This window comes from Equus caballus, chromosome 7 (genome assembly GCF_041296265.1).
Source record: "Equus caballus isolate H_3958 breed thoroughbred chromosome 7, TB-T2T, whole genome shotgun sequence".
NCBI classification, from domain to species: Eukaryota; Metazoa; Chordata; class Mammalia; order Perissodactyla; family Equidae; genus Equus; species Equus caballus.
The window spans coordinates 50,996,731-51,068,481 of record NC_091690.1 but is presented as its reverse complement, the minus strand read 5'-3'; the positions used below and the strand labels follow the sequence as shown (position 1 = coordinate 51,068,481).

The 71,751-nt window shown below is 42.3% G+C and overlaps 2 protein-coding genes and 1 long non-coding RNA gene across 7 annotated transcripts; 1 reads left to right on the top strand and 2 right to left on the bottom strand.

Moving 5' to 3' along the window:
- Positions 1–443: 443 nt before the first annotated feature.
- LOC100630748 (zinc finger protein 709) lies at positions 444–15,110 on the bottom strand. 3 transcript variants are annotated; one of them, XM_070273073.1, is made up of 5 exons: positions 14,856–15,031; positions 10,364–10,572; positions 3,939–4,065; positions 3,671–3,731; positions 444–3,294 (listed from the first exon to the last, which is right to left on the bottom strand). In XM_070273073.1, exons 3-5 carry the CDS (start codon positions 3,970–3,972, stop codon positions 1,176–1,178), a joined length of 2,214 nt encoding a protein of 737 aa, XP_070129174.1. In that variant the 5' UTR covers positions 3,973–4,065; positions 10,364–10,572; positions 14,856–15,031; the 3' UTR covers positions 444–1,175. The 3 variants fall into 3 exon arrangements, with proteins under 3 accessions (XP_070129174.1, XP_014597406.2, XP_070129175.1); XM_014741920.3 differs by lacking the exon at positions 10,364–10,572 and having other exon boundaries at positions 14,856–15,110; XM_070273074.1 differs by lacking the exon at positions 3,671–3,731 and having other exon boundaries at positions 14,856–14,991.
- A 21,226-nt stretch (positions 15,111–36,336) lies between these two features.
- On the bottom strand, positions 36,337–40,174 carry LOC138925156 (uncharacterized). 2 transcript variants are annotated; one of them, XR_011440978.1, is made up of 3 exons: positions 39,664–40,174; positions 39,346–39,462; positions 36,337–37,729 (listed from the first exon to the last, which is right to left on the bottom strand). It is a non-coding gene; the product is annotated as an uncharacterized lncRNA (long non-coding RNA). The 2 variants fall into 2 exon arrangements; XR_011440979.1 differs by having other exon boundaries at positions 39,346–39,526; positions 39,664–40,035.
- On the top strand, positions 40,118–69,686 carry LOC100630733 (zinc finger protein 709). 2 transcript variants are annotated; one of them, XM_023646475.2, is made up of 5 exons: positions 40,118–40,473; positions 55,979–56,152; positions 65,908–66,034; positions 66,477–66,537; positions 66,913–69,686. In XM_023646475.2, the coding sequence occupies exons 3-5, from the start codon at positions 66,001–66,003 to the stop codon at positions 68,924–68,926; spliced, it is 2,109 nt and encodes a 702-aa protein (XP_023502243.2). In that variant the 5' UTR covers positions 40,118–40,473; positions 55,979–56,152; positions 65,908–66,000; the 3' UTR covers positions 68,927–69,686. The 2 variants fall into 2 exon arrangements, with proteins under 2 accessions (XP_023502243.2, XP_023502242.2); XM_023646474.2 differs by lacking the exon at positions 55,979–56,152 and having other exon boundaries at positions 40,140–40,473.
- Positions 69,687–71,751: the final 2,065 nt, after the last annotated feature.

The following is a 71,751-nucleotide window of genomic DNA, read 5'->3' as shown; positions in this document are numbered from 1 at the left end:
CGAACCAGTGAAACCCTGGGCCGCCGAAGCAGAGTATGCAAACTTAACCACTTGGCCATGGGGCCAGCCCGCTTTGAGGATAATCTTGACTGGAAAGGCAAAGAATCTGGAAAATGGGCTGGAGCATGGCATCCTCAAAGCTCCTATTCATTGATGTCTCTCTCCCAGTATGGTGGCTCCAAACTCTGACTAATGCCTTCTTGCTTCTGCCTTCCAAATCTCATGCAAGTGAGGCTCCTGTTGAATTCCAACATGGAACCATAGAGGAGGTGGACTCTGAAAGATCTAGTTCCTAACGTTACACTTATCACCATAATGCAAACCAAGTGTCCAGCTCTAGGTTTTGTTTCCCTACCACAGTCTAACTAATTCAGTCTATTTATCAAATAACAGGAAGGACGAACAAAGGCCCAAATGTGAAAATAATTCACATGAAACTACACTTTTTGATAAAGTTGCCATATGTACAAATTTATTCTCAATGTTTAATAGTATGGAAAATAGAAAAAGGCTTTCTCAGTAAGAAAGGTACAATATATAATAGATTAGGGATATACAGATGCTTCTACACAAGGCCAGCAGGAAAATCCCAACAAACAAGTATCAATTTTCAACAGTCCCTGAACACAGAACAAATAAAACATTATAAAAGAAAATTAAACCTAATTGTATATTAGCAATACATTTCAATTCACCCATGGATACAACAGGCTGCAAAATAGAAAGAGAAAATATTAGTCAATTTAAGAAAAAAGCAGTACCTGTTAATCTTATGTACTAGTTTTTAAAGACAATTCACAGAACTCTTGCTTCATTTCTAATAGTAATTTGTAGAAATCCACAGTCCAATATCGCATTTTAAGAAAGAGGCTTGGTAAACACAATATATTTACAACGTTTATAACAATTCTTTCATCTCGAAAATTTTCTAGAACATTATACATAGAGTAATTTCCATTAATCTTTCCCATATTTCTTGAACTCTTTTCATTGGGCATTTTCAGATAAGGGTGGGGGGCAATTGAAGGCTTCCCCATGCTGTTTACGTTCAGGAGGTTTTATCAATTAAGGTCTTTCATGTCTTTGTAAGGACTTGGGATCAAGAAGACTTTCCCACATTCTTCATATTTATAGTTTTCTCCTCTGTGTACTCTTACATGTCCTTAAAACTTTGTTCAAGAAATAAAGGCTTTCCTACATTCCTGATATTCACAGGGTTTCTTTTCAGTATGACGTTTTTCATGAATTTGTAAGAAACCATAATATTTGTAGGCTTTACCACATTGTTTACATTCATACAATTTCTTTCCAGTGTGCAGTCTCAGGTGTATTTTTAAGGCTTGGAGATAACAGAAGCCTTTCCCACATTCCTTGCATTCATAGGGTTTTTCTCCAGTGTGCAGTCTCAGGTGTATTTTTAAGGTTTGGAGATAACAGAAGGCTTTCCCACATTCCTTGCATTCATACGGCTTCTCTCCAGTATGAGTTCTTCCATGTAATTTTAAGGAATAGTAATAATTGAAGGCTTTACCACACTGTTTACATTCATAGGGTTTTTCTCCAGTGTGAATCCTTTGATGTATTTGAAATGAACTGGGAGTAACGAATCGTTTCTCACATTCCAGACACTTGTGGGTTTTCTCTCCAGTATGAATTCTTTCATGTTTGCGCAGAGCACTGGAACAAATGAATGCTTTACCACATTTTTTACATTGATACGGTTTCTCTCCAGTGTGAGTTCTTTCATGTGTTTGTAGAGAACCGGAAGAAGTGTAGGCTTTACTACATTTTTTACATTTATAGGGTTTCTCTCCAGTGTGACGTCTTTCATGTAATTGCAACGAAGAGGAATAATTAAAGGCTTCCCCACATTCCAGACATTTATACGGTTTCTTTCCACTATGAGTTATCTCGTGTTTTCGCAGAGAACTGGGACAACGGTATGCTTTACTACAGTGTTTACATGTGTAGGGTTTCTCTCCTGTGTGAATTCTTTCATGTAGTTGGAAACCTTTATGAGTAACAAAACCTTTACCACATTGCTTACATTCATAGGGTTTCCGTCCCGTGTGAGTACTTGCATGTGTTTTAAAAGTTTGATGATACCTAAAGGTTCTTCCACATTGTTTACATTGATAGGGTTTCTCCCCAGTGTGAATTGTTTCATGTTTGCGCAATGAAGTGGAATAACTGAAAGCTTTTCCACATTCTTCACATATATAAAGAACATCTCCCTTGTGCATCATCATGTGTCTCTGAAAGCTTGTGAACCTTGCAAAGATTTTCCCACATTCTTTACATTCATAGGATTTTCCTACAGTGTGAATTCGTTCATGTATTTGAAAGGACGCAAGCAAACGGAAGGCTTTCCCACATTCCTTACACTTGTAGGGTTTTTCTTCTCCACTGTGATTTCCTCCTTCATGTATTCGGAGACCTTGATGAGAAACGAAAGTTTTACCACACTGCTTACATTTATAGTTTTTCTCTGCTATGTGAGTCCTCTCATGTTTTTGAAAAGTATGCCGATTTCTGAAGACACTTCCACATTGTTTACATTGATACAGTCTCTCCTCAGTGTGACTTCTTTCATGGCTTTTCAATCTAGAGGAATAACTAAAGGCTTTCCCACATTCCAGACATTCATAGGGCTTCTCTCCACTATGAGTCTTTTCATGGACTCGCAGAGAACTGGAAGAAGCGTATGCTTTACTGCATTTTTTACATTCATAGGGTTTCTCTCCAGTGTGACTCCTTTCATGTACTTGGAAACCTTTAAGAGAAACAAAACCTTTACCACACTGCTTACATTCATAGGGTTTCTGTCCTGTGTGAATCCTCTCATGTCTTTGAAAAGTATGATGATAAATAAAGGTTCTTCTACATTGTTTACATCGATTGAGTTTCTTCTCGGTGTGAATTCTTTCATGTCTTCTCAAAGAAGCGGAACTACTAAAGGCTTTCTCACATTCCTTACATTTATTGTTTTCCCCTCTACGGTGATTTCTTTTATGTTTTTCAAAAACCTGGAGATAACGGAAGGCTATACCACATTTCTTACACTTATACGGCTTTTCTCCATCTGTCTGATACTCATCCGGTTTGAGTCCAGTGTGACATCTGATGTGCCCATAAAGGGGTGAATGACGCATGAAGACTTTCCCACATGCCCTGTATCCATGTGGTTTCACTCTAGTAGTTTTCTTATTCAGACTGAGATTTGGAATAAGGCTGAAGTTTTCTCTGCACTCACTACTGTCTTCACTTTTACAGAGTCTCTCTACCATACGATTTCTGTAAAAAATGAGAAGCACATTATTAATGATTTTATGTTTGTTACATTTATTATGACTTACAGGAAAACTGTTGGTTTTCTGCCTTGTGTGAATTCTCTGAAATTGAATATACTGAATGCTCTGTAAGAGGACCTCACCCTTGCTATTACCCAAACAGTGATATTCCTACAGAGGGTTTATTAATACTGTTTCCAAGTGAACTATTTTGCAAACACTGAACATCTATGTCACATACATCAAGTATTTTTGGTGAAAATTTTCCAAGAATAAATACATTTGAAGCAGAGGTTATTTGGTTTGTTTCCTTCTTTTAAAGTTTCATAACATAACAGAATTCTCATGAGCTATGACTTTCTACCATGAGTGTGACTTACCTTAGTTTTCTCCCCTGGTTTTTGTACTGATCTCCAATGTCATGATCCTCCCATTTTTTCCCTAAAATGTAGACCAATGAAAATGATTGCAAAATGTAAGAAATTACAGACAAATTACTACAGTCCTTGTCCATTTTTGACTGTGACTGTGCCTAGTTTATTCACCAACATCCTCCTTTCCACATTCTGAAACACCTTCAAACACTGTTGATGGGCCAGAAACACTTGCTCTCCACTTGATGCAGTGATGGAATGTCCTCATTCTTACCTACTGAGGCCAGGTGCCTGAAGGTGTCCCACATCACATCTCTGTAGAGTTTCTTCTGTGAAGGATCCAGCAAAGCCCACTCCTCTGGGGTGAAGTTCACTTTCACGTCCTCAATGGCCACTGAGTCCTGAAACACCACAAATACGTGTAGAGTAGGATGCATGAGCCTGACAGCACTGGGGATCTATACTCCACTTGTAGGAAGGTTATGTGTGACTATGTTACCTCCAAACATTTATTCTATGACACGATCATCAAAGTTACTCTGTCTACACTCCATTATAAATTTAACAGCATCATAAACACATGGAAATTATTTACATGCTTTTACTGGATAACACTGCATCTTATTACTAATGGGAGGGTCCAAGCATGTGGGGAAGCAAGAGAAATTCTATACAAATGAAACATTTTAAGACCATCAATACCTTGTGAGAAAAACTCATCTTATTCCTTCCTGCCCACTGTTAACAACACTCCATGAAGCAGAGGAGCAAATATGCATAACGTTTTAATGAATAAAAACATAGTGAAGAACAGGAAGCTTTTTCTTCTACTCTCAACACCAGACATGAGAGTCCAGGAGATCTGTGGAAATCCAACTTTTAATAAGGCCCAACTGGCCACATCATCCCTAAAAGTACAACAGGCCTTTAGAAGTAGCCAGGGAGAGCCGGTGGAATGAAAATATTCTTGTGGGAAAGTACTGCTTTTAACTTGTGTAATATTATCGCAGACTCAGTTTTCCTTTCTCTGTGCCATTTGATGGGGCTAGAATGTTAACTGGAACTTAGACTTCAGACATGAGGAAGAAGGAATGACAGCTTAGACCACAAAACCCCTACACTCACATGCCACAGGCTGCTTCCAGCCAACGTGAGGCACTCATAGGCACCCAGTTAGAAAATACGCCAGGGGAGCTCTTTATGGCAGACAGAGAACCCTGAGCCCTGTGCCTTGCTGACCTTGAGGACCCAGCTGAGAGTTGCAGATTGCAAGTGTGTTCATTAAAAATCACAATGGCTTAGACCTGATCGGTGGTTACCAGGGAAAAGGGGGGTGGGGGGAGGGCACAAAGGGGGAAGTGGTGTACCCACAACATGACTAACAAAAATGTACAACTGAAATCTCACAAGGTTGTAATCTATCATAACATTAATAAAAAAAAAAAATCACAATGGCTTGATGGCGAATTTGCCCATGAGAATAAAATACCTGAAGAGTTCAGCAATGCTTTCCTACAAAAGAACATAAAATCTCCGTTTTCAATTGTAGGACGAACTGCTTCCTGATCAGCCACTCCAGAGGCTGCCCTGCCAGCTTCTCTAATTCTCAAGCTCCCATGTTGTGACCAGGAGCATGACGATACCTCAAACCCTGAATGCACAAATTCCTTAGCTGATGACACCACACGCTGCCAAAAGTGTAGGACAGGGTTTATTATGTGCATAATTAAGGTATCTGGGGAAAGTCAGGAAAGCCATGAAATGGCCTCATAGAGCAGTGAAAGGTGCCAGAATTTTAAAAATCAAGGTTAGGGAGTGAATCAGGGTGAGAGTTCACACACAAGGGCAGGATCTTGCGTGGACTGACTCTCTAGCCACTGCCACAGGAAGGAGCAGCAAGACACTCTTATCACTTTGTACAGATGGCAGTCACAGGAGAATGAGGAAGAATAAGGCTTCAAAGCCATCAGCAATCAATCAACAAAAACTGGAGTCAGAAAATTCTGGTTTCTGGTCGGGCATTTAAGGAATGTGGAAGTAGTCATCCCAACCTCTTAGAAAAAAACGAAAAACCTTGAAATGAACAACTCTTCTTAGATTCAACAGAGTATTGAGGTCAGAGGCAAACCAACCTCTCCAAAATTGGGAAAGAGAAACTGAAGATGGTATTTTCAACTAGACCCCAAATCTTCTGTTCTTATCAAGGCCTGTACTGAAAACAATCTGTTCCACCAGAGGCTAATGCAGAGATGAAGAACAAATGAGAGAACGCAATATCCATGCACCACAGACCATGACAGAAGGCTTAAAATACACAAATGGGGATGCCAGAAGGAAAAGACAGAAAGGAAAAGAAATACGTGAAGTACTAATCCCTGAGATTTTCCTAAAATTAATCACAGATGGCAAATTGTAGATCCAAGCATCACAGAGAATAAAAACATGAAAAACACCAAAAATGCACGGCAACCTAGAAAAAATCATATTCTAACTAGAAAAAAGTCAACAACAAAGAGAATACATTGAAAAGAAGCCAGGGGAAAACCAGACCTTAGTTACAGAGAAGAAAGATTAGAATTAAATCAGACTTCCTTCCAGAAATCATGTGAGAGTGGAGTGAAATATTCAAAGTTTTCAAAGAAAAAAACCTCTCCTAGTTTTCAAAACCAAAAGCTGGTCCTTTGAAAGGATTAATTACATAAAATTGATAAACATCTAGTCAAGATAACCGAGGAAAGATGGAAGGCAAAAATTACTAAGACCAGAAATGAAAAGGGGAAATGGACGTGAGGAAGGATTTGATACCATCCAACATCCATTAATGATAACAAACTAATAATAGAAGGGAACTTCCTCTTCTTGAGAAAGAACATCTACAGGACACCTGTAGCTAACGTCAAAATGGTGAGAATCTAGATGCTTCTCTGGTAAGATGAAGAATAGAGCAAGGAAGTTTCTTCTCCTCACTGTATGTAACGTTGTACTGGAAGGCCTAGCTGTGTAATAAGAAAATAAAATATGCTTCACATATTGGGAAGCAAGAAATAAAACTGTCTTTGTAAAACATCTGAAAGAATCCTCAACAACAGAGATAACTCTGGGAATTACTGAGAGAGTACACCAAGGTTGAAGGATACACAAGTCAAGTGCTTTCCTACAGACTCACATGGTCAAGTGATCTTTGACAAAGGAGTAAAGGCAACTCACTGGGCAAAACAAAGTCTTTTAAGCAAATAGTGCTGGAAATAATGGGTATCCACAGACAAAACACAAATGAATCCACACACAAAATGAATGTTGACACAGACATGAATCTTTCATGAAAATTAACTCAAAATAGATGACAGATCTAAACGTAAAGTGCAAAGTCAAGAATGCCTAGGAGATAACACAGGGGAGAAAATCTCGGTGACCTTGCCTTTAGTGATGAATTTTTAGATACAACTCCAAAAAAGATCTCTGAAGGGAAAAAAATGATGTTTCACTTCATTAAGAAGAAAAATTCCTGCTCTGGGAAAGTGTTAAGAGAATGAAAAGACAAGTCACAGATGAGGAGAAAATCTTTTGTAAAACACGTATCTGACAAATAATGATACCCCAAATACCCAAAGAACACAAAACTCAATGGTAAGACGACAAACAACCCAATTAAAAACGGACAAAGACCTGAACAGACGCCTCAACAAAGAAGATACGCAAGTGGGAAATAAGCAACACGAAAACATGCTCAGCTTCTATCTTTGGGGAGTTACAAATAAAACAAAGACTACACATCTATTAAATGGTTAAAATTCCAAACACTCAGAACACCAGAAACTGATGAAGAAGTGAAGCTACAGGCAATCCTCATTCATTGCTGGTGGAAGTGGAAATTGATATGCCTACATTGGGAGACAGGAGTTTTCTGTCAAAACTAAACATACTCTTACTACACAGAGTAAGATCCAGTGATCACTCTCCTTGGAATTGACCTAAATGAGTTGAAACCTTATGTTTACAGAAAAACCTACACATGGATGTTTATAGGCACTTTATTCATAATTGCCAAGAGTTAGAGTTAAGCAAGATGTCCTTCAAGAGTCCAATGGATAATCAATCACTGGTGTATCCATATGATGATATACTGTTCAGTGATAAAAGGAAATGAGGTATGAAGTCATGAAAACATATAGAGGAATATTAAAAGTATATTGCTGGGGCTGGCCTGGTGGCACAGCAGTTAAGTGCACACATTCCAGTTCAGCGGCCCGGAGTTCACCGGTTCAGATCCCAGGTGTGGACATGCCACCCCTTGGCAAGCCATGCTCTGGTAGGTATCCCACGTATAAAGCAGAGGAAGATGGGCACGGATGTTAGCTCAGGGCCAGTCTTCCTCAGCAAAAAGAGGAGGATTGGCAGCAGACGTTTGCTCAAGGCTTATCTTCCTCAAAAAAAAAACAAAAAAAAAAAAACAGTATATTGCTAAGGGAAAGAAGCCAATCTCAGAAGGCTTCATACTGTTTGATTCCAAGTACATGACATTCTGGAAAAGAGAAAAGGACAAGCCAATAAAAAGACCTCAGGTTGTGAAGGATTTCAGGGTTGGTGGGAAGGAAGAATGAATAGGTAGGGCATAAGGGGTTTTGAAGGAAGTGAAACATTATATGATACAAAAATGAAGGATATATGCCATCAACATTTGCCAAAACCAACAGATCCCATAACAGAGTCAATGCTCATGTACACTGTGCACTTTAAGGTATCAATATTGGTGAGTAACTGCAACCGATGTCCCACTGTGACACAAGACTTCAAAAAGTAGTGCAAACTGCGTGAATGCAGAAGGGTTATGTGGGAACTCTCCATGCTTTCTGATCAATTTTTCTGGAAACATAAAACTGCTCCAAAGAAACTGAAGTATCTTAAAAAAGAAAGAAAGATTAAGACAACCTCATAACTCACCCCTGATGACTGAAACAGGACATCTCTCATTCAAGTGATTTCAACAAGCTAGTATGATGCTCTCTGATCTGAGACCAGTAATGGTGGGGGGGGGGGGGGGGGGGGGACTTGCATCGAATGCCTTGTTGGGGAGAACAGCACTGGATCCTCTGAGAAGTGCCATGGTCACTATCAGTAGTGGCAGAACCCCAAGGTGGATGAGGAGCATCCTGGCGAGTCCTCGTCTTGTAGACCTAGTAATGTACAGTAAGGGTTCCCTATATTTATATTTTGGCTATCTCTGAGTCAAGAGATTGCTAAAGTTTTTTTTTTTTTTTTTTTTTTTTACTACAAAGTTGCAACACTTAGACAATTGTACAAAAGTCTGTGAATATATGTAGATAGGGCCAATAGTAAGATGGCTGCCTGATATCTGGTTAGCTGTGTGACCCTTGGGTTTGCTCCTTCATCAGGGATGTCTCAAGTAGGGACGTACAGCAGCAACTCTCCACTGAGCTCCATCATGTAGACATATGTGAGGTTGTCCTTAAAATCTGTGCACTCCCCAGAGTTGGGGATTCAGTTAATCCCACAGAACTTTTTTTTTTTTTTTTTTTGAGGAAAATTAGCCCTGAGCTAACATCTGCTGCCAATCCTCCTCTTTTTGCTGAGGAAGACTGGCCCTGAGCTAACATCCATGCCCATCTTCCTCTACTTTATATGTGGGACACCTACCACAGCATGGCTTGCCAAGCGGTGCCACGTCCACACCCGGGATCCCAAGTGGCGAACCCCGGACCACCGAAGCAGAATGTGCGCACTTAACTGCTGAGCCACTTGGCCAGCCCCTCCCATGGAACTTCTGAGGGAAGTCTCCAACAGGGGGAATGGTGACCTCTTCCAAAACTCTAGAATCTTTCAGGCAACTGAATAGAGAGGAGGCCACCCTCCTCTAGGTGGCTTAAGTCAGAGGGCCAAAGTGTGACTCCATCATATCATGTGGAAGTGCTGGTGGGTATGCTGACCTGTCAGCATGGTTCCCCGGGCAAAGGTACAATGGGCAGCTCGGTAGAGGGTCACAGGCTCAGAGATTATGAGAGCGTCTCTTTTCAAGAAAGCCCAGTACACGGTGGAAACTACAGCTCTAATGGCATATAGCGTGGGGCTGAGGAAGGCAGGTGCTTGCATCAGACACATAAGAATAACTTAAGGTCCTCATGGGTACCCCGGGAGGCATGAGAGGAAGTCACTGAGGTCTCTACAGTGAAGGAAATTCTGAGGGCACTAACAGGAGTGCCTGTTGTATGGCAATTTAAACACAGTACAGAGCCTTCTGTGGCTGAGGGGCCCATTCAAGCTGGTCCAACTTGCAAGTTACAGCATAAGTGGACTCACCTAAAATTTGTAAACAAGAAATACGTTGCCTGCCCAACACCAAAAGAATCTAGTAGATGTGGTTGCTGAGGGGCCTATGGCTATTTTTTCAATGTCAGGGAGGAAACGGCTGTCTGATTACCAAAGAATATTTAGAAACTTAACCACGGTTTCAGAGCTTCACATTATATGAGGGTCAATGGCCCATGCATTTTTTGAGAGCTCCTTTTTAAAACATTTGTATGTTCTGAATGAATGTGAAATGAATGTCCAAAGGAGCATGTCATGTCGTGCCTGTGTTTCTGGAACAAAGCAGATGCAGTTCAGACCCTGCCTGGAGAAACTGTGGGAGGGCAAGGCTGCTGAGGCTCCCCGAGGGTAACCAGGTAAAGGGGCATCACGTACCTTTGGAGGGGAAGGCCAAGTGCAGCGGAGGCTGGGGACACAGGACTGGACAGGACAGACTTAGCCGGATCTGTGACAGCAGGGTATTTCCCAGCTGCTGACTGGATGGAGTCAGTCATTTCCATAATGTCAAAGGCCTGGGAACAGGGTTTATTTGGTGCAAAAACAGTCTCAGGGTTGGGATGATCCAAAGCGAGGTGTCATTCTTTCTTTAAAGGTTCAAGAACAAATGGAATAAGGCTGATAAACGGAGAAGCATCAGGGACAATCACTTCTTTAATTTACATTTGGCCATATTAACTATGTAACTGAGAAGCTAAGGTCAGTGGGGTCCCATTTTGTCAGACCAATTTGGAAGTCGTAAAGACTTGATTTAATTTTAATTTATGAATTATTCATTCGGAGCTTCCCTGCTTCACTACAGGATATTTTAGGACAATGAGTGTTATGAGTGTATGAGGAATTTAGGTAAGGTGAGCATTCTGCTGTAAAAACGAGGTACACCTGTTTGTCCTCGAGATTATATTCAGTAACTCCCCTAAGGTTATGAGGGAAATTGCTTAAATTTAGTGAAATCCCCAGGTATACCTGTAACGTGAAACCTAGTTTGATTAATTTCATGAAGATTTGTGAATTAGCGCATTACAGGGGATGTTAATATTAATTCAGAACCTCTGACGTAGAGGATCAAGGCCAAGCAAGGCTCTTTCATCTTTGTTGTGTAAATTGTTTTGGCACATTTTGGATTTCCGAGCGGGTCAAACTGTAGACCTTTGTTTCAGTGCCTTTCCTCTTGCTCCCTCCCTGCTGGCAGGCCCTGTTTTGTATTCTGGTCACTGTGGGGGAGGGGATGGCCTCTCCATCCTGATATTCACAATTTTTTTTCCACTAGAGGGACTCACATCACTGCCATCAGGGTTAGTGGCCTCCTCCAAGACAACTGGCTGCTTTATGGACTTTTACGTATCCCGGGCTTAAGTCAGTTTAAACTAACCCCTTTGCTGTGCCACAGTGAGGCTATGCGTGTTGCCCCCCACTATGCAAAGGTCAGGGTCTTCATGGCAGTAGAGGCAGGGGCAGCAGCAAAGGTACTGAAGGGACCTGGCAGCCCTCTGCTATCAGGAGTGTGGATGCCACCCTCCATCTACTGGCTCCTTTCTTGTCTCTTCTCTTTCCTCTGCAATAACTGTTGAGGACTGACCATCTGAAGGCCTTATATCATTTGCAGGGGATAATCATCTTCATATCCCTTCAGATGCCCCCTAATGGCAGGGAAACCCCAGCTTTAGTCTCACCTTCACTCTAAACACAGATAGGTTCCATCCAAGACATAACCCAGGACCACATTAAGGAGGGCCCCATTCCCAGACTCCTGCTCCCAAGGGAAGTGCAACTGCCAGCTTGGTGCCTTCTGTGTATAGAACCCAGGCTTGGTGGGGTCAACAGTGCAGCACAGGGCAGCACAGCGCCCAGGAGGAGCTGCCCAGCAAGCAGCAGCCCACAGTGCAGGAGCCTCCAGGCTTTCTCACCAGCCTGTCCAGGGAAAAAGGCCCAGGGGAAAAGGGAGGGTGAGGCTTAAGTTTTCAGTGGTCAAACAGCAAATCTGTGCACCCTGGTTACTCATTACAAGAACAGACAGGGCTAAGAAAAATAGGCATCCACACTGGCTTGTTTTTACATAAAGAAACACTAACAGGATGATGAAGCAGTGACCAAAACTGGTCATGTAGGGAGGCTGGAGTCAGAGCAGAGGAGTGGGGCAGGACGAGCAGGCAGGGAGCCTCCTTAAGGGAGTTTCCTTATAGGCATTTTTTTTAACCTTCTCATGCACTATTTATTTAAAATAAGATAATTTTATATACATATATTTACCTATGCATTATCATTATTTTTAATTAACTTCTGCTTTATTAATTAACTTAATTTTAACTTTTCTACATGGGTAACTTCCAACATTTAATCCTCTAAGCACTAGCAGATATAAAATTGTAAACCATAAAAAATTTACAAATCCTTTCTAACTAAAAGGACAAGGGGCATTATAGTTTGTCCCTCTGCTATATTTCACAGCAGGGATAATTTCAGGAATGGGTAGCATATTATAAGGCATTAGGGGTTGGCAACTAAGCCCTGAAATGTATAGGAATTTGAGAGCTTTACATAAGCTCTGCAGTGTTTTCTTCCTATCAATTAAATTAGAAACTCAATTGTTTCTCTCTCATATCCATTAAACTAGGGATCCATTTGCCTTAGAAATAGTATAGCCTTTTAAATGTTAAAGATCTCTAGAGACAAAGACACACCTAACAATGGAAAATGCATGGAGGACTTAGATACACCCATCTCACCTCCTCAAATTCTCTTGCCTAAATGGAACACAAAATCTCCTCGGTTCTACAATATTCTTGTTTTATCTCTCAATCAACAGGGCCCAGGTGTTAAGGGAGACTAGAATCAAAGGGCTGCAATCTTCATTGGGTAAAGGAATCCAAGGACAGAAACAAGAATATCCCAATTAGCTCATAGAAGCAGCCTGCTTGCCCACAGTTCAGAACGAAAATCCACATTCAGAAAGTGATCATATTCCAAGATTTGGAGTCTAGACTCTTCTGCTTGAGACAGAACCCTGGAGGGGGTCAGTCCCTGGTGAAGGAGGGTGGGGACCCCTGAGCAGCCACAGGGAGGCACTCTGGGAGCCCCACACACCCTGCCTCTCCTGTGAGCATGGAGGCACTGCCTCCCCCAGGCTCCCATCCTCACAAGTGAGGAAACTCTCAGCTGGAATCACTCTAAGCTTCTGACCCACATGGACTCCAAATTCATGAACCCTTTGTCCACAGGACACAACACCTGATCTTCACAGACTTCCTCACTGTGCACAGATTACACTCTCAGTGCACCTACAGTGTGGGTGCAAAACTCAAACAATGTTTAAAACATCTAGGCCTAAGGAACCACAACCACAGCCTCAGAAAGGGCATCACTCTCCACTCCATGAGCACATGCACCCCCAGCTGTCCAGGGCTCTGCAGCTCCTCTCAGGATAAAGGCTCCTTCCATGGGGGTGTGAGCAGTAGGACACCTGCAGGGGAGGCTCCCCAGGAAGGACAACTGGGCCTTCAAGGCCTTTCCTCTGCAGGCCCAGGGGGGCCTTAGGTTGGGTCAATGACTGCAGGGTCTGCTCCCCACTGCAGATACTCTGGAACATCATTGTTATTTGAATGATACAAACCAGTGTTTGAACAATCCAGCAAAATCTCTCAAACCCATTGTTTATATGGAAAGAGGGAACAAATCTAGCGCATTTTCACTAGTTCAATCATAGAACCCCAAATGTCTTTCCTTTCAGGAAAAAAGAGGTCAGTTTTAATTATTATTTCCATGGCAAGACCGTTTTGTAAAAATCAATCATACTGGAACACTTGTGGCCCGCACGTCTAAGCTCTGAAATTTCACTTTAAAACACCGAAAACTAAAGAACAGACCTCAGGAACTGCATATGCTCAGGAGAGGAAAAACGGAAACCAGAATTCGCAGCAAATGGAATATTTTACTTTTTCTGAAATCTACCTCTTTCTTGCCAGTTTGGGAGTATTTCATACTGTCTCTCAAGCTCAATTCAACACATTTTACCCGTAGTGAAAACCGGTGATTTAAGTGAATAACTTTTTTCAAGACGACCAACCCCACTGCCAGGAGGGGCAGTGCCGACAGGAAAGATCGCCCAGAAAAGCTCAAAAAGGAACCTGCCCCCAGAGGACTTCCCACAGCATGTCTGCGCCCAGAAAGATCCTGGGAGACGCATGAGGATTTCATACAACGTAGTTCCAGGCGGTGAGAGGCTGCTTTTCACTCATGGAAAATATCCACACACACCGTCTTTAGGAAAGAGCTATCCATGGCTCTAGGGGAAAAGGATAAACGATTAAAATACCGCGTCTGTTTGAAATGCACCACGAAGGACAAATACTTAATAATCCTGAGAACTAAAAACTGGCTTTGGGAATGCGGGGAGAGATGGGAAACTTAGGGATTTATCGCCAGTCCTGGGAAGAGCTGAGGGGACAGGACTGTGGATTTGAGACCCTGCTCCCCAAATATATGGAAAATGCCGAGAAAACAGGTGCCCCCTGCGGAGAAAGGAGGCCCTGGGGACCCACAGACCGCAGCCCCTCCGCACACGGACCCGGAGACCGACGCCCGACTGTCCTGCGGGCCCTCCCGCGGCCCCGCACCGTCTGGGACACGCGGGGCTGCGGCCGCACAGCGGCCCAGAGACGCTCCGGCCCAAGTCGCCGCGCGCAGGGACCACAGGACGCCCGGGGCCCGGCTGCCGGCCCCCACGCTGCGGCCGGAGGGGCCTGAGGGCCGAGCGGCGCCACCGCGGACTCGGGGCCGCAGACCCCGGAGGGGACCGCGGGAGGCCGGGCCCGCCCCGCCGCTTCCCACCAGCCCCTCCTCCCGCGTCCTCACCCCGGGGCCGCACACTCACCATTTCTAGGGCTCCTGGGTCCCCCGAGTCCTTCCTACGACCCCCCACGACAGGTGCAGATAAAAGCCTGAGAGAAGCTGCGGCAGAGGCACCAGAGAGGACCAAGGCAGACAACACGCAACTCCGAGGCCCGAACAACAAGGACGTCGACCAGGGTACGCTGCGCGGCCCCACCCACAGCCCCAGCGCCACCCCGATTGGACAGTTCCCAAGGCCACGCCCCTCCCCGCTGAGTGACATCACAGAGGGAGGACGCTTGGCTCAAGGGACCCACCTTCCCCCGCTGGGCCGAAATCTGTCCTTTCTGGGTCATTTGCATTGAAACAGAACTCTTTCCCGGCCTGGGGCTGACTCTGCTCTTCCCGCAGCTTCTGCAAGACGACTTGTTCCAGGTGTGCACAGGGAATCCTGATTCAGTTTCAAGAAGGAGCAAGTACAGACAATAGAGTGGCTCAGGCCAGGACACACTGGAAAAGAGGCTCTTCGGTCCTCTAGGGGTCAAGGGCTTGGCGTAAGGCTGCGAGGCCACTCATGGAACTGTGACCCTTGTTTAGAAAAGCAGACACTTAAACGTGCCCTCACCAGCTGGGATCAAGTGTCGGGCCCATTTTGATCTTTCCGCCTTGCCAGCGATCAGCCTTCCACCCATCCCCGCCCCACCCCCACTCATTTGGTTCTTAGGATAAAGAATCCCTGGGCCCTGGGCTCTGCTGGGAAGTTGGAACCCCACAGCCCTAGCGGGGTGAGGTTCTCTTCTCACCAACCACAAGCACTGAGATGCGGACGCCAAATTCTTCAGTGTGCGTTTTACACTGGAAGGAAGTTTATTTTGGATCAGTTTTTTCCTGTGTCCCCAGAGAGGTTTGAAATGTAAATGGTATAATATCCCTAAGGCAACTGATTCCCATTTTCACTGTGTCAATGAAAATAATCCATAACCACTCTATAAATGAAAATTTGGGTGAGTTTATTCTGAGCTTAAATCTGAGGATTATAACCCGGGAGAGTCTTTCCACAAAGGAACAGAGCACTCCAAAGAAGTGTAGGTATACAGGGTGGTTATATACCCTCAAAGAGTATGTTTCACATATGATTGAAATGTCCCTTTTACAATAGTCACGAGGCTCCTCTGTCAGCACAGCGATTGATGGAAACAGCAGATAGGTCTGCTGTCTCAGTGAACGCAGCGGGGCGGCAGGTGTGTTGCCTCGGGCTGGGCGGTCACAGATGAGTGCCGCAATCGGTTCCCAGCCTAAAGAAAGATGCTTAATCTTTAAGGAGATGCCAACGTTGGGAGGGGGAGAGAAGTTGCACCTTTATCTCAAGGGCCTTTGCTCATGCCATAGGGAATGTCTAAAGCAGATAAGCAATGCATGCTCCATGGCCTCGGTCAGGCCCTTTTGGAAAGACAAGGTCAGGCCGAATTAGGTTTACCCAAAATGGCTTCCTCATATTCTCCAATATATCCTATTACTTGCCATTTTTATTCGTCAACTGCTATATTATGTAAATATAGGATGCACCTGGAAACTCTTGTTCCCTCAGCTTTAACGAGGTGTAATTGACTAATAGTGTCTGTATTTAAAGATTACAATAAGATGATTTGATACTCTTATTCTGTATTGTATAATTTAAATTAGCCGAGAGAACGGCTCTTAAACATTCTCAACACACACACACACACACACACACACACACACACACACAGTAACTATGTCAGGTAATGGACGTGTTAATTAACCTGGAAATTCTTACATGCCTAAAAGCCTGGATTGCAGGACTTTAATGCATTTCTTTACTTCAACAGCTTTCTCGAGATGTAATGCATATACTGCACAGTGCACCCCCTTAAAGTGTACAGCTCACCGGTTGTCAGTATATTCACAGATACATGCGATAATCACAACAGTTTTTGAACATTTTCATCCCTTCAAAAAGAAACTCCTCTGCCCTTTCGCTATCGCTCCCAATCTTTCCATCTTCTTCCTCCAGTCCCAGCCCTGACAACCACTCGTCTCCTTTCTGTCCCTTTCTGTTTTGTGTCTTACCTCTGAAAGGGATTATACGATATATGGTCTTTGTGATTGACTTCAGTCACTTAGCACAATTTTTCAAAGCATATCCATGTTGTAGCATGTATCAATACCTGATTCAGATAATTCCAGAGAATGGCTAAAACACATTTGTTTATCTATTTGACAAATAAAAATGGCAAGTAATAGGATATATTGGAGTATATGAGGAAGCCATTTTGGGTAAACCTAATTCGGCCTGAACTTGTCTTTCCAAAAGGGCCTGACTGAGGCCGTGGAGCATGCATTGCATATCTGCTTTAGACATTCCCTATGGCAAGAGCAAAGGCCCTTGAGATAAAGGTGCAACTTCTCTCCCCCTCCCAACGTTGGCATCTCCTTAAAGATTAAGCATCTTTCTTTAGGCTGGGAACCGATTGCGGCACTCATCTGTGACCGCCCAGCCCGAGGCAACACACCTGCCGCCCCGCTGCGTTCACTGAGACAGCAGACCTATCTGCTGTTTCCATCAATCGCTGTGCTGACAGAGGAGCCTCGTGACTATTGTAAAAGGGACATTTCAATCATATGTGAAACATACTCTTTGAGGGTATATAACCACCCTGTATACCTACACTTCTTTGGAGTGCTCTGTTCCTTTGTGGAAAGACTCTCCCGGGTTATAATCCTCAGATTTAAGCTCAGAATAAACTCACCCAAATTTTCATTTATAGATTGGTTATGGATTATTTTTGTTGACATATTCATTCTTTAAAGGATATTCGGATTTGTTTTCACTTTTTGGTTTCTTTGAGTAATGTTGCTAAAAATTCATGTCCAAGGTTTTATCTGAACATGTGTTTTCATTTTTCTTGGGCATATACCTAGGAGTGGAATTGATGGATCACACCGTAATTATAGGTTTAAGTTTTGAGGTGCTCCCAGACCATTTTACAGCGTGGCTGCCTCATTTTATATCCCTATGATCCATGTATGAGGGTTGAAATTTCTCCATGTATTCTTGACAATGTTTGATATTGTCTCACTTTTTGATTCTAGCTATCCTAGTGGTTGTGAACTGGTATCTCATTGGGGTTTTGATTTGCATTTCCTTGACCACTGAAGACGTCCAGCTTTATGCTCTTGGCCGTTTGTCTGTCTGTCTTGGAAAAATGTGGATTTAATCCTTTTCCATTTTCAAGTCGAGTTATTTGGTTTTCTATTATAATAGGTCTTTACATATTTTCAATACATGCCTTTTCAGGTATATTCCTTGTTCTGAAGTCTGCTTTATGTTGTGGGGATCAGAATTCGCCTCCCCAAAATGTGTCTCTACCTTATGTTGATTAATTTTAAGAACAAAAGACTCTGAAAGAAACTTTGACCCTCCCCCTAACTGCCTAAAAGAAATTTAAAATAGAGGCCTGTCCCCAGGACAGGCCATCACCATACCTAACTCAGGATATCCGGTGGACTGGGAGGATCCTTGCTAAGTCCACTGTTATCAAAGTTCTATTTACCAAACATTTGCTTTTCCTTTTCCATGTGAATTGCCTTCCTCCCCTTTGAACCCCCAAACCATTACCCCCACCCCCCACATCCTCCTTTGTCTGTAGCTGAAGATGGCTTTTAAGATGAGAACTTCCACCATTTTGGCAAGTTACTCAGTTTTTCTGGGTCTCTCCCATGTATACATGTTATAAAGCTTTGTTTGATTTTCTCCTGTTATTCTGTTTCACATCAATTTAACTCGTAGCCCAGCAAGAAGGACCTAGAGTGGGTAGAGGAAATATTTTCCTCCCATACAGGGTGAAATTAATAGTTATTTTAAATTCAGTCTGGTCTTCCAAAAATCTCTGTTGTACCTGAGTCTTGTGTTGATGCTTGCTTTGTCTCTTTAAAATGTTTTATGTCTTTCCTTTTCATATGTCTCCTAATTTTTGGTTGAAACCCAGACATAATGTATGATGAAATAGGATTTCATGAACATAGGCTTTTAGTGTGAGGCCTTATGATTTCTTGAATAGGAGTCAGACTATGTTTCGTGTTTGCTGCAGCTGGAGGGGACAGGGGCTTCATAGTCTGCAGTGTCCTTGCACTTATCTCCCTGATGTGTTGGGTTTCCCTAGAAACTCATTCTTAAGTAGAGTCTGTGCTGTGCAGCTCTGTTTTCATCCAGTGTTTCTATCCTGGGACCCTGACGATATGGTGTCAGGGGTTTGAAAGGGAAAATGTCCTCTTCTGTTATGATGAAGCCTGCAATGTTTCAGTGGTAAAGATTCCCTGGATTATGAACTTCAGAGCAGGTTCTTAGCGTTTTTATTTCCTCCCCTTTGGTCAGAGAGAAGAGCTAAAGGGTGTGGGAGTTATCTAACTGCACTTTCCCAATTGTTAAAGCTTTGACAGATTAGTTTCCTTTGAGGGAAGGTCCAAGTTACAAAGAACAAAATGCTTTGTGTGTATATCAAAACATTTCCCCCCATTTCCTGCATGAAACAGAAGGCCATTTACTCCCATCTTCACTATGAGAACCAGGTTGGGCTGCTGAAGGAAACATTCATGAGTTGTGGGGGCCCCCTAAGGTCAGCTCCCCAATAGCACTTAACTCTCAAGATAATCCATACTGTGTTTCCAACAATTCATCGATTAGTTTACGTGTTCCTAGATGTGGCTGGCTCCCGTGGCTTCTATTCTCAATAAGTGGTTTTCCTCTACCAGTCTCTCATTTTGGGGTCATTGGTTTGTCCTGTAACCTCAAATCTCTCGTGTAACAAGGAGAGGTATTGCTTTTCAGGTGGTTCAGTTTTCTTCTTGTTGTGGAGAGCAATCACTGCAATCTGTACATATCGGAACAGAAACCATCACTCACGTCTGTTTCTCGGCATTTTCCTTTGTGAGACTGCACCATTTTCACCTATTGATTCTACTCCTAGAGCAATGTGAGTGGTTTCAAGGTTTTTATTTTGTGACCAATACATCTAAAAACATTATCATACAGGGATCTCTGCATTGGATTCCTTTTCCTCATCTTCAAAAAATTCCCTAAGCTGAATACCTGTTTGTCACCTGAAAGACATCTTCCATTGGTTAACTTCTGTTTTGTCCTTGTCCTTTTGGGGGAAGGATTGACACCTGACCTAAAACAGGATTGGATGTCAAGACTGATGTTGCCACATGCATCAAGTGAATAGAAAATGTTTGTTACTCACAGGTACTTTCTAAGGAGAGGAGGGCAAAGGTAAGCAGGTTGGGGTAGCTTGTGTGAGGGAGAATGGGTTGGCCCTTTATGGTGTATGGGGTAGAGGCTGCAGGTTTTCAGGGTTCAGACCCTCGTACCTGATAACACAAAAAGAAAAGAGGTGTGTGTCAACCGTCCCAACTCGTTGACCCACTGTGAGCCAAACAGGGTGAGCAAGTATCTAAAGCACATTAACAGTCAAACATCGAAATAAAGTCAGTGTTTATTAAAGTTCACATCTGATGTTTGTTGACTGAATAATACCATCTTATTTAAGTGAATTCAAATTTGAATATTCAAATACTAGAATATGAATTTTAAAAGCCATGTGAAAATCACATGCGACATATGATTAAGATGGAGAAACCTCAAAAAGAATTTGAAACCAGTCATCCCAGGGTGTTAGAGAGATCCAGAAAAATGTCAATAGCGTTCCGGAGCGCTGTTCAACTATTCTAGTAATGGTATTGTTTATTTTGTTGTTGTTAAATTTGTTTATTTAATTTGCTGTTGACTTTTAATGATTTATCTCTCTGTGGAGTTACTGGTGGCACCTTGCCAGTGTCATCTACCCACATGCTACAAGCAGCCCTCCGAGTTCTTTCCCTGGCTGGCCTATAAACAGTCTGAGCCAAGAGGTCCTCAGGATTTGGAATCCAGGTGAAGGTTTCTCCACATTGACTACCTTCTTTACTTTCACAGAGTTTCCTCAAAATGTGACTTGCATAAAAAATTAGAGGTACGTAATTAGTGATTTCTTTATGAATGATTTTATATTAGTGGGATATTAGATTTCCATTTCTGTAACTTACAGTGAAAGTGTGGGTTTGCTGCTTTTTCTGAATTGTTTGAAAGTGAACATACTCAACTCTCTGCAAGTGGACTCGACCATAGTTATTATGAAAACAGTGCTATTAATATATAGAGTTTCTTAATAGTGTTTCAAGTGAATTATTTTGCAAACACTAAACATCTATTTCACCTTTATGCAAATATTTTTGGTGTCCTTGGACTTGAACTTTTTAGTTAATTCTTTTGAGAAGGATTAAGAGCTTTGTGTTTTATGGCTGGCTTCTCCCCTGTGTTCAGACAAAATCTTTGTGCCAGGATTCTGGAGCTGTGGTGGGGACAATAGGAAGCCTTGCTCTGGGTGACAATCCTATTCTAGGAGCTGAGTGATCAGGGCAGTAGAGAGAAAACAGCCAGAGGTCCTCTTGATTGTCTCAAGTCACAGTCACCTCATGAGCTGGGGAAAGAGTGGTCAGTGCCCAGCATTCTCAGCACAGCATGAGCACAGCAGAGACTCTGCACCAGGAGGAGGGGCTGGGTGCAAGGAGGGGTCCCCACATTTCACAGGAACCAACGAGGGACTGAAATTCAGCAACAGGTAGCTGCGGGCAGGATGGGTAATGTTGAAGTCCTGCTCCTCCTGGGAAAAAGCCCCCCTTCTGGAAGCTTAGGGAGGGAGAACCTTGTCTTCTGGTTGAGGGGTGGGGGGCAGCGCTATGGAGAGGAGGGCTCACCTGCTGAGCTGAGAGCAAGGAGGGAGAGGACATGGTTCAAACCCTACACACTCTCCCCTTTCTCACAGAATTTCCATTGATTTTCATGAATAGATGTTGCTCATTTTCTACTTGCCTTATTTCCAGAGGCCTCAAATGATTGTTATAAAATAATTTTCACCAGTTTCACTGCAGAGTGGGCCTGTGGAGCTCCTCCTATTATTATACCCCGCTAGTGCATTTAATACACTGACTGTATCAGCAAACCCTCTCCAGATGGATATAAAATGGCACTACAGGCTGTAATACCACTTGTCATTGTATAGAGAAACAGAATAGAGAAAATTATTATTTTACGGTGTGTAAAAATGTATTTCACACTTCAAAATATTGTTTAGAGGATTAACACATACAGCTGTGGCTTCCCATTAAAAATTATTAGCCATTTTATAATAAACTATTGATAAAAAGAAAACCACAGGCCCCAAATAGAGTCACATTTGCTAGTCCCATGTCACCAAACCAGGGCTTAATACATCACCTAAGTGCAGCTTCAGCCTCCCCAGGAACAGAGTCATAACTGGTCAGTCTAGGAGTTTGTGGTCAGCACCAATGAGGCAATCTGCCACACGGTCCTCTCCATCCCCCAAAGGAAGATGAGGTCATCCACCTAAGAAGATCCTTGTGTCCCCAAAGGGAGATAACCTTTTCTGAAATAATCCCTTTTTTTCTGTTTACGACTTCCTTTAAAACCTCTCCCTTTCTGTTCCCTCTGGAGCTCCTCTCTACTTGCTAGATGGGATGCTGCCTGATTCAGGAATCACTCAATAAAGCCAAATAGATCTTTAAAATTTATTCAGTTGAAGCTTTGTTATTTCACAGGTTTGAGGGCAGCAACAGGACCCAAAGGAAACTTCTGACAGCTTTTGGGACAATGATAAACACGGCAGTGGGACCCATCAACCCCTTTTGTGTTCTCCGTCTTTCTCACCACTTCCGAGGGCTGCGCATAAGTCCCTCTCAGTTCTGAGCTCCACTATTTGCCTCAAGCTTGCAATCTCGTTGGACTTCCAGTCATTTCTCCATTTTTCTGGAATCACAAGTGCCGCAGTGGGAACTGCTGGTAGTTCAGGCCACAATTCCCCATTTCACTGGAGGCCCCAGTTCCTGGTTCTGTCCCTGTGTTCCATGTTGGGAACTGCTGGCAGTTTAGCCTCCAATTCCCATTTGTTGGAAATCCTTCCCAGACTCCATGTTGGGAACTGCCACTGGCAGCAGCAATTTCCCAGCTGTTTGGCATCAGTCTGCAGGACCTCTTTGTTGAGGTCTGTTGATTCATTCCAGTCCCCAGTCCCAGGATCCATGCTGGAAATTGATGGTGCATACTGGGCCTTTTTCTTGGCCAGTCTGCAGTAATATCTTTTGGTTACTGCTGGTATGTAAAGGTACACGTGTTTGTTTTTCTTCTTTTATGTAAATAAAGGCTATCACTACAGAGGAGCTCTGAGACCAAAAAGCTGCACAAATTGGCAGGCATGGGTGGGGCATTTAAAGGCTATTAGAGCACTGGCCATGAAACTCAAAGGCTGCCAGGTTAGGATAAGCTGGTCACAGAATGGGTTAGACTGACACTAGGTCACCTGCCAATCGCAAGAAAATGTCCATACAGTGAGGTACACTGTGAAACATCACACAATCTGCAACCCAGTGGCATATTCTTTTGATTATTAGTTTGTCTCTGAGAGGCCTGAAGGCTTGGCTAAAAGAACCAGAATCCTTAAAATTGAGTTAAGTGTGCCACCTTTGGGCACACCTGCTTATTTTATATCTAAGAACTATGGCCCCGGAAACTATAAATGTCTACAAAAATGGCACAATCTTACTAAGATTTTTTTGTGTCCTGAGAGCTTGGGTTGGTACCGATCAGGTTGCGGGCCCCCAGAAAGGCTGATAGAAGTGTAAGTTGCACCCGATGTGCAGCTAGATCAGGCTGGACAGAAACATGGGTGATGCTCCATTTACAGCTAAGGGTCCCACCCAACTGCTGTCGGCTTTCAGGAAATAACAATGGCTATTAAGAGGAATGTTCAAATTAGACAAGATCATTTGAAAAATGCAGGGCCAGCCCTGGTTAAGTTTGGTGTGCTCCACATCAGCAGCCCAGGTTCAGTTCCAGGACACGGACATATACCACTCATCTGTCGGTAGCCAAGCTGTGGTGGCAGCTCACATAAAAAAAAAGGAAGATTGGCAACAGATGGTAGCTCAGGGTGAATATTCCTGAGCAGGAAAAAAAAAGAAAGAAAGAAAGAAAAGAAATGCACCTAAAAGCTTCTGCAAGGCAAAGGAAATCACGAACAAAATGAAAAGGCAACCCAAAACTGGGAGAAAATATTTGCAAATCATATATCTGACAAGGAATTAATTTCTGAAATATATAAAGAAACCATACAACTCAACAACAACCACAAAACAACCCAAACGAAAAATGGGCAGAGGATATAAACAGACATTTTTCCAAATAAGATATACAGATGGCCAACAGGCACACAAAAAGATATTAAACATCACTAATCATTAGGGAAATGCAAATCAAAACTACAATGAGATATCACCTTACACTGGTCAGAATGGCTATAATAACCAAGACAATAACAAAGGTTGGAGAGGATGTGGAGAAAAGGGAACCCTCATACAATGCTGGTGAGAATGCAAACTGGTGCAGCCACTATGAAAAACATAGATGTCTCAAAAAATTAAAAATGGAAATACCATATGACCCACCCATCCCACTACTGAGTATTTATCCAAAGACCTTGAAATCAACATTTCAAAGAGACTTCTGCACCCCTATGTTCACTGCAGCATTATTCACAATAGCCAAGATGTGGAAACAACCCAAATGCCCATCAAAAGATGAATTGATAAAGAAGATGTGGTATATATATACAACGGAATACTACTCAGTCATAAAAAAATACAAAATCATCCCATTTGCAACAACATGGATGGACCTCAAGGGTATTATGCTAAGTGAAATAAGCCAGACTGAGAAAGACAAATACCACATGTTTTCACTCATATGTAGAAGATGAACATACACATGGACAAAGAGAACAGATTCGTAGTTACCAGAGGTGATGGGGAGTGGGGGGTGGGTAAAAGGGGTAAAGGGGCCCATATATATGGTGACAGATAAAAATTAGACTATTGGTGGTGATCACAATACAGTCTATACGGAAACTGATAATAATGTACACCTGAAATTTCACAATGTTATAAACCATTATGACCTCAATAAAATAATAAAAAAAGAAATACACAGAAAATAAAAGCTTCAAAGTGCCAAAAATAGATTATTGAATGTTTCCTTGCAATATTAATGAAAAATTAAAGATATAAGACATACTTAAAACAAGACTACGTGCCCATACACTAAAGTTCACCAAGTCAATGGCCTGACACACACCCCCATATCTACCGTCAAAAGGAGGCCCCCACACAGGCCCTTCTCAATGCTGATGGGACTCTGATGGATTTTCTCATAAGTCACTACATTATTCCCTTAAACAGCCAATAGAAACGACAATCAAAATTAGTGAAAAAGTTTGCCAAATTGTGGTAAATATCAGAGCTACACCCTCTACTTTAAACCCCACTTGGAGCCTGCAGCTCCCAGGGATCCTGGGAGAAGCGGCAAAAGTCGGCTTTGGATGAGAATTCTTACAGAGCCAGCTCTCCTGGACCACTGTCTGTAGGGCGCAGTGGCTAACGAGAGCGGGAAAGAAAATTCCACACTGTCCCTTCCTTTCCAAATTCAATCCAACTGGTCACTGATCCTTTCTCTCGCAAAGACAGCTAGTGCCTTCTTGTTTCTCTTGCTTTATGCCCTAAAACCTAGCTTGGCTTTCCATCTGCCTGGGACATGCAAGTTGTTGGTTCTTTCTTTTGGCTATCTTTGGGAGTGAGTCTAGATCTTGTGAAGCTATCTTTTGCACCCTCCTTGGGGATGCCTCTTGAGTCCAAGAGGTTGTTTGATATTGCCAGAAGCATTCACTGCTTGTCCTGCTTCTCCTGAATGAAAGCTGGCAAGACATTCTAAAGGATTTAATAACTTTATAACCAGAAATTTGGCCAAATTGCAAGGTGATATCCAGAACCTGATACAAAAAAAAAAAAAATTTTTTTTTGCCTTCTCCTCTAAGCTAAATGTCCCCAGAGGAAAGAAAAAACATTCCAACATAGTCAGATGGGTGGGTCAGTCTTTTAGCATCCAGGCTACAACCCAATTCTTTGAGGAATTGAGAGCAACTGTCCTGGCCTCCCAAATCCTTACAAAACTAGAAAAGCGGCTCTACAGGCAGTTAAAATTTCTTTACCAATTCCAAAACCTGCCCAATTCATCCCCAAAGGCTTATAAATGATTGACCTTAGGAGATCAAAGTCCTTCTTGGACAAACTGACATCCCTTCCCTGTGCCTCTGAGATGCAAATGTGAAAGCATGAACTCAGGGAGGTCATTCTTACCAGAAGAAAAATGAAAGGGGGAAGGTCATTTGAAACTTGGGCAAATAAAAGTCATTTTAGGGGCCGGTCTGGTGGTGCAGGAGTTAAGTGCACACATTCTACTTCGGTGACCTGGGATTTGCCAGACATGGCACCGCTTGGCAAGCCATGCTGTGGTAGGCGTCCCACATATAAAGTAAAGGAAGATGGGCATGGATGTTAGTTCAGGGCTAATCTTCCTCAGCGAAAAGAGGGGGGATTGGCAGCAATTAGCTCAGGGCTAATATTCCTCAAAAAAAAAAAAAAAAAAAAGAGATCTTAGTATAAAATGTGAAACTACAATACTCCTAAAAGATAAAACAGGAGAAAACCCAGAGGACCTTGGGTTTAGTGATTAATTTTTAGTTACAAAATCAAAAGCAAGACCCAAGATAGAAAAAATGTCTGACTTCATTAAAATGAAAAGTTTCCCCTTAGTTAAACACAGTTTTAAGAGAATGAAGGCACAAGCCACAAACTGACAGAAAATCTTTCAAAAATCACTTATCAGATAAAAGATTGGTACCCAAAAGATCCAAAAACTCTTACAACGCAACAAAAAGAAGACAACCCGGTTAAAAATGGGCAAAAGATTTGAACACACACTTCAGCAATGATATACAGATGGTAAAGCAGCACATGAAAACATGCTCAAAATCATACGTCACCAGGAAATTGCAAACAAAAGAAGAATGAAATATCACCAGACACGTTAAAACAGCTGAAATTAAAATGCTGAGAACACAAAATGATAGTGAACATGGAGAGCAACAGGGCCCCTCATTCATTGCTGGTGGGAAGGGAAACTGGTATGCCTACTTTGGAAGAAAGGCAGTTCCTTAAATCTAAGACTACTCTTAGCATGCAATGCAACAACGATGTTGTTCAAACTTACCTAAATGGGCTGAAAACCAGTGTTCACGAAAACCCTGCATGTGAATGTTTATAAGGAGCTTTATGCATAACGGTCAAGATCTAGATGTAACAAAGATCATTCAATAAACGAATGGAGAAGCAATCACTAGAACATCCATAGGATAAATATTCTTCAGAGATGAACAGAAATGAAGTTACCAAGCCAAAAAGACATGGAGAAACTTTAAAATAACGTTGCTAAGTGAAAGGAGCCAATATGACAAAGCTACACACTGTAGGATTCCAAGCATGTGACAGTCTGGAAAAGACAAAAGTACAAGAAGCTGAAAGATCACTGATTGCTAGGGACTTGGGATGGGAGGGAGGGAAGAATGAATAGGTGGAGAGATTTTTAGGACAGTGCAAGTGTTCCACATGATAGAGAAATGATGGAGACATGCCATGTGACATTGGCCAAAGCCCAGAGATTGTACAACACAGTCAACACTAATGTAAACTATGAACTTTCACGTGTCAACTTGGCTCATCAAATGTCACAAATGTACCACAGTAACACAAGATATAAAATATAGGGCAAACTGTGTGGAGGCAGAGGGGTTATGTGGGAAATCTCTGCACTTTTTCTCTTTTTTAATGATGTAGTTGTTTATTTTGAACATAAAGTGGGAAAAAAATTTTGAATACTACAGTAGAAATAGAGTTCCAGAGAAAAACAATCCAGTGTACTGTGATTCTTTGTACTTTCTGATCAAGTTTTCTGCAAATGTAAAACTCATCTTAAAAAGCAAAGTCGACTAGGAAAAAAAGATAAAGACAGACACATTACTATTCAGCCCTGATGACTGACTGATGACAGAAACAGACCATCTTTCATTCCAATAATTTGAACTTATTTCAGTAAGCCATAATGATGCTCTATAAGATCTGAATCATGAGACTTGGAAGAGAGGAGAAATTTCCATTGAATGCCTTGTTAAGAGCCCAGTGCTGTATATTCTGAGAAGTGAGTGCCTTTGTTACTATCAGTAGTGTCTGGAACTCCCACGTGGATAAAGAGTGTCCTGGTGGGGCTTTGTGTGTGGCCTTCCTATGTGTAGAGACAAGTGTTACTTTGGTTTACATTGTAGGTAACTGTGAGGCAAGAGATCCCCAGAGTTCTTTTACCACAGTCTTTGATGTCTGCAAGTGGAACCATTTCTCATTGGTGCTAAGATGACTGCTTGATGTATGGTCAGTGTGGTGACCCTTGGGTCCAGTCCTTCATCAGTGATGTCACAATTAAGACATGAAAAGCCACAATTCCGCCTGAGCTCCATCATGGACAAATGTGGTGATGTCATCCCTAAGTCAATGAACTCCCACTGCTTTTCACTCAGCGAATCCTAAAGATGTCTCCAGGGAGCCTGGGGTCTGAAAAAGGGGCGACCTCTTCCACCACATGGCACCTGACAGGAGACTGAGGACAGGGAAGACCACCCCCTCCTGCAGGTAGGATATCCCTGAGGGCCCACCTGGCTCCATCTTGTCTCCAGTGGGTCTTGGTAACCATGCTGGGCTCCTGGAGGGCTACTTCCAGGTCCCAAGTCAAAAGAGACTGCTCGATACATGGTCCCATGCACAGGGCCATCTATTTTCAGGACAGCCTTGTAAGTAGAAGTTATTGTAGCTCTAATGGTGTACAGTGTGGGGCCTGGGGCAGGTTCTTGCATCAGAAGCCCATGGACAAATGAAGTCCATCAAGGCCACTCCAGGAGGCATGACAGAAGGTCACTGAGGCCTCTATAGTGAAGGAGTCTCTGAGGGCACTAACAGGGGTGTTGCTTGTAAGACAATTTGAAGAGTCTCCAGCTTTTGTACTGGGGATGCCCATTCGAGGTGGCAAATTTGCAAGTAACAGCACAAATGGAGTCAAGTAAAATTGTAAACAAGAAATATATTGCCACCAAATATAAAGAGACCCTAGCAGGTGTTGTGGGTGCCGAGGGGAACAACAGCTATTTCTACATGGTGTCAGACGAGCGGGTCTCAGATTAACAAATAATTTCCGGAAATTTAACTAAGCTGTCAGGCGTCATATGTATGAGTGGGAATGTCCCATCCACTTTTTGTGGTCTTGTTTTTTTAATATTTGTGTGTCCTGAATGCCCTCAGAGGAGATATCATTAACATAATGTTGTACCTGTGTTCTTGGAGGAACCAGGATGAGTTCAGACCCCACCTGCAATGACTGTAGGAGGGCACAGCTGTGGAAGATCCATGAGGATAACCCAGTAAAGGGGCATTACGTCCCTTCAGAGGGGAAGGCCCAGTGCAGCTGAGAGGCTGTGGACACAGGACTGGACAGAACAGACTCAGCCAAACCTGTGATGGCTGGATATTTATCAACTGTTAAACGGTTGTAGTCAGTAATTTCTACGATGTTGGAGATGGGGTGTAGAGGTCTCTGTGGTGCAACCAGCGTCAAGTTGAGGTAAACCACTCTGAGGTGTCAATCATTCTCTCCAAGTTTAATAACAGGACAAACTGGGCTATTAAAAATAAGCACTGGGAACAATCAAGCCTTCACTATCTAGGTTTTCCAAACAGTTGTCAATCGTTCAAGGCCCCGGGTAATTTACAATGGGCCATGTTAACTACTTGATTTATGGGATAAGGTTTCTGGGGTCCCAATTTTTCAAGCAATTTGTAAGTGGCAAAGACTTCATTCAATTTTAATTCTTGCTCATTGGATCAGAGCTTCCCAGTTCACTATTGGACATTTCAGAACAATGAGTGTTATGACCATGGAGAATTTAGGCAAAATCATAGTTCTGATGGCTAACGACGAAACATTTGTCCTACTTGTCCTCTGTATTATATTCATTAGCACCCCTAAGATCCTTAAATTTAGTGGGATCCCAGGTGTAACTGTAATTTGACACCTAGTATTGACTAACTGCTTGAGGTTTCTGAATCAGTGCATTACATCAGAGAGCAAAATTAATTCAGAACCTGTTGTACAGGCCCAAAAATCAAGCAGTGTGCCTTTATCTGTTTTGTTATGTAAATCCTTTCAATATATTCTGGGTTTCCAATTGGGTCAAATTGTGGGCCTTTGTTTCAGTATTTTATTTTGTTTTCTTCCTCCTGATCATTCTTGTTTTGTTTTCTTCATCATGGGATACACTTCAGGGGAGGTAGTGCCTCTCCACCCTGGTGTTTATAAATTTTATTACCCCTAAGAGCCTCAACACAGTGCCATCAGGGTTGGGAGGCTCCCTCATGACAACTGGTTGCTTTCTAAGGTTTAAACCCTGGGACTAAGTCAGGTTTGAACTAATCCCTTGTGCCACAGGGGTGCCATGGGTGTTGTCCCCTATAACCCTAAAGGTCAGTGTCTTTGTGGCAGTAGAGGGAGGGGCAGCAGCAGAGGTACTGAAGGGGCCTGGGAGCCCTCTGGTGTTAGAAGTGTGGACTCAGCCTGCCACCTACTGCCTGCCTTTCTCCCTCTCTTCTCTCTCTCTCTTTTTTTTAAACGACAGCTGTTTCAGGAGTGCCCATCTGATGGATCCACCTCTTGCAAAGGGCACAGTCCCTGTCTACACCCCATCCCTGGGGTATGTCAGGCCAACACAGCTTCTGTCACAGCTTCACACTAACACACAGATAAATCCCAACAGATGCTGACCCAGGACTCATTTAAGGAGGCCCCAATCCCATAGTCCTGCTCCCAAATGCAGATAAATTCGTCAAACTGCCAACTCTGCTCAGCTGAACCTAGAACTGAGGTTGGTGGGTCGACAATGCAACACGGGACAGCACAGCTCCCAGCACAGCTCCCCAGCAAGCAGCAGCCCACAGCGCATGCCGCCACCAGGCAGCAGAGCAGGGGAGCAAGTCAGAGCAAGAGAAGACAGACCCACGGGTGGGGTCATGTCTGGACATGCTGCTCAGGGAGCCAACTGTTATGGTCACCTGCAGAGGGGTGGTTCCCTTGTTGACACTGATGCCAGGGTGGCGCGCACACACATACACACATACACACACAGTGTAGGAAAAGGCTTAGGGCTCACATAACAGAGGTCTGAGGGGAGGGCAGGGCAGGCCTCTCAAGCAGCTCTGACAGGGCTCAGAAAGCAAGGAATGGAGCCTGGCCTGGGGCTTCACTGGGCCTGGGGGTGGGACCGGGGCAAGAGCTCTGCACACAGGCAGGGGCTGGGGTGGTGGGAATCTCCTGCCTGCTCTAGAGGAGAGAGCACCCAGGCTTCCTCCTCAGCTTGTCCAGGTGGGGGCACAAGGGGAGGAGGGTGGGTGGGGCTTAAGCTGTGAGAAGTCACCCAAAACGTGGAGTCTGACTGCTCATTACAAGGATAAACATGTGTAAGAAAAACATGGCTCTTCAATTGATTGATTTATATAAAGAAACACTAACAGGAGCCTCAAGAAATGATCAAAACTTATTTGGGGTGACTGAAGTAACAGTGCTGGAGGGGACCAGGATATGGCCATGAGTCTTCTTAACTTAGACTCTGCTGTCTTACAGAACTATTTGAAATAAAGAGAAATTTATGTATACTATAGTTTACTCTTTTATTTAGTCTTTTATTTAATTCGAACTTTCATGCATAGGAAACTATTCTAAGATTCAATTCCTTTAAACTCTATTGGTTACAAAAGTGTACACCATTCCAAATGAAAAATTTTAAATCTCTTTCTAACTAAAACGACCTGCAGCATCCTAGTTTCTCCTTCCCCCATAGCTCACACTGGGGTATTTTCAGGAATAAGCAGCATATTATAATGCAATAGGGGTTTGAGTTTAGCTGCTTAAAGATAGTAGGATTTTCAGAGATTTATATGAGTTTTCAGAAGTTTCCTTCACATCAATTAAAACAGAAATTCAATTGCTTAGCTTTTAAACTTCTCTGTTCTCTAGGGACATGCACACACAAAAACCGATCTAAAAATGAAACATGTACCTGAGAACTTCAATACATTCATCTCAAATCTTGAGGTTCTCTGGCCTGAATGGAACAAAAATCCTATTTGTTTCTAGAATTTTCTTTCTTTCCTCATATCCTACCTCTCAATGAACTCACAATTTCAGGGCCCAAGTGCCAAGGGAAACTAGAACCAAAGGGATGCACTAGTCCATCGATAAAGGAATCCAAAGGAAAAAAACACAAACACTGGAATCAGCTCAGATGAGCAGCCTGCTTCCCACAGGACAGAAGGAAAGCCACGGTCAGAAGCTTCCATATTCTAAGGAAAAAGAAAATAAATAAATAAATTAATTAATTAATTAAATTAAAAAGGTGCCAGCCCTGCGGCCTAGTGGTTGGGTTTGCACACTCTGCTTTGGCAGCCATGGGCTTTGCCGGTTCTGATCCTGCGCAGACCTAGAACCACTCATCAAGCCATGCTGAGGCGGCGTCCTACATGCCACAGCTAGAAGGACCCACAACTAAAATATACAACTACGTACTGGGAGACTTTGGGGAGAAGAATGAAAAATTAAAAAAAAAAAAGAAGACGACGACGTTCTCATATTCCTGACTCTCCTGGTGGAGATAGAGCCCTGGAGGGGGTCAGTCCCTGGAGAAGGAGGGGAGGGCACCTGAGCAGCCACAGGAAGGAGCTCTGGGAGCCCCACACACCCTCCTCTCCCCAGGGAACAGTGCACATGCTCCCTCTCTCAGGCTCCATTCTCACAGTGGGGAAACTCAGCTGGATTCAGTTTAAGGTTCTGACCCAAATAGACCCCAGATTATCGGGCCATAATTCAGGACACAGAGCTCCTGACTCTCACAGATTTCCTCAGTGTAAACAAATTACTCTCTGAGTACACCCATACTGTGGATGCACAACTCCAATTATGTCTAGAAACAGGCCCAAGGAAACCACAGCTACAACCTCAGAAAGGGTGTCACTTCCCATCCCATGAGCACGTGCACCCCCAGCTTTCCAGGGCTCTGCAGCTCCTCTCAGGATAAAGGCTCCTTCCATCGGGGTGTGAGCAGTAGGACACCTGCAGGGGGAGGCTCCCCAGGAAGGACAACTGGGCCTTCAAGGCCTTCCCTCTGCAGGCCCAAGGGGGTCTTAGCTTAGACTCACTGCCCTCAGGCCTCTGCCCCCACAGCAGTTTTTCTGGACATCATTGATATTTTAAATACACAAACCCAGTGCTTCTAAAACATTCAAACCAGTCTTTATTTGGAAATGAGAGAATAAAATTGTATGGTTCTTTGCTGGCTCAACAGGAAACCTCACAAGAATGTATTGCATACTGGAAAAAAGTGATATTAATTATTACTTCCATGAGAAAAAATTTTTACAAACTATTAATCATCCTTGCACACTTCAGGTCTGCAAGTCTAAGCCCTGGAAATCCATCTGAACTCACCTGAAATAAAACAACAGATGTCATAATGTTACTATCACCCTCAGTGGAGGAGAAAAAGAAAATTATTGAATCAGGCAATATAAAACGAACATTTTATTTTTTCTGAAATTAAACTCTTTCTTCCCTCTCGGGAGATATTTCATACTGTCTTTCAAGCTGTATTGACTAAATATTTTTTTTCATTGCAAAACTGAGACTAAATTAAACAGAATGTATCTTTTTGAGGTGATAAACCCAGGAAGGGGCAGTGCTGAAAGGAGAGATCACCCAGAATATTTTGTCGAGAGGAACCTGCACCAAAGGTCTGACAGCTGCATGTCTGCGGCCCGGACACAGCCTGGGAGGAGAGGCGGAAGGAGTTCACACAACGCGCTTCCAGGTGGATGCGCTACTTTTTTCTCAAGTAAAACATTTATGAACGAGGAATAAACTCTCTTAAAAGGGCCGCCCACTGACTATGGAAAAATGATAAACAATTAAAATATCGGGTCTCTTTGTGGTTGATAATGATGCTGTGAATCGGAGACGGGAAGCTGGCGTTCGGGAACGTGAGGAGGGATCTGGGATTTTAGGGATTTATTGTCGGTCCTGGAAGAGCTGGGGGGACAGGGTCATGGATTTGAGACGCTGCTCCCCAAACATTTACAAAACTCAGGAGAAAACGGGTGCCCCCTGTGGAGAAAGGAGGCCCTGGGGACCCACAGACCGCAGCCCCTCCGCGCACGGACCCCGGAGCCCGAGGCCCGACTGTCCTGCGGGCCCTCCCGCGGGCGCCGCACCGTCTGGGACACGCGGGGCTACGGGCACACAGCGGGCCAGAGACGCTCCGGCCCAAGTCGCCGCGCGCAGGGAACACAGGACGCCCGGGGCCCGGCTGCCGGCCCCGCCCCCACGCTGCGGCCGGAGGGGCCTGAGGGCCGAGCGGCGCCACCGCGGACGCAGAGCCCGGAGGGGACCGCGGGAGTCCAGGTCCGCCCCGCCGCTTCCCACCAGCCCCTCCTCCCCGTCTCCGGAACCTCTAGGCCAAATTTTCACCATTTCTAATTTTCCAGGATCCCCGGGGGTCCTCTCTACGATTCGGTAGAGGACGCAGCGCGACAGAGTTGACAGCAGAGCAACCTGAGGCGCGGGCGACTGGAAGGACCGGGATGCGACAGGAAGTCGGGAGCGGTTGCGGGGCCTTGCCCCGCCCACCTGCCCTGGAGCCGACCCTGATTGGACAGTTGGAAAGGACCCGCCCCCGCACTCCTGAGTGACAGCAGGACAGAGAACGTGTTTTGTTCTTTAGTAAGCGCATCTCTTTTCATTATATATACTGGGAAGTGACTTTAAAAATGTGAGTGTGTGTAGAGGAAGCTCCATCTTTGACTTCAGGAGTGTTCCATGGAGAAAAGTTGATTATATTTCCACGGAGGTGACGGCTCTGTCACCTCACCAGAAAACACTCAAACTTGTCTGCTCATGGAACTCACACATGGTGTTAACCCTAAATCTCCACATTTCATGTATATTTTGCTGGACTGTGACTTTCGTTCAATAATGTTTTGTTAAGTATAGTGTATGTATTTACACAACGTTCAGCAAATTGACTCCCTCATTAGTTGTAGTAATTTTCCAGTTATTTTATCTTTAGTTTGTCAAATAAACAATGCTGTCATATTTGTTTTTTCCATCTTATTCATCAGTTTCATCATTGTGTTTTCTGACATGAAGTTAGAGATTAAAGCAATGATAAATACTTGGAGTGGAAAGAAACATCTGTGATGGTTGTCTGGATTGCCTCCTCCTTTCGATGGGCTGCCTCTCACACAGCAGCTCCTCTTCATGCTCTGCTCCCAAACATCTTCTATGACTACCAAGCTGACCTGGCAGTCATTGTGCCTAAGAGTGACCACAGGATTTTAACATCATAAAGTGACTAAAAATACTCTGGCACCATCTTCAGATTTCAACCAAGAGCAAGGGCAATCTATTCCATAGTGGGATTCCATAAGGCTAATGGAGAAGAACAAAGTTGTATCCAATTCTAACAGAGGGTCCATCCTAGTTAGTGAACCATTACTCCTAATTTCATAATAGGAGGTGAAGTGTGCTTGGTGGCAAAGCTTGGTCTGAGTCAGGCAGCCTGGTGATGAATCGAGCCCCCTCCTACCTGCCTGTGAAAAGTCAGACAAGTCACTCAGCTCCCCTAAGTCTCAGTTTCCTCTCTTATCAAATAGGATCATACCAGTGCTTCCCTGTTAGAAGTCTGTGCAGATGAAAAGTAATGTCAACCCACCAATGGTGCTGAGTGCAGTGCCTGACACTTAGAAAGCTTCCCCAAAGTGCCTTTACTATTAGTGTCAGCATTCCTGTTACTAATCTCACTGTCATTGTCAACATCAACTTTATAACGACTTAGCAAGCGGAATTCTCTCAGTGGAATCTACATTTCACACTGCAGATGACCCAATGGTTCCTTGACATGTAGGGTTGCAACTGGCCTGTAAGATTATGGAGAACTAATGCTTTAATCAAGTTCTGTGAGGACTACTTTGATTTCTTCTATGGGTGCTTACTTTCCCATACTTTGAAATCTTTGCTAAATAAAAGCTGTGATAACTAGTTTTTGGTGATTCATGCCTTCTCCACTAGACAGAACAATCTGGTTGATCCTTCCTCCTGCCACTACCTCAGACACCATGTCATAGTTCAGTGAGACCAGGAAGAAAAAATAATTTTAAAAGTGCAAACATATACTTGAGATTGTGCCATTTAAAGGTACTTCATTCTTCCCAGCACAAGAAGGATCAGTTGCTCTCTCATTTGCATCCAGAGCTAAGAGCATTTTGGTTCACGACCTCAAGAGTTCTTCGAGTGCCATCTAAAACTGACTCCCATATGTGGAGGGCAAGGAGAGACTGAAGAAAGATGCAGATCACTCTAGTTGGGGAGGTGGCAGATTTAATAAGCAAGGGAACTTATATATGAGGCTTCTCTTAGGTGGGGCCAGATGAGTAGATCTCTGAACCCATCCATCAGAATCTTACAAGTTTATATAGAGGCTTTAATGGCATTCAGTAATGAGTACAGTCCAGATGGTCTCAACAACACATTATTCTCTCCAGGCTGCATCCTTGAAATGGCTCTTAGTTTGAGAACAGTGGGTGGAGTGTATATTCCAAGGACAGGGGAGTGGGTAAGGAGGCTCCAACTGCCTGGCTTCAGCTGGAGGGTCAACCAGTGGTCACATCCTCTCAATGACCTGTTCCAACAGAGAAGCTTCTTGAATCTTGGGTAACTCTTCCAATTTGGGCCATTTTTCAATCCATGGGAAACCTATCTCTCTCCATACCTAAAAATAACTCCCTGTGCTTCTTAAGGGGAGCTCTTTCTTTGGCTTAGAAGACCACCTTGTAGGATATTCTTCAGTTCTCATGGCTTCCCTCAGTGCAGGTGGATGCACCAATACTCTAAGTGTATCCTGGCCCTCATGTTTGCCATGATGGAGATAAACAGGAACCATGAGCTCTTACTAAACACAACCTTCAGACATCATGACTATTGTGCCAATCACGGTGAATAAAGGACCTTTGAGAGCACCATGATGTGACCTCAAGACGGAGCCAGGCTGTCCCTAATGTTACCTGTGAGAAGCAGAACAATTTATCGATTCATCAGTGCAGGAAGCACATCCCCATTTTCTGCCCAGATGAGGCCGCTACTGGAACTGTACAATTCCCACAGGTGCAATGAAAGTAGGGTGGGGAAGGGCAGTGATGAAACGTAGTTTCCTCAGCACCATGTTTCTGACAGTGTGTGAGAGTGGAGCCAGACTCATGCATCTTCCCTGGTGAATGCACATTCTTAGAATGGTGTGTCCTTTATTTGAGTTGGAGACGAGGAGTTAGAAAATAAAAAACACAGGCATTCCTGACTTAGGAAATCAGAGTGGTGTCTAGGAAAACTGCTTCTAGACTATGATTTTCCTGATAGTTGTTAAAGGGAAGATGAAAAACAGAGAATGAAATGGAAATATCTTCTCCATCTCTCAGTGCTTGATGCTGAATACCCACAGAACTTTTCTTCCTACGTTGGATGGTGACTGATGGATGATGCTGCTGCCCAGCAGTGTTCCCCTTCTTTGATGAGCACTGGTTGCAAACAGGGTCCTTCTTTCCTGTTTTCATTGAGATCACTTCTGGTTCTGTCCCTCAGTTTCCACCTGTCCGATGGCCCCCAGGGATGCTTCTGTCCCTGGGTCTGGTGGAATTATTGCTGAAGTTCAGGTGGACTTGACAGGGCTGTTTGACGCAGATGATATCAAAGGCGAGCATTTGCTAAGGGAATTGGAAGAGGAAATGGTCAGAAAACGTATCTGTTCATACTGTATGGAGAGGATGCCTGTCACGGAGTGATTCCAACATTGTCAGAATGAACGTTACTCTCTAGTATCATAGCCTCACCAATCAGTGAGATGATTATTCAGATGTAAGCAATTTTCTTTTTTTTTAAAGATTTTATTTTATTTTTTCCCTTTTTCTCCCCAAATCCCCCCAATACATAGTTGTATATACTTCGTTGTGGGTCCTTCTAGTTGTGACATGTGGGACACTGCCTCAGCGTGCTTTGATGAGCAGTGCCTTGTTCATGCCCAGGATTCGAACCAACGAAACACTGGGCTGCCTGTAAGCAATTTTCTGATGTCTCATTATAGATGGAGTAAATAGTGTAACCACAAGTAAGGGGTGGACCATGACAACAAAGAGTGACTTAACTGCCATGAGAAAGAGCTCTTGCTTATATTTTCCACAGGATACAAATATTTTTATGTCAGAAACATTTTCTGAATTTAACCGTTCTGAATACCCAGAAGTCATTTTCTTCTGAATTGATGGCTTGTTTTTGCTCCCAATGCTCTTACTCTGAATTTGACTGAAGTGTTGGAAGATGCCCACCTAATGCACCCCTGGTGTTGTAACTGAACTCACTGGGTTCTCCTCTTGGTGATTGTGGAGCCAAAAAGAACCACCAAGGCAGAAGTAGGTGATAAGAGGTTCATTACTTGGACAAATAATGGAGAACATGGCGCATCTCTCCCAAAGCAGCGTCTCCCCAAACAACAGTTTGGGGGTCCTTTTATTGTGAGAGCATAGTACAGTTCATGAATATTCAGTTAAGGGAAAAGCAGGAGATCAGGGTTTATTTCCTAACAGTCATGTCCCTTTGAGGCTCATGGGTAGATGTGCACATGCTACTACATACATCGCATGACCTAGAAACAGCTGCTTGGTCTCTCCCAGAGGAGGGGAATTTAAATTGTTAATGAGATTATAATGGAGACGGTTCACTTCGGGTCACTTAGAGCAGTTTGAGGCGGCTAGAACTGCCTTCAGCCAAGCTTGCTTGTGGGAACCTTCTGTGTGACAAATAAAAATGGCAAGTAATAGGATATATTGGAGTATATGAGGAAGCCATTTTGTGTAAACCTAATTCGGCCTGACCTTGTCTTTCCAAAAGGGCCTGACTGAGGCCGTTGAGCATGCATTGTATATCTGCTTTAGAGATTCCCTATGGCAAGAGCAAAGGCCCTTGAGATAAAGGTGCAACTTCCCTCCCCCTCCCAACGTTGGCATCTCCTTAAAGATTAAGCATCTTTCTTTAGGCTGGGAACCGATTGCAGTGCTCATCTGTGACTGCCCAGCCCGAGGCAACACACCTGCCACCCCGCGGCGTTCACTGAGACAGCAGACCTATCTGCCGTTTCCATCAAGAGCTGTGCTGACAGAGCAGCCTCGTGACTATTGGAAAACGGACACTTCAATCATATGTGAAACATACTCTTTGAGGGTATATAACCACCCTGTATACCCCCACTTCTTTGGAGTGCTCTATTCCTTTGTGGAAAGACTCTCCTGGGTTATAATCCTCAGATTTAAGCTCAGAATAAACTCACCCTTGGGGCCGGCCCGGTGGCACAGCAGTGAAGTTCACACGTTCTGCTTCTCTGCGGCCCGGGGTTCGCTGGTTCTGATCCCGGGTGCAGACATGCCACCGCTTGGCAAAAGCCATGCTGTGGTAGGCATCACACATATAAAGTAGAGGAAGATGGGCATGGATGTTAGCTCACGGCCAGTCTTAAAGTAGAGGAAGATGGGCATGGATGTTAGCTCAGGGCCAGTCTTCCTCATCAAAAAAAAAGAGGAGGGTTGGCAGTAGTTAGCTCAGGGCTAATCTTCCTCAAAAAAAAAGAAAAGAAGAAGAAGAAACTCACCCAAATTTTCATTTATAGATTGGTTATGGATTATTTTTGTCGACATGTAGTTAGGTTCTTCCAAAGACTTTCCATCTGCAAAACACTCAACAGATAACGTTAGTCTTTATCAGATCCTCAGTACGATTTTCTTGGCCTAGTTCCCTGGTCACCGTATCTGTCTGTGTACCTATTTGGCAAAACTATGTCAGACTCCAGTTGTCAACAAAGATCAAAATGGAGAGAGACTAATTATTGTGTACGGTGAGGTGATCTTCAGTTTTGTGTGTATAAAGAAGCATCGCAGTTCCAGGAGTCCCCTCCCAACACCACCTTTCAAGGCAAATATCCGTGCAGAGGAAGAGTTCTGACCGGCATTCTGCTCAGACACCTAAACTCAGGAGCTGTCAGTCAGAGGCAAGGGGGCGAGTCTTTCGAACTGTCCAATCAGAGGCGTCGCCGGGGCAGGTGGGTGGGGCGAAGCTCTCCAACCACCCGGAAGTTGCTGCTGCTCCAGCCGCGCTGGGGACACGGTCCCCCAGCCGTTAAGGGCTTTACGTGGCTCTGCTGCCTGTTCTGCCCAATTGTGACCTATACCGACCTGGGAGTCATATGAGGGATGCCAAGGGGTCCAGGAAACCTAGAATTAGTGAGATTTTCGGTCCGCAGTCAGGATTGTGAGGAAGAGTGTCTGGCCCAACATGGACTTCCCTTCCCGCTCCTGCCGTTAACGGTCCCTGGTGGCTCTGCCGCAGCCTCTGTCGCGCTGTGACCTGCACTGGCCGTGGGGGTCCTAGGAAGGACTCGGGGGACCCAGGAGCCCTAGAAATGGTGAGTGTGCGGCCCCGGGGTGAGGACGCGGGAGGCGGGGCTGGTGGGAAGCGGCGGAGCGGGCCCGGCCTCCTGCGGTCCCCTCCGAGGTCTGCGGCCCCGAGTCCGCGGTGGCGCCGCTCGGCCCTCAGGCCCCTCCGGCCGCAGCGTGGGGGCGGGGAGGGCAGCCGGGCCCCGGGCGTCCTGTGGTCCCTGCGCGCGGCGACTTGGACCGGAGCGTCTCTGGGCCGCTGTGCGGCCGCAGCCCCGCGTGTCCCAGACGGTGCGGGGCCCGCGGGAGGGCCCGCAGGACAGTCGGGCCTGGGTCTCCGGGGTCCGTGCGCGGAGGGGCTGTGAGTCCCCAAGGCCTCCTTTCTCCTTGGAGGGCACTTCTTTTCTTGTCAATTTTCCATATATTTGGGAAGCAGAGTCTCAAACCATGACCCTGTCCCCCAGTCTAGATCTTTCTGGGGCTGGCAACAAATGCCTGAATTCCCAGTCTCTCCCAGCATTCCCAAACGCCAAGTTCCTGACTCCGATTCACAGCATTATTATCAACTATTTGTGCTACTGGTGGATTTGAAACAGACCCAATGTTTTCGTTATCATTTCCTCGCAGTCAATGGATGGCTGTTTTTAAAAAGATTTATTTTGTGTGTGTGGATGTTTTCCATGAGTGAAAAGTAGCCTATAACTGTGTGAAACTACATTGTATGAAATTCTTGTGCCTCCCCCACCAGGATCTTTCTGGGCACAGACATCTTTTGGGAAGTCCTTTGGGTGGAAGTTCCTCTTGAGAAACTTTTTGGATCATCTGTCCTGTCCATGCTGTCCTTACCTAAGTTAGTCACCTTTAAAAGATTTATTCTCTTTATTTTAGTCTCCGTTTTTCAAATGAATAAAAATTTATTTAATCAATATGACCTGAAACAATATAAAATATTTCTGAAGAGGCAAGAAACAGGTTAGTTTCAGAAAAAATGAAAGATTCCAGTTTTACGTTGCATTCGCTAATTTCTTCTTTCCCTTTTTTCCTGCCGTGGTAGGTAGTAATATTGTGAGGTCTGTTCTTTTATTTTGGGTGAGTTCAAGTAGATTTCCAGGGCTTAGACTTGCAGACCTGAAGTGTTCGTGTATGAACACTTGTCATGAAAATAATACTACCTTAGCATCTTTTTTTCCCCTAGAATGCAATACATTATTGTAGGGTTTCTTGTTGAGCCAGCAAAATGCCATAGTTTTCTTCCCTCATTTCCGCATAACGAGTGGTTTGAGTGTTTAAGCTGGATGGTTCAAACACTGGGTTTGTGTATTTAAAATATCAATGATGGTCCAGAAAACTCCAGTGGGAGCAGAGGACTGAGGGCCATGAATCTAAGCTAAGGCCCCCTTGAGCCTGCAGAGGGAAGGACTTGAAGGCCCAGTTGTCCTTCCTGGGCAGCCACCCCCTGCAGGTGTCCTACTGCTCACACCCTCATGGAAGGAGCCTTTATCCTGAGAGGAGCTGCAGAGCCCTGGAAAGCTGGGGGTGCGTGTACTCATGGGGTGGGGAGTAACGCCCTTTCTGAGATTATAACTGTGGTTTCCCTGGGCCTCCTTCTAGAAATAAGTTGGAGTTTTGCATCCACAGTGTAGGTGCACTCAGAATGCAATTTGTTTACATTGAGAAAGTCTGTGAAAGTCAGTTCTGTGTCCTGGATTAGAGTCCATTAATTTGGGAAATCATCTTGATACTGGCTCAACACAAGGTTGGCATGAGGGAAGCCATATTGTAGAAAACAAACCATATTGTAACTTTGAATGACCTCTCATTTACTAACCCGGACATGCTCTGTAGATTTTATGGCCCCTCCCAGCTGCTATAATTTGATAACTTTATTCTTTTGAGTTACTTAGAAATGGGATGACCCCTAGGCAGAGAGTCTACGCTGATCAATGACAACTGAAAGACATATATAGGGTATATAGGGCATTGCTCCGGTCTCTGCTGCATATCCAGGAGAACAAAAAACTGTCAGGAACTGAGACCCGATGTCTGCCTCCACCCAGAGATGAGGTGCCTCCCCCACCAAGAGACCAGCCCCCTATATAACTGGCCTGTAGTCTTTGTTCTGTGAGATGGTTCTTTGGGACGTTAGTTGGCCATCTTCCTCCTTGCTAGCAAGCTGTAATAAAAGGTCCTTTCTCTCCTACCACATTTCCTCTTGACTGTTGGCATGTTTTGTGGTGGGCAGACAGCCCCCCCTCCTTGAGCAATAACAATTTGGGTCAGAATCTTAAACTGAATCCAGCTGAGTTTCCTCATTGTGGGAATGGAAGCCTGAGAGAGGGAGCATGTGCGTTATTGCCTTATTTGCATGTAGTTTACTACTATACATAATTAGTTTATATGATATATAAGTGGGATATATTATATAACTAGTGTGTAATTAGTTTTGTAGTGTATAGTATAGTGCTATACTTTCACAGAATAGTATCAACACTTTTAGCAGTCTGTAGCATACCTCATTGTCTCGATGCTCCAGAGCCTGCCTCCCCACCCCGGTGTTTGTTTTCTCTGCTTCTGAGTGCAGCTGAGGTGTCAGTAGGGTTTTTGGAAATTGTAACTAATTTAACAGCCTGAGAGTTGAAGTGAGGCTCTGTGGTTTGATTTTTAGTACATGCAGAAACTTGTGTGACATTCTTTTGTATTTAGTACGTACAGAGACGCGTGACATTCTTATGTATTTGAGTAGTTATGAGCAAGATTCCCCCAGAGTGCTTTCTCCCAAAAGGGTAACCCTGGATAAACAGTTGATGTTCTTGTTGCCAGGCAGCTAGATCATTGGCATTAAGGTAAAAGTCTAAAAATGTGAAGAGGTGGACTGTTGGCCAGGGCGTCCTCTAGCATGACTGCCTGGAGTTTGACTGATCCTGCTGACCGCTGGGCCCCATCTTTGATCTGGGACGGCCTGGTTAGGGACAGCAGCAGCAGCTCTGCAGTGTTCTCCATCACGTGCTGGTGGCACACCACATTGATATGAAAATAGGTGCAGGATTTATGTTTACAAGAGAGCAAAGCACATTTCACAGTGTAAACCACGTGACCTTTGCATATCAAAGGGAAGAAAAAAATACATACTTGAAGTTCCTTCTTTTTCTGTAAATGCTAAAAAGACTTAGAAGAAATGAATGACGTTGTTATCTACATGAGCATGGGGACAATGCTAAAGGTCATGCTAGGGCCAGGCTTCAGGCTCACTTGAATCTCAGGCTGAGCTTTTGAAACTTATTATTCACAGTAAAGAATTCGTGATAAACAAACAAAAAAATGTAGGAACCACATTTTATTTTTAATAGTGTTGAATGACAAAAATTCAACCGAGTAAAATTAAAGATCTAATTGGCTTTACGAAGCAATTCCTCAATTGGGCAGCATCCCATCTAGCAAGTAGAGAGGAGCGCCAAAGGGCTGCAGAAAGGGAAAGGTTTTAAAGGGAGGACACGGAAGTCATAAACAGAAAAAAGGATTATTTTAGGCAAGGTTAGCTCCCTTTGGGGACACAAGGAACTTCTTAGGTGGGTGACCTCATCTTCCTTTGGGGGATGGAGAGCCCCGTGTGGCAGATTGCCTCATTGGTGCTGACCAGAAACTCATAGACTGATGGGTTAGACTGCAGTCCTGGGGAAGGGTGAAGCTGCAGGTAGGGTAGGTATTAAGCTCTGGTTTGGTGACATGAGTTTAGCAAAAGTGACTTCATCTTGGGCCTGTGGTTTCGTTTTTTACAATTTTCCCCTTTGTGATCAGGCTCTCAGCTTAACTGGGACTTCTGATCAACGTTTAAGGCATTAGCACCACTCAGCTACCACTGTGAAATTATGTTTCTGTTGTTCCTTTGGATGGCATCCAGAGGTCATGATGGTTTTGCTTAACAGCTGTGACATTCGCAGGTCAAAGCTTTAGGTTTACAGTCTTTAAGTTGGCCATCTTTTCATTCTTTTTTCTTTCTTTTTTTTTTTTTTGAGGAAGATTAGCCCTGAGCTAACATCTGCTGCCAATCCTCCTCTTTTTGCAGAGGAAGACTGGCCCTGAGCTGACACCCATGCCCAGCTTCCTCTACTTTATACGTGGGATGCCTGCCACAGCATGGCTTGCCAAGCAGTGCCGCATCTGTACCTGGGATCCAAACTGGCAAACCCTGGGCCACTGAAGCAGAACGTGGGCACTTAACCGCAGTGCCACTGGGCTGGCCCCGACACAAGACCTTTTTTTTTCTCTAGACAGAATACTTAAAAAGGAAAAGAAATAAACCTTTTGTAATCTCTGATTATCAAGAACAGACCAAGAAAACATTATCCTTTTAACAGACAGAAAAAAATACTCATTTTGCAGCAGCTTACTTTTATCTTAAAACTCATTTACTTAGTTAAACTTATTCCAATATTAGTCAGCCCTGACCACACATAAAATTCCTTTTCTTTGTTATTTTTAGTCATTTTAATTATATAAGTTAGAAATTTTAACCCTTAAAATTTTAACTTCTAGTGAAAACTAAGAAGCAAGCAATTATGAACTTTTATATTAACATTCTGTAGATTGAAGACTTATAAGTACTTTTTATAATATCTAGAAACATGTATTTCCTCAGAGTAAATTTTTCAGCATCGCACAAGTCATGTTTAGTAATAGATGCAAAAGTCTTTAATTCCTCCATAGAAGGAAGCAAAAAGTGATAAACCCATTTCCAGTAATTAATGTTTTAGTATTTTGTCCTTATTTGGAAATGGTTTGGTTATTCAATGAATTTGATTCATCATTTAAGTTAATTCAGCAAAACTTTAAAGTTACGGGTTACCAAAAGCGTCAGGAACACTATTTAAAGTACAGTTGGAACATTTTATCTTACTTACATCTGTTTAATTTGCTTGTTCTTAACAACAATGTATAGATCACCCACAAAAACTTCATTGGACATTAGACAAAGTTAGCCTTCATCCCAAACTAAGTTTTCTCACTGACAAATTTTGTAAGAGATAACATGAATTCATTTGATTTATAAACCCAGATGGAATACAAGTTGTATGTCTGCATTATATTCAATGTTGGTAATTGTAAAGACATGTCTATTTTAATTAAATCAACAAACTTAAACTAACTTTAATACCGAATATTTACCAGATCATGTGTACCTGAAAAGCATTTGGGTTAACTTCTATTATATTTTTGAGAATTTTATGAATACTAAGTGCTTGTTTTTTAAAGCCAATTAAATAGAACTCTTTTACAAATTAATTTTAGTAATACCATCCACAGGTGGAAAAATACCACATATCTACAAAATGTACAGGCCAAAGCAAATAAGAGACTTTATAGTTTTCATTTAAAAATTTTATGGGCTGGCCAGGTGGTGCAGCAGTTAAGTTCACACATTCTGTTTCAGCGGCCCGGGGTTCACCAATTTGGATCCCGGGTGCGGACATGGCACCACTTGGCAAGCCATGCTGTGGTAGGCATCCCACATATAAAGTAGAGGAAGATGGGCATGGATGTTAGCTCAGGGCCAGTCTTCCTCAGCAAAAAGAGGAGGATTGGTGGCAGATGTTAGCTCATGGCTAATCTTCCTCAAAAAGAAAAAATTTTTAGCCATGAGACAGGTACGATAATGTAAAACTCACTGATTGTTAAGAAGTTGCATCTAAGTTGTGTTTCTGGTAGATGGAATAAGTTAAGTTTACCTGCTCAGAAGGCTAAAGCATTTCACTAATATCTGTGGAGAAATACTAAAAAAGATTATTTGCTTGTGTTTCACATAACCTTTCCCCTTCTTATGTTTATTCTGATAAGAATGACCTCCCTGAAGTTCATACTTTCACATTTACGTCTCAGAGGCACAAGGAAGGGATGCAAATTTGTGCAAGAAGGACTTTGATTTTCTAAGGCCAATCATTTATAAGCCTTTGGAGATGGATAGGGCAGGTTTTGGGATTGGTAAAAGGAATTTTAACTCCTCTAGAGCTGCATGTCTAGTTCTGTAAGGATTTGTGAGATCAGGACAGTTGCTCTCAGTTCCTCAAAGAATTGGGTTGTAGCCTGGATGCTAAAGGACTGACACACCCTTCTACCAACGTTACAGTGTTTTTCTTTCTCTCTGGGGACATTTAGCTTAGAGGAGAAGGCAAATCTTCTTTCTATCAAGCTCTGAATATCAGCCTCGAATTTGGCCAAATTTCTGGTTATTAAACTATGAAATCCTTTGGAATATTCTTTCAGGTTGGAGCTAGGACAATCCCAGACAAACAGTGAATACTTCTGGCAATGCTGAACAATGTCTTGGACCCATGAGGCATCCCCAAGAAGGGTGCATAATATATTATCTTCACAAGATCCAGACTCACTCCCAAAGGTAGCCCAAAGAAAGAAGTGACAACTTGCATGTCCCAGGGAGGCAGAAAGCCAAGCCAGGTTTTAGGACATAAAACAAGAGAAACAAGAAGGCGCTAGCTGTCTTTGCGAGAGAAAGGATCAATAACCAGTTGGCTTGGATGTGGAAAGGAAGGGACAGTGTGGAGTTTTATTTCAGTCTCTTGCCTGGGCCCTTCAGCCCAGTGATCCAGGAGAGCTGGCTCTGTAAGAATTCTCACCCAAAGCCGGCTTTTGCCCATTCTCCCAGGATTCCATCTATAGGCTCCAAGCAGGGTTTAAAGTAGAGGGTGTAGCTCTGGTATTTACCACAATTTGGCAAGTTTTTTCACTTAATTTTAATTATAGTTTCTGTTGGCTCTTTCAGGAAATAAAGTAATTTACCAAAAAAATCCCTCGGAGTCCTGTCACCTTTGAGAGGTGTCTCTATGGGGGCCCACCTTTGAAGGTAGATATGGGGGGTTTTGTCAGGTCATTAAGTTGGTGAACTTTTGTTTATGGTCACATAATTTCATTTTAGTTACCTCTTACATCTTTAATTTTTCATTAAGTTTTTGTAATGAAACTTTGATTGAAGCCTCTTTCGAAATTTTCAATATTCGTTTTCAAGTGCATTTCTTAAATGATGTTGTCTAATTGGAATGTTCCTCATAATAGCCACTGTTATTTCCTGAGAGCTGACAGCAGTTCGGTGGGACCCTTAGCTGTAAATGGAACATCACCCACGTTTCTGGCCAGACTTATCTAGCTGCACATGGGGTACAACTCAAACTTCTATCCAGCCTTGTTTTGTGGGCCCCAACCTGAAGATTACCGAGCCAAGCTCTCAGGACACAAAAATCTTAGTAAGATTGTGCCATTTTGGTAGAGATTTATAGTTTTTGGGACCATACTTCTTAGATATAAAATAAGCAGGTGTATCCAAAGGTAATGCACTTAACTCTAGATTTTAAGGCTTCTGTTTCTTTTAGCTAAGCCTTTGGGCCTCTGGGAGACAAACTAATACTCAATGGGATGTGCAGCTGGGCTGGAGATTGTGTGATGTTTCACAGTGCCCCTCATTGCACAGAAATTTCCTTGAGGTTGGTGGGGGACCTAGTGTCAGTCTGACCCATTCCCTGACCAGCTTATCCTAACATGGAAGCCTTTGAGTTCGGTGGTGAGCACTCTAACAGCCTTTAAATGGCCCATCCATGCTTACCAATTTTTGCACATTTTGGTCTCTGAGACCCTCTTTAGCAATAGCCTTTATTTACGTAAAACAAGAAAAGCAAACATGTGCACCTTAACATACCAGCAGTAACCAAAAGATGCTGCTGTGGACTGGCCAAGAAAAGGCCCTGTGCACACCATTGATTCCCAGTGTGGCACTTGGGAGTGGGGAATAGATTGAACCAATGGACCTCAACAAATAGGGACTGTGGGCTGATGCCAAACAGATGGGAAACTGCAGCTGTCATGAGCAGTTTCCCAGGTTAAATCTGGGGACAGAACCAAGAACTGGGAATTCCAATCAAATGGGGAATTGTGGTCTGAACTACCAATAGTTCCCAGTGTGAAACTAGTGGTTCCAGACAACTGGAGAACTGACTGGAAAGCCAATTAGATTGGGAGGTTTTGGCAAGACAGTGGAGCTCAGAAGCAAGACAGCACTTATCTATGGCCCTCAAAAATTGTGACGAAGAGTACTCAGAAGGGATTTCAGACCCCTTGCCTGTGTTTCTCATTGTCCCCAAAAGCTGTCAGCAGTTCACTTTGGATCCTGTTGCTGGCACAAATCTGAAATAACAAAAATTCAACCAGGTAGATTTTAAAGATGTAATTGGTGTTATCAAGCCATTCCTCAATCGGTCAGCATCCCATCTTAGCAAGTAGAGAGGAGCTCCAAAGGGCTACAGAAAGGGAAAGGTTTTAATGGCAGGGAACAGGAAGTCATAAACAGAAAAAAGGGTTATTATAGGTTACCTCCCTTTGGGGACACAAGGGACTTATTAGGTGCATGACCTCATCTTCCTTTGGGGCTGGAGAGGCCCATGTGGCAGATTGCCTCATTGATGCTGACCAGAGAATCCCAGAATGACCAGTTAAGACTGCATTCCTGGGGCAGGTTGAAATTGAAGTTAAGTTAGGTATTAAGCCCCAGTTTGGTGATGTGTGACTAGCTAAAGTGACTCCATCTGGGGCCTGTCATTTCCTTTTTTAGTAGTAGTTTATAATCAAATGACTAATGTATTTTGAATGGGAAGCCACAGCTGTATGTGTTAATCCTCTAAATAACTTTTTGAATTGTGCAATATATTTTTAAAAACCGTAAAAACTTAATTTTCTCAATTCTGTTTCTCCATAAAGTGACAAGTGATATTACAGCCTGTAGTGCCATTGTGTATCAATCTGGAGGGGGTTTGCTGAAAGGGGCAGTGTATTAAATGCTCTAGGGGGTTTTAATAATATGAGGAGCTCCGCTGACTCGCTCTCTAGTGAAACTGGTGAAAATTATTTTAAAACAACCATATGGGGGCTGGCCCCGTGGCCGAGTGGTTAAGTTCGCACGCTCTGCTGCAGGCAGCCCAGTGTTTCATTGGTTCGAATCCTGGGCGGGGACATGGCACTGCTTGTCGAGCCACGCTGAGGCGGCGTCCCACATGCCACAACTAGAAGGACCCACAACTAAGAACATGCAACTATGTACCGGGGGCCTTGGGGAGAAAAAGGAAAAAATAAAATCTTTAAAAAACAAAAACAAAAAAACCCAACCATATGAAGCCTCTGGAAATTATCCTAGAGGCAAACAGTGAATGAGAAACATGTAATCCAGGAAATCCATAGAAATTCAGTGAGAAAAGGGAGATTGTGTGGGATTTGAACCATGTTCGCTCCCTCCCTGCTCTCAGCTCAGCAAGTGAGCCCTCCTCTCCATAGTGCTGCCCCCCAAACCAGAAGACAAGGTTCTCCCTCCCTAAGCTTCCAGAAGCAGGGCTTTTCCCCAGGAGCAGCAGGGCTTCAACATTACCCATCTGCCCGCAGCTACCTGTTTCTGAATTTCAGTCCCTCGTTGGTTCCTGTGAAATGTGGGGACCCCTTCTTGCCCCAGCCCCTCCTCCTGGTGCAGAGGCTCTGCTGTGCTCATGCTGTGCTGAGAATGCTGGGCACTGACCGCTCTTTCCCCAGCTCATTAGGTGGCTGTAACGTGAGACAATCAAGAGGACTCTGGCTGCTGTCTCTCCACTGCACTGATCACCCAGCCCCTAGAATGGCATTGTCACCCAGAGAGAGGGTTCCTCTTGTTCCCACCACAGCTCCAGAATCCTGGCACAGAGATTTTGCCTCAACACAGGGGCAAAGCCAGGCATAAAACACAAAGCTCTCGATTGCATCCCAAAGGAATTAAGTTGGGCAGCAAAAGATCATGAAAAGTTCAAGAAAGTGAAGCATGAGGTGAAAGGCGATCAGTAGATTTGTGTATTTAATGAAGATACAGGCAAGACTGTAGGCTGACTCATTTTCTGGAAAGAACCAGTGAATTAGACTACTGGGAGGATACTCCCAAGGGTCAGAACAAATATCAAGCATTGACTTCAGAGAGATTTCTACAAAGGAGCCAGCATTTCACTGGAGTATTTGGTAGAGCAAGTTATGCCCCCAGGACGTTGGTGAAAACAATAGAGCAATCAGCCAGCAGTTAATCTAGTTTAAGCATAGGTTGTGGCCAGGGAAGAGGAAGAGAGCCCCCCATGCCACTGCCCCAGGACAGCACAGCCAAAGCCATGCCCAACTCTAGGGGCTAAGTCAGAAGTTTCCCTCTGTGTGGAGGACATGGACTTAGCTAGGATACTCTGCCCAGTCACTGAACAAAGAAACAAGCTAATAATAATAAAGAGTCCCAATAGGAAGGGGACCAGTACTCAGAGTTTCTATAATAAATTACCTAAAATGTCTGCTTTCCATCAAAAGTACAACACAGGCAAAAATACGGGAAAGTAGGAACTATATACTGCAGAAAAAGCAATTGAAAAAATTACCTAACTCTTACAGGAAACCCCAGTAAAATTAACAAGTGATGTCTCAGCAGAGAAAGGGAGGTCAGAAGGCAGAGGATAACTGATTCAAAGAAAAAACCTGCCAACCAAGAACTCTGTATTCACCAAAACTACCTCATAAAACATAAAGATGAAATACTTTGCCAGATTAACAAAAATTGAGAAAATGTATTAATAGCCAACTGCCTTATGAGATTCCTGAAGGAGTTCTTCACGTTGAAAGCAAGTGACCCGGATGGTAATTGATATCAACCTAAAGAAACAAAAATGCCACGAATATGAGAATGAGGCCTCCCTCAACGGGCTCCTGCGTCCAATGTCTCAGGTGGGCTCCATCTGTGTGTTTAGAGTGAAGGCAAGACTGAGGCTGGGGTCACCTCTACATTAGGGGAGTCTGGGATTATGAGGATGATTATGCTCTGTGAATGAGCTGAGCCCGTCAGATGATCACTCCTTAAAGAGCAATTATTTCAGAGAGAAAGAGAAGAGACAGGAAAATGCAGCCAGTAGGTGTTAAGATTCCACAGGGCTCACCTGGACCCCTAAGTAAGTCTACTGCTGCTGCCACCCTTGTGTCTACTGGAACAAAGATCCTGACCCTCTGGGTTATAGTGGACAACACCCACAGTCTGAGTTTGGCCCAGTAAAGGGATTAGTTCAAACCTCACTTAAGCCTGGGTCCTTTACACTCTATAAAGCAAGCCATTGTCATGGAGGAGGTCCCTGACCCTGATGGCAGTGATGTGAGGCTCTCTGGCAGAGGGCCTTAAGTTGTCCATAGGCCTCTGATGCAAGAAACTGCCCCACATCCCACACTGTATGCCATTAGAGCTGCTGTTGTCACCAGGTACTGACATCTGTTGAACATAGAGGCTCTCACAAACACTGAGCATGTGACCCTCTACCAAGGCACCTTTTATGCCTTTGGCTCTGGAAACGGCACCCTGCCAGCTCAGCCCAGCTACTCACACCTACTTGTGATATGATGGACCTAACTTTGGCCCTGCAGCGTATGCCACCTGCAGGAGGGGCATAACCTGTCTTCAATTCGTTGAAAGATGCTTTGATGATGAATGAGGTCACTCCTGTCCCAGAGTCCTTGGTTTCTTGGGTAGTTCCTTGGGATTAACTGAATGCACAGCACCAGACAGTACAAAGTCTTTAAGGACAACACACATTGTTATGTGATGGAGCTCAGTGGAGTTGCTGCTCTTCATCCCTTAATTGGGACATCCCTGATGATGAACCAAACCCAAGGATCACAGACTCTAAGCAAATATCAGGCAGTCATCTTACTACTGGCCCAAAATTGGCCTCATCTACATGTGTTCACAACCTCTTGGATGATTGTTTGAGAGATGCCCCTTTGTGGTAAAGGAATTCTAGGAATCTCTTGACTCAGAGATACTCAAAATAGAAATCAAGGTAGCACTTGTTCTGTACCTTACTAGGTCTACAATACAAGGACTCAAAAGGACACTCGTCATCCCCCTTGGAGTTCTGACACTACTGATAGTGACCATGGTGCTTCTCAGAGGATACAGTGCTGTGCTCCCCAACAAGGCATTCGATGGAAGTTTCACCTCCCCTATGGGTCTCAGGCTCCTAGAGCACCAGACTGGCTTATTGAAATATGTTGAATGAAAGATGTCCTGTTAAGTCATCAGGAGTGAATTATAATGAGTCTTCTTCATCTCTTTATTTGATTTTTTGTTGTTGTTTGTTTTTGTTTTTGTTTTTGTTTTTTTGAGGAAGATTAGCCCTGAGCTAACTGCAGCCAATCCTCCTCTTTTTTGCTGAGAAAGGCTGGCCCTGAGCTAACATCCGTGCCCATCTTCCTCTACTTTATACGTGGGACGCCTACCACAGCATGGCTTGTCGAGTGTTGCCATGTCCGCACCCGGGATCCGAACAGGCGAACCCCAGGCCACTGAAGTGGAACGTGTGCACTTAACCGCTGCGCCACTGGGCTGGCCCCCCCATCTCTTTATTTGAAAAACTTCAAGTATTTTTAGAGCAATTTTAGGTTTACAGAAGAATTGATCAGGATTTACAAAGTTTCCACATCACCCTTCTCTCTACATCCATACAGTTTGCACTATTTTTCTCATTTTGCATTACTGTGGGACGTTTGTTATAGTTTCTGACCCATATTGACGCATTACAGTGCATGCTGCACATTAGCGTTGACTCTGTGTGTTACACACTGTGTGGGTTTTGGCAAATGTGTAATGACGTGGACCCATCATTTCTGTATCATGGAGTCTAGTTTCGCTTCCCTGAAACTCCTCTGTGCTCCACCTATTAACTCATCCCTCCTCCGACCCCCAAATCCTTCACAACCAAAGGCCTTTCTAGTGGCTCATGGTTTGTCTTTTCCAGAATCTCATATACTTGGAATCACACACTACATAGCCTTGTCACATTGGCTTCTTTCCCTTGGCAATATGCTTTTAAAGTTCCTCCATGTGTTTTCATGGCTTGATATCTCATTTTTTAATCACTAAACAGTATTTCATTGTATGGACGGACCACCGATTGTTTTTGTCTATTTGACTATTGCAGGACAGCTTGCTTAAAACTCTAGCTCTTGCCAGTTATGAATAAAGCTCCGAAAAACATTCATGTGTAAGTTTTGTGTTAACATAAAGTTTTAACTCATTTGGGAAAATACCAAGGAGTGTGATGCTGGATCTTACTTTGTGTAGCAAGGGTGTATTTTGTTTTCAAAGAAAGTTTCTGTCTTCCAATGTAGGCACACCAAATTCCATCTCCACCAGCAGTGAATGAGGATTACCTGTAGTTTTGCATTTTCACGAATATTTGGTGTTCTGTTTTGTATTTTCCCCATTTAATAAGTGTTGAATGATACCTCGTTGTTTTGTTTGCAATTTCCTAATGACATTTGATGTGGAGCATGTTTTTATATGACTTATTTCCCATCTGTGTATCTTCAGTGAAAGCTTTCTGTGCAGATCTTTTGCCCAGTTTTTAATTGAGTGGTTTGTTCTGTGACCATTGAGTTTTAAGAGTTCTTTGGATATTTCAGATACCAATCATTTATCCAATATGTGTTTTAAAAAGATTTTCTCTTATTCTGTGAATTCTGCTTTTATTCTGTTAACGCTGTCTTTCTCAGAGCAGGAGTTTTCCATTTTAATGATGTAATTTTTGTTTTTCTTTTGTGGACCTTGCTTTTTGGTTTTGTATCTAAAAATTCATTTCAAAACCCAAGGTCATCTAGCTTTCCTCCTATGTTTTCTTCCTGGAGTTTATTCTTTTGGCATTTCACATTTAGACCTGTGATGTGTTTTGACTTAATTTTTGTGAAAAGTGTAAGCCCCATGTCTACATTTTTGTGTGTGTGTTTGCATATAGATATCCATTATTTCCACCAACGTTTGTTTAAAAGACTTTCTTTGGGGCCGGCCTGGTGGCGCAGCAGTTAAGTTCACACGTTCTGCTTCTCGGGGTCCCAGGGTTCACCAGTTCAGATCCCGGGTGCGGACATGGCACCACTTGGCAAAAGCCATGCTGTGGTAGGTGCCCCATGTATAAAGTAGAGGAAGATGGGCATGGGTGTTAGCTCAGGGCCAGTCGTCCTCAGCTAAAAGAGGAGGATTGGCAGTAGTTAGCTCAGGGCTAATCTTCCTAAAAAAAAAAAAAACCCCAACAACAACAAAAACAAATAAAAGACTTTCTTTTTCATTTGAATTGCCTTTCCTTCTTTTTCAAGGATCACCTGACTCTGTTTGTGTGGGGCTATATGGAAAGCAGTTGACTCATGTATTCTTCAACCTTGGTATATTCTGTTAATTCCAGGACTAACAGAATTAGTTAGTTGTGAATTCTTTCAGACGTTTAACAGAGACAGTTATGCCATATGGAACAATTGTTATAAATTTAGCTACAGGATTCAGAAAGATGTTCTTTCTTAAGAAGTGGAAGTTCTCCTCTATTACTGGTTTCTTATAAGTGGATTTTGGATTTTATCAAATCCTTTTTTATTTTCATTTCACAGTCCTTTCCTCTCTGATATTACTAACTTCTGTCTTCCTTTTTTTGTTATCTTGACTAGATGTTTATCAGTTTTATTAGTCTTTTCATGAACCAGCTTTTTTGCTTTAATTTTCTCCATTGATTTCCATGAGATTGATTTCTTTCATAATTTTTATTTCTTTTATCATGCCTATGGGTTTAATTTGTTCTTATTGTAATTTTTTTCTAACATAGATGCTTACATTACTGATGATAGATCTTTGGTTTTTCTGGGTTTTGGGTTTTTTGTTTTTTTGTTTTTTTTGGAGGAAGATTAGCCCTGAGTTAACATCTGCCAATCCTCCTCTTTTTGCTGAGGAAGACTGGCCCTGAGCTAACATCCGTGCCCATCTTCCTCTATGTTATATGTGGGACACCTACCACAGCATGGCTTGCCACGCGGTGCCATGTCCGCACCTGGGATCCGAACTGGTGAGCCCTGGGCTGCCGAAGCAGAATGTGCACACTTAACCACTTGGCTACGGGGCCAGCCCCTACATTCTTTCTGATAAATTTTTGAACATTTCACTCACAGCAGGTATACTCATGACAGAGTTCATCAATTTTTGTCTAAGAAAGTTCTTGTATCTCCTTTATTTTTGAAGGATAATTTTGCTTGACAGAGTTCTAGGAGAGTGGGGTTTTTTCCCCAAAAACTTTAAATATTTCATTCTACTCTTTTTGCTTGTATGATTTTTTAAAAGAAGTCCAATTTAATTCAAATCTCTGTTTCCTTGTAACTAAGTTGTGTTCCTTCTCTTGGATTTCTCCGTATGTTCTCTGTTTTTCATTCTCTAGTTTGAATGTGATATCCTCTAGTGTGCACTTTTGTAGTTATCATATTTAGTGTTCTCTGAGCTTCTTGCATGTACAGTGTGCTGGCTGTCATTAATTTTAGGATGTTTAGGTGATTATCATTTCACTTGTTTTTTCTGTTTCTTTCCCTTCAGGTATTCCCATTGTGTGTATTTTAAATCTTTTGTTAAAGACAATTGTCCTAGGCATCATGGCTACTGTGTTCCATCTTTTTTTTTATTTGTCTTTCCATTAGAGTCTGGTGAAACAGATGTTTTTCAGTACAGACTTTGTTAAGAACAGAATCTCGGGCATATTTCAAAATGCTGTGCTTCACTGTTCTGTGGCAGCCCTACCTGTGGGATCACTTCTCACCAAAAAGCTGTGGCTCAGCCCCCATTAAGGTGCCCACCCACGGAGCACAGCACAGGTGAGAAGCTGCCCCGCCCATAGAGTACAGCAGCCCATGGGACTCACTGAGTGGTGGATCAGACTCCATGTAGGTGCCCCTCCCACCTAGTGCAGCATCTCAGCCAGTCTCATGCTGAGTGCAGTGGCCCCACCAATGTGAGAGCAACCTGCCTACTGAGCACAGACACCCCAGCTATGGTCTGTGTCACCCACCCAGCACAGAGGCCATGCCCATATGACCAATACCTGCAGAGTGTCTGTGGCCAGCCTGTGCAGATGCAGAGCAGCCCTAGCAACACAACTTCCAGCACACAGGGCAGGATCAGAAGACACAGCTCTGCTCCCCCCGAGTGGTGGCAGGTGGAAGCTGCAACCTGATAGTACCACAAATGTGCCAGCAAAGGATCAATTTGTCAAAAATTCAGAGCTGAAGGAAAATGACAAGTCTCTTGAAAACAGTACTGAAGTCACAGAACTTTACAATCTAGAGGAGAAAGAATTCACCGTAATTGTCATAAAGAAACACAGTGAGTTACAAGAAAACTCAGAGAATTCAGTGAGCTCAAGAATAAAATTAATGAGCTGAAGAAGTACTTCACCAAAAAAATTGAAGCTCTAACAACAACAAAAACCCCCCAGAAATTCTGGTTATGAGTAACACAGTGAGATAAAAAATCATCTAGAAACCATAAGAAATAGAGCTGATGTTATTGAGGATAGAATTGGTGAGTTGGAGGACACAAATAAAGAAATACTTCAGGTAGAGGAGGACAGAGAGCTAAAATTCTTTTTAAATGAAGAATTTCTTTGAGTAATATCTGACTCAATTAGGATGAGCAAAGTAAGGATTACAGGAATTCCAGAGGGAAAAAAGAGGGAGAAAGTAGCAGAGAGCTTGTTCATACAAGCAATACCTGAGACTTCCCAAAGCTGGGGAGGAAAATGGACTTAGTAGTACGTGAAGTCAATAGAACTCCTAATTACATCAATGCAAAAAGATCTTCTCCAAGGCATATAATATTAAAACTGGTGAAAGTCAATGGCAAAGAAAAAATATTGAGGGCAGCAAGGCAGAAGAAAACCTACAAAGGAACCCCTATCAGGCTTTCGGCAGATTTCTCAGCAGAAACCATACAGACTAGGAGAGAATGGAATAATATATTCCAAATCCTGGAAGAGAAAAATTTCAGCTGTGAATACTCTATACAGTGAAACTAACCCTCAGATATGATGGAGAAATAAAAGCTTTCCCAGATAAACAAAAGCTGAGGGAGTTCATCACCACTAGACCTCCCCTATAAGAAATGGATCAAGGATGCCCTCATATCTGAAACAAAAATGCAGAGGTCTACAAAGCTTTGAGCAAAGTAATAAATAGACACACAGAATCAAAAAACTGCAGCTCTGTTTCCGAACAGGGTAGCAAATACTTAATTATAGCTTAAAATCTCAAGGGAAGGAAAGCGTCAAAAGTATCAGTAAACACTTCAACTTAGTCACAAACTCACAACAGAAAACTGAATAATTTGTGACAACAATATCTTGGGGAAGAAGAAAGGAATGGGACCTGCTTAGGCTATGGAGATAAGAGGCTATCAGAAAATGGACTGTCTCATCTATGAGATTTTTTTTTAATACAAACCTGACAGTAACCCCTAAACTAAAAATTAGAGCAGAGCCACAAAAAAAGGAAAACTGAGAAAATCACCACAGAAAAGCACCAAAATGAAATGGCAGTCAGAAATACAAGAGAAACAATGGAAATGTAGAACAACCAGAAAACAAGAGATAAAATGACAGTATCAAGCTCTCATATATAAGTAATCACTCTACATGTAGATGGATTGAATTCTCCAATCAAAGGACACAGAGTAGCTGGATGGATTAAGAAACAAAACCCAACAATACACAGCCTCGGGGAAGCACATCTCAGCTCTGAAGACTAACATAGGCTCAGAGTGAAAGGATGGAAGATGATACTCCAAGCAAATGGAAAACAGAAGAAAGCAGGTATTGCCATACTTAGAGCAGACTTCAAAATTTAGAAAAAGAATGAGAGAGGGGCCTGTCCCATGACCAAGTGGTTAAGTTCGTGCGCTCTGCTTCAGCGGCCCAGGGTTTCGCCCATTTGGATTCTTGGCACAGGCATGGCACCACTCATCAATGCCATGCGGAGGTGGCGTCCCACATAGCAGAACCAGGGACACTCACAATGGGAATACACAACCATGTACTGGGGGGGCTTTGGGGAGAAAAAGAAGAAGGAGAAAAAAAAAGATGGGCACAGTTGTTAGCTCAGGTGCCAATCTTTAAAAAAAAAAAGAGAGAAAGAGGGGCTGTATATGAGGGAAAAGGGACTTTCCACCAAGAGGACACACCTAACACAGAAGCATGAAAGTATATAAAGCAACTATTAATAGACCTAAATGGAGAAATTGACAGCAAAACAATAATAGTAGGGGACCAAAACACCGCACTTACATCAATGGGTAGATCATCCAGACAGAAAGTCAACAAGGAAATACTGGAATTAAACGAAAAGCCATACCAGCTGGACTTAATGGATATCTATAGAACACTCCATCCAAAAACAGCAGAATACACATTCTTCTCAAGTGCACATGGAATATTCTCAAAGATAGGCCATATGTCAGGAAACAAGGCAAGCCTTGATAACGTTAAGAAAATTGAAATCATATCCAGCATCTTACCACAATGGTAGGGAACTAGGAATCAGATACAAGAAAAAGCTGGGAAAGTCACAAATATGTGGAGACTAAATAATATGCTACTGAACAACCATTGGACCAATGAAGACATCAAAGGAGAGATTTAAAAAATACCTGGGGAGAAATGAAAATTAAAATACAACATACCAGCTCTTATTGGATGCAGCAAAATTGGTACTAAGAGGGAAATTTATAACAATACAGGCAAGAAAAATCTCAAATAGTGTTAAACTACACCTAACAGAACTAGAAGAAGAAGAAGAAGAAGAAACAAAGGCCAAAGTCAGCAAAAGGAGGGGAATAATAAAAATTAGAGCAGAAATAAATGATACAGAGACTAAAAAAGCAATAGAAAGTGTTGATGAGACTAAGAGCTGATTCTTTGAGAATATAAACAAAATTGAGAAACCTTTAGTCAGACTCACTGAGAAAAGAAGAGAGAAGGTGCAAATAAGCAAAATTAAAACTGAAAGAGGAGAAATCACAATGGATATCACAGAAATACACAGGATTATGGTAGAACACTATGAGGAACTATATGCTGACAAATTGGATAACCTAGAAGAAATAGATAAGTTCTTAGACTCTTCCAAAATTGAATTAAGAAGAAATAGAGAATCAGAATAGACCAATCACAAGTAAAGAAACAGAAACAGCAATCAACAATCTCCCCCCAAAAAACAAAAATCCAGTACCAGATGGCTTCACTGGAGAATTCTACCAAACATTCAAAGATGACAATACCTATCCTTCTCAAACTATTCCAAAAAATTGAAGAAGACAGAATGATTCCTAACTCATTCTGTGAGGTCAACATTACCCTAACAACAAAACCAGAGAAGGACAACACAAAGAAGGAAAATTACAGGTTAATGTCACTGATCAACCTAGATGCAAAATCCTCCACAAAATATTGGCAAATCGAATAGAGCAATACATTAAAAGGATCATACACCATGAGCAAGTGCAATTTATACCAGGGATGCAGAGATGTTTCGACATCCACAAATCAATCTGAGACACCACATTTACAAAATCAGAAATAAAAAGTCACATGATCATCTCAATGGAGAAAGCACTTGACAAGATCCAACATGCATTTATGATAAAAGCCCTAAATAAAATGGACATAGAAGGAAAGTACCTTAACATAATTAAGGCCGTATATGACAAACCCACAGGCAACATCATAGTTAATGGTGAAAAACTGAAAGATATCCCTGAGAACAGAAAGAAGACAAAGATGCCCACTTTCACCACTTTTATTCAACATATTACTGGAGGTTTTGGCCAGAGCAATTAGGCAACAAAAAGAAAAAGGAATCCAAATACGAAAGGAAGAAGTAAAACTTTCGCTGTTTGCAGATGACATGATTCTATATATAGAAAACCCTAAAGAATCCACTAGAAAACTATTGGAAATAATCAACAACTACACCAAAATTGGTAGGTCCAAAAACATCATACAAAACTGAGGTGCATTTCTGTACACTAATAACAAACTGGCTGAAAGAGAACTCAAGAATTCAATCCCATTTACAATTGTAACAAAAAGCGTGAAATATCTATGGATAAATTTAACCAAGGAGGTGAAAGACCTATACAATGACAACTATAAGACATTATTGAAAGAAATTGGAGAAGACATAAAGGAATTTAAAGATATTCCATGCTCATGGATTAGAAGAATAAACATAATTAAAATGTCCGTATTACCTAAAACAATCTACAGATTGAATACAATCCCAATCACAATGAATGATAAAATTTATATGGAACTAAACAAGATCCTGAATGACAGCAATCTTGAGAAAAAAGAACAAAGCTGGAGGCGTCACAATCCCTGACTTCAAAATGTACTACAGAGCTATTGTAATCAAAACAGCAAGATACTGGCACAAAAACGGACACAAAGATCAATGGAACAGAATTGAAAGCCCAGAAATAAAACCACACATCTACGCATGCAAATCTTCAAGAAAGGAGCCAAGAACATACAATGGAGAAGGGATAATCTCTTTAATAAATGGTGTAGGGAAAACTGGACGGCCACATGCAAAAGAATGAAAGTGTACCATTATCCTATACCGTACTGAAAAATTAACTCAAAATAGATGAAAGACTTGAATGTAAGACCTGAAACCATAAAACTCCTAGAAAAAAACATTGACAGCACTCTTTGACATCGGTCTTAGGAGCATGTTTTCTAATACCATGTCTGCTCAGGCAAGGGAAACAAGAAAAAAATGAACAAATGGGACTACGTCAGACTAAAAATCTTCTGCAAGGCAAAGGAAACCATGAAACAAATGACAACCCTACCAACTGGGAGAAAATATTTGCAAATGACATATCGGACAACGGGGTTAGTTTCCAAAATATATAAAGAACTTAGGCTATTTAAAAAAAAAAAAATCAAAAAATGGGCAGGGGATCTGGACAGAAACTTTTTGAAAGAAGATGTACAGATGGCCAACAGTCCCATGAAAAGGTGTTTAACATCACTAATTATTAGGGAAATGCAAATCAAAACTACAATGAAATATCACTTTACACCTGTCAGAATGGCCACAATTAAAAAGATGAAAAATAACAAATGTTGGAGACAATGTGGAGAAAATGGAACCCTCAGACACTACTGGAAGGAACACAAACTGGTGCAGCCACTATGGAAAACAATATGGAGATTTCTCAAAAAGTTAAACATAGAAATACCATATGATGCAGCTATCCCAGTACTGGGTATTTATCCAAAGAACATGAAATCAACAACACAGAGATTTATGTTCCCCTATGTTCATTGCACCATTTTTCACAATAGCCAATTTGTGGACACAACAGATGTATCCATCAACTGGTGAATGTATAAAGAAGACGTTGTGGGGGCCGGCCTGATGGTGCAGCGGTTGGGTGTGCACATTCCGCTTTGGTGGCCCGGGGTTCACCAGTTCGGATCCTGGGTGCTGACATGGCACCGCATGGCAAACCAGGCTGTGGTGGGCATCCCACGTATAAAGTAGAGGAAGATGGTCATGGATGTTGGCTCAGGGCCAGTCTTCCTCAGCTGAAGGAGGAGGATTGACAGATGTTAGCTCAGGGCTAATCTTCCTTGAAAAACAAAAAAAAAAAGGAAGAAGATGTGTATATACACAGTGGATTACTACTTAGCCACACGAAAGACAAAATCATCCCATTTGCCTCAGTATGGATGAACCTTGTGGGTATTATGTTAAGTTGAATAAGCCATACACAGACAAATCCTGTATGATTTCACTTATATGTGGATTATAAACAAACAAATGGATAAAAAGTCAGATTAGTGATTACCAGAGAGGAAGGGGATGGGGGGTTAGGTGAAAGAGTAAGGGCACATAGGTATGGTGATGGATAAAAAGTAGATTATTGATGGTGATCATGATGTAATCTATACAAAAATTGATATATAATAATGTTGACCTGAAATAACGCAATGTTATAAACCAATATGACATCAATAAAATAATTTTAAAAACAAAAAAAATGCTGTTTCTTTTTTCCTGTTTTTTTGCTTTTTGTTTTTTGTGGGGAAGATTGGCCCTGAGCTAACATCTGTTGCTAATCTTTTTTTCTCTTGAGGAAGATTTTCACTGAGCTAACATCTGTACCAGTCTTCCCCTATTTTATGTGGGATGCACCACAGCATGGGTTGATGAGTGGTGCTAGGTCCACGCCCAGGATCCAAACCTGCAAGCCCCAGGCCACTGAAGTGGGGTGTGTGAACTAAACCACTGTGCCACCTGGCCAGCCCCTCTTTTTTTCCATTTTTTGACACACTCATTTCCCCTGTGACCTCCAGGGTCTCATGGATCTCAGAAGAATTGTTCATTTCAAGTTTGTTCATTTTCTTCTTGTGAGATCAAGAATGACAGCTTCTAAGCTCCTTAAGTGTCAGATCAGAAGTTGGCAGGGCATCATCCAGAGTGGCTGGTCAGAAAACATGTCCTCTTGAAGTTGGAGAATGGAGATTTTATGTTCTTTTGGAGGAAAGCACTGTTGAATACTTTACATATTCTATAATCATGGCCATTGACCATCAAACTTTTGTGGACTTCAGTGAGCTCCTGTGGAAGCTGCAGCTCTTAACCTGCTCCTCAAGGGCAGCAAGGCAAGTACACTATTAGCAGTTGACCAAAAAGAGCTCTTATGGCACACTGTTTTAGCACTATATGATCTGAAATTAGTTTGAAGTAGCCTTGAGGCACATGCATATAGGGATTTTTATGGTCTAAGTTGTCACGCCTTCTCCCTCATGTCTGACCTTTAAGTTGCAAATAACTTTCTAGCCTCATCTATCATACTGGGAGAGAAAGGAAGGACTGAGTCTATGATAAATATTACACAAGTTAAAAACAATGCTTCCCCACAGAAGTATTTACATTCAGCCAGCTGTGTGTGATTCCTTGTAATGGCCTGGAGTACTGTAGCATAATGTGGCCAGCTGGGCTTTGTTGAAAGTTTTATTTCTAATACCAGATGACCCACCCATCCCACTACTGGGTATCTATCCAAAGAACTTGAAATCAGCAATTTGAAGAGATCCATGCACCCCTATGTTCATTGCAGCACTATTCACAATAGCCATGATGTGGAAGCAACTCAAGTGCCCATTGACTGATGACTGGATAAAGAAGAGGTGGTATATATATGCAATGGAATACTACTCAGCCATAAAAAATGACAAAGTCATCCCATTCACAATGACATGGATGGACCTTGAGGGTACTATGTTAAGCAAAATAAGCCGGATAAAGAAAGACAAACACTATATGATTCCACTCATATGTGGAAGATAAACAAACACATGGACGAAGAGAACTATTTAGTGGTTACCATGGGGAAGGGGGCTCGGGGGTGTGCACAAAGGGTTCAGGAGTGCACCTAAAAGATGACTGACAATAATATACGAGTGGAATTTCACAATGTTGTAAACTATCATAACCTCAATTAAAACAAATAAAAACTTTTATTTCTGCAGGCCTCCTGGACTTTCTGTTTGGTGATGGGACTAGACAAAATTAAGTTTTCAGTTCTTCACTATGTTTTTATTCATTGAAACCTCAGGCAGGCTTGACCCTCTGCCTCATGGAGTGTTGTAACTGGTGGGTAATAAGAGGATGAAAGAAGTTTTCTCACCAAGAATTGTCAGTTAAAATGTCCATACTACCTAAAGCAATCTACAGATTCAGTGCTATCCCAATCAGAATCCCAAGAACATTCTTCACAGAAATTGAACAAACAATCCTAAAATTCATATGGGGCAACAAAAGACTGCGAATTGCTAAAGCAATCCTGAGCAGGAAAAACAAAGCCGGCGGAATCACAATCCCCGATTTCAAAACATACTACAAAGCTACAGTGATCAAAACAGCATGGTACTGGTACAAAAACAGGTCCACAGATCAATGGAACAGAATTGAAAGCCCAGAGATAAAACCACACATCTATGGACAGCTAATCTTCGACAAAGGAGCAGAGGGCCTACAATGGAGAAAAGAAAGTCTCTTCAACAAATGGTGCTGGGAAAACTGGACAGCCACATGCAAAAGATTGAAAATTGACCATTCTTTTTCACCACACACCAAAATAAACTCAAAATGGATCAAAGACCTAAAGATTAGGCCTGAGACAATAAGTCTTTTGGAAGAGAATATAGGCAGTACACTCTTTTACATCAGTTTCAAAAGAATCTTTTCGGACACTATAACTCCTCAGTTGAGGGAAACAATAGAAAGAATAAACAAATGGGACTTCATCAGACTAAAGAGCTTCTTCAAGGCAAGGGAAAACAGGATTGAAACAAAAAAAACAGCTCACTAATTGGGAAAAAATATTTACAAGCCACATATCCGACAAAGGGTTAATCTCCATAATATACAAAGAACTCACACGGCTTAAAAACAAAAAAACAAACAACCCAATCAAAAAATGGGCAGAGGACATGAACAGACATTTCTCAAAAGAAGATATGAATATGGCCAATAGACACATGAAAAGATGTTCATCATCGCTAATCATCAGGGAAATGCAAATCAAAACTACACTAAGATATCACCTTACACCCATTAGATTGGCAAAAACATCCAAAACCAAGAGCAACAAATGTTGGAGAGGTTGTGGAGAAAAAGGAACCCTCATACACTGTTGGTGGGAATGCAAACTGGTACAGCCACTATGGAAAACAGTATGGAGATTTCTCAAAAAGTTAAAAATAGAAATACCCTATGTATGACCCAGCCATCCCATTACTGGGTATCTATCCTAAGAACCTGATATCAGAAATCTCAAGAGTCCGTTGCACCCCTATGTTCATCGCAGCATTATTTACAATAGCCAAGACGTGGAACCAGCCTACATGCCCAGAAACTGATGATTGGATAAAGAAGATGTGGTATATATACACAATGGAATACTACTCAGCCATAAAAAAAGACAAAATTGGCCCATTCACAACAACGTGGATGGACCTCGAGGGTATTATGTTAAGCGAAATAAGCCAGTCAGAGAAAGACGAACTCTATATGACTCCACTCATAGGTGGAAGTTAGTATATTGATAAGGAGATCAGATCGGTGGTTACCAGGGAAAAGGGGGGGTGGGGGGAGGGCACAAAGGGGGAAGTGGTGTACCCACAACATGACTAACAAAAATGTACAACTGAAATCTCACAAGGTTGTAATCTATCATAACATTAATAAAAAAAAATGATAACATTTGTTTCATTTGTATGGCATTTCTGTCATTTCCCAACATGCTCTGGCCCCTGCCATTACAGAGAAATACAATATAGGGTGATCACAGTAAAAATGTGAAAATAATTTTCATGTGTTCATAATGCTGTTAAATTGAGGAAGTGTTTACAGAAAAATAGTCTGTTTTTGATGATCTCATCATAGAATAAATATTTGGAAATGACATAGTCATACACAACCTTCCTTCAAATGGAGTATATGTCCCCATTGCTGTCAGTCTTATGCATCCAACACTATACATGTTTGTGGTGTTTTAGGACTCAGTGACCATTGAGGACGTGACTGTGAACTTCACCCCAGAGGAGTGGGCTTTACTGGATCCCTCACAGAAGAAACTCTACAGAGATGTGATGTGGGAAACCTTCAGGCACCTGGCCTCAGTAGGTAAGAATGAGGACATTCCTTCATGTCATCAATGAGAGAACAAGTGTATCTTGACATCAATGTGGTTCCAATATGTAGAATGTGGAAATGGAGGATATTGGTAAATAAGCTAGAAATGGTCATAGCTCATCATGAGCTTAGAATCTAAAAATTTTTCTGTAATTTCTTTTTTTTTTTAAAGATTTTATTTTTTCCTTTTTCTCCCCAAAGCCCCTCCCGGTACCTAGTTGTATATTCTTAGTTGTGGGTTCTTCTAGTTGTGGCATGTGGAACACTGCCTCAGTGTGGCTCGATGAGCAGTGCCATGTCCACGCCCAGGATTCGAACTGATGAAACACTGGGCCGCCTGCAGTGGAATGCGTGAACTTAACCACTTGGCCACGGGGCCGGCCCCCTGTATTTTCTAATACTTTGGAATCAACTTTCTGGGTCTGTATTTCAGGAAAAACGTCGGACGATCTTGATGTTGAAGATCAGTACAAAAACCCGGAGGAAAAACTAAGGTGAGTCATACAATAGAAAGCAGCATCTCAAGTGAGAATCCTGGTATGTTATAAAATTTTAAAAAGAAGCAAACAAAACAAATAAGCTTTGTTTCAAATTTAGTTATTTTTCAAGCTTTTCACCAAATATACTTTCTGAAATTTGATGTAGAGATTCAGTTTTTGTGAAATACTTCACTTGGGAATAGTATTAATAAAACCTATACAGGAATATCAGTTCTTGGATAATCGTAAGGTTGAAGTCCCCTTGTAGAACATTCACTATATTCAAATTCAGACAATTCAGATGAGTCAGAAAACCTAAAGTTTTTCTACAAATCATAGAAAATATATCAGATATAAAATCATTAATAATATGCTTCCCAATTTTTACAGAAACCGTCTGATAGAGAGACTCTGTGAAAGTGAAGAGAGTACTCAATGTGGAGAAAACTTCAGCCTTATCCCAAATCTCAATCTGAGCAAGAAAACTACTGGAGCTAAACCATGGGGATGCAGCGCAGGTGGAAAAGTGTTCATGCATCATTCATCCCTTAATAGGCATGTTAGATATCACACTGAACAGAAACCATACGAGTATCAAAAATATGCAGAGAAGCCATTTAAATGTAAGGAATGTGGGAAAGCCTTCAGTTTTCCCAGTTTTCTTCAAAAACATGAAAGAACTCATACTGGAGAGAAATCCTATGAATGTAAAAAATGCAGTAAAGCATTTAATTCTTCCAGTTCTCTTCAAATACGTGGAAGAACTCACACTGAAAAGAAGCCTGTTGGATGTAAAATACGTGGTAAAGCCTTCAGGTTTTCTAGTAATGTTCAACTACGTGAAAGAACTCACACTGGAGAGAAACCCTATGAATGTAAGGAATGTGGGAAAACTTTTATACATCCCTCAAGCCTTCGATTACACATGATCCTTCACACTGGAGATGGACCTTACAAATGTAAGAAATGTGAGAAAACATTCCTTTCTTCCAGTGTATTTCAAATACATGGAAGGAGTCACACTGGAGAGAAACCGTATGAATGTAAAGTATGTGGTAAAGCCTTCAGTCGTTCCAACTGTGTTCAACGACATGAAAGAACTCATACTGGAGAAAAACCTTATGAATGTAAAATATGTGGGAAAGCATTCAGTTATTCCAGTTCTATTCAACGACATGAGAGAACTCACACTGGAGAGAAACCCTATGAATGTAGAAAATGCAGTAAAGCATACACTTCTTTGAGTTCTCTTCGAAAACATGAAATAATTCATACTGGAGAGAAGCCCTATGAATGTAAAATATGTGGGAAAGCCTTCAGTCATCCCAGCTCTATTCAACGACACGAAAGAACTCACACTGGAGAGAAACCCTATGAATGTAAAAAATGCAGTAAAACCTACACTTCTTCAAATTCTCTTCGAAAACATGAAATAATTCATACTGGAGAGAAACCCTGTGAATGTCAGGAATGTGGGAAAGCCTTCATTTGTCACACAGATGTTCGAAAACATCTGAGAGTGCACACCGGAGAGAAACCATATAAATGTAAAGAATGTGGGAAAGCGTTCAGTGGTTATAGTTCCTTAAAAATTCACAAAAGAACCCACACAGGAGAGATGCCCTATGTATGTAAGGAATGTGGTAAGGCTTTTATTTCTCTTCAAGGTTTCCAAGTACATGAAAGAAATCACACTGGAGAGAAACCCTATGAATGTAAAAAATGCAGTAAAGCATACACTTCTTTGAGTTCTCTTCGAAAACATGAAAGAATTCATACTGGAGAGAAGCCCTATGAATGTAAAAAATGCAGTAAAGCATACACTTCTTCGGGTTCTCTTCGAAAACATGAAATAATTCATACTGGAGAGAAACCCTATGAATGTCAGGAATGTGGGAAAGCCTTCATTTGTCACACAGATGTTCAAACACACCTGAGAGTGCACACCGGAGAGAAACCATATAAATGTGAAGAATGTGGGAAAGCATTCAGTGGTTATAGTTCCTTAAAAATACACAGGAGAACCCACACAGGAGAGACGCCCTATGTATGTAAGGTATGTGGTAAGGGTTTTATTTCTCTTCAAGGTTTCCAAGTACATGAAAGAAACCACACTGGAGAGAAACCCTATGAATGTAAAAAATGCAGTAAAGCATACACTTCTTTGAGTTCTCTTCGAAAACATGAAAGAACTCATACTGGAGAGAAACCCTATGAATGTAAAAAATGCAGTAAAGCATACACTTCTTTGAGTTCTCTTCGAAAACATGATAGAATTCATACTGGAGAGAAACCCTATGAATGTAAAATATGCAGTAAAGCATACACTTCTTCAAGTTCTCTTCGAAAACATGAAAGAACTCATACTGCAGAGAAACCCTTTGAAAGCCAAAAGATACAGTAAAGCTTTCACTACTCTCAGATCACTTCAAAGTCTTGAGAGATTTCACACAGAGAGAAACCCCATGAATGTCAGGAAATGGGAAAGCCTTTATTTCCAATGAAAACTTTCGAGGATATGGGAGAATGCCCACTAGAGGAAAAATCATATAAATGCAGAGAATGTGGGAAAGCCTTTTTTTCATCCCAGTTCTCTCTGAAGGCATGAAAGGACTCACTTGATAAAACCTCTTGAATGTAAACAGCATGAGAAAGACTTAAATTGGCCTTCTATGTGAAACTCCCACCAAAAACAAATATAAATAAGTCATATGAGAAAGCTTGATGGGAATTAGTTTGTGTATAATGTTCTAGAAAATTTTCAACATGAAATATTTGTTATAAAAGCTGTAAATATGTTGTGTTTACTAAGCCTCTAAGTGCAACATTTGATGGTGGATTTCTATTAATTACTTTCACAAGTGAATATGGTGGTGAGATTATTCTGCAAGTCATCCTTCATTAATAGTACAGAAACTTTAATAAGTAGTTTTTCTTGAATCATTTAATATTTTCTCATTAATTTTTAATACTGTTTAATTTTTCTATGTTAAGGTGCCACTGAAAAATGACAGTTTGTATTTCTCAGGATTTTCTTACTGGCCTTGATAGGACTAATCCATTGACTATATTGTTCTTTTCTTTGAGAAAGCTCCTTTTTTGGGGTGGTGGGTATAAGAGCCTGCTTCCATTTTCAATACTATTAAACAGTTGGAATAAGTTTTTATGTGTGGCAAGTTTATCAAAGAGTATACTTTCCTATAAATTCTTATTTTCACATTTGGGCCTTTATTCTTTGTCCTTCCTTCTGACTGGTATTTGGTGAATAGAGTTTGAATTAAGTAGAGGCCTGTGGCAGGGCAAGAAAATCTAGAGCTGGACACATCACCCCTGTACTGCATCATGTCAGTGAGGGTGATCTGAAGAGCTAGATCTTTAAGAATCTGTCCCGTTGCTGGCTCCTTGTTGGAATTCCCCAGTGGCCTCACTTGCATGAGATTTGGAAGGCAGAAGCACTCAAGGCCTTAGGCCGATTCTAGAGCCACCATATAAGGAGAGACACAGTTACATAGGAGCTTCAAGGACACCATCTTCCGTCCCATTTTCTGGGTTCTTTGCCCTTCTAGACAAAGTATCTTGAAAACCACCACCGACTGTTTCATTTCCATTTTCTTAGGGGTGTATTTTCCACTGATGGTTTCACAAGTTTCATATCAAAGATCCATTAGAGTTAAGGTTTTTCTGTCAGGTCTTTTGTGTCCACCAGGAAACCAGTACAAACTTCTGCAGCTGGGAGTATTCTCTGATTGCTCTCTTTTTTAGAGATCTTTTTAGATATCTGTAAAAGTTCTAATTTTATAGGAAACAGCTTATACTGTTCATAGTGCTAGTGAGCACGTCTTCTGATTCACTGTGGCATCTACAATGGGGCATCAAAAGAAGGACATGGGAGTTTGTTTCTCTGCTGCCTTGTGCAGCGGCTGCCTTCACGCAGTTCTTCCATGTGAGAATAATCTCCTTTCTCATGTCAGAAGACTGTGTGTGTTTCCTGTTACTTGGCACTGAATGTTTTCCCTCAATATGCTTCCAATAATATTTGATTGTATGTCATTAAACTACATGCATTTCCTTATGAAATAAACGCTCCTATAGTAGTTTCATTGATATATTTTATCAACTGTTCTAACCCATTGTATGCTAATAAATATTGTGTTCATTTCCTCAGATTATATTAAAATCTATGTTAATTATGGATATTCAGATATACTTGGCAATTTTCTTCATTTAATCATTACACATTATGAGTCAGTTTTATCATGAGTATAGAAATTAAAGTATTTTTCCATTATTTATGTATTGAGGAATATTAGCCCTGAGCTAACATCTGCCAGCAATCCTCCTTTTTTTGCTGAGGAAGACTGGCCCTTAGCCAACATCCGTGCCCATCATCCTCTTCTTTATATGTGGGACACCTGCCACAGCACGGCCCAATAAGCAGTGCTGTCTGTCCGGACCCAGGATCTGAACCGGCGAACTGCTGGAGTGAAGCACGCGAACTTAACTGCTACGCCATCAGGCCGCCCCTCAAGTATTTTTTCCTCAAACTGTATTTTTTATTCTTTTATAGTTACGATTTTTGTCATGAAACTAATTTCTCATTCATTCTTAACACAAAACTTAACTATCATGGTTTTTTCAGTGCCTTCTTGCCAGTGACCTGCAGGATTGCTCCTGTATTCAGAGAGAGGGTGTGATGAATTCTAGTAAGAATGACAGCAGACCATAGAGGATGGTGAGCTATAACAGTAACAGGGTGCTCAGAAGGACTTCTTGCACGATTTTGACCTGTGTTTGTTGATTTGATTATTATTCATAGTGGAGCTAAAGTTGACTTATAAGAAGTTCCAGTCATTTGTTTTAGTAAGAAGGGAGTATTAGTCATTTCTGTGGAATTTTATCTTTTACCATTTTTACTGGTACAGCTACAAAATACTTTTGTCTTGGTAACTGTCTACCTTTGAAAAATGATGTGTGTGATATTGTTCTGTTCAGCAGGGTAAGACTTGGCCTTGCAGTGGACGCAGCCAGCTCCTGGTCCTTTGCTTTTCCTACTTACAGTCAAAACACTGATGTATTTCCTGTGGTGTATTAGACACTGTTTACTATGAAGTACCTCAGTTAAAACATGTAAATTCACTTCTTAGTATACTACCTAATGTTTTTACTATCTCCTTTGTGGCTCAGCTGAGACCTTTGGTATTAGCTAAATTGTGAGACAATGCAAACCCA

What these genes read in the sequence shown, in the direction of transcription:
- LOC100630748 (XM_014741920.3), bottom strand. Translation starts at nt 15,095, where the DNA reads ATGTCACTCAGCGGGGAGGGGCGTGGCCTTGGGAACTGTCCAATCGGG. An exon ending in ACCCAGGAGCCCTAGAAATG is followed by an intron (nt 4,066 to 14,855) that starts GTGAGTGTGCGG and finishes GTGGTGTTTCAG; the next exon opens with GACTCAGTGGCCATTGAGGA. An exon ending in AACCAGGGGAGAAAACTAAG is followed by an intron (nt 3,295 to 3,670) that starts GTAAGTCACACT and finishes CATTTTTTACAG; the next exon opens with AAATCGTATGGTAGAGAGAC.
- LOC100630733 (XM_023646474.2), top strand. An exon ending in CAGGCACCTGGCCTCAGTAG is followed by an intron (nt 66,035 to 66,476) that starts GTAAGAATGAGG and finishes TCTGTATTTCAG; the next exon opens with GAAAAACGTCGGACGATCTT. An exon ending in AACCCGGAGGAAAAACTAAG is followed by an intron (nt 66,538 to 66,912) that starts GTGAGTCATACA and finishes CAATTTTTACAG; the next exon opens with AAACCGTCTGATAGAGAGAC.